This window comes from Tenrec ecaudatus, chromosome 2 (assembly GCF_050624435.1).
Source record: "Tenrec ecaudatus isolate mTenEca1 chromosome 2, mTenEca1.hap1, whole genome shotgun sequence".
Lineage (NCBI taxonomy): Eukaryota > Metazoa > Chordata > Mammalia > Afrosoricida > Tenrecidae > Tenrec > Tenrec ecaudatus.
The window spans coordinates 286013941-286086029 of NC_134531.1; positions in this window are offsets into that span (position 1 = coordinate 286013941).

The window sequence follows — 72089 nt, forward strand, 5'->3', positions numbered from 1 at the left end:
CACAACTGTCTCACAGGGGTGAGTTGCACTGAGCCATTCGTACTGCTTTATATTTTAATTAAATGTTTATTTCTTATGTTGTACATCTATCTATCTGTATATATGCATATATATATTAGCATTCTGTTTTTGTTTCTCTAGAGAACCCTGTCTAACACAGCTACCATACGTATCCCTAGATTTTGTCTTACCCCTACCATACTACCTGGTCCTCGTCCCAGGAATGTTTGTATACAGTAACTTTTTCCCTATGCCCCTTTTGAATTTTTTTTAAGCTTACCTCAGTGGACTCGTGTTGTACTTGTCCTTTTGTGCTTGGCTTACTTTGCTTAGCAGGATTTCCTCCAGTTCTTCCCATGCAGCAATGTGCTTCATACGTTCATCACTGCTTTTTAGCGATGTGTAGTACTCCATTCTATATATGTACCACAGTTTTTTAATCCACTCATCAATTTGGGTTGTTTCCAACTCCTTGCAATTGTGAACTGTGTCATGATGAACACTGGATCACAGATGTCTGGCCGTGGTTTGTTTCTTGCCTCTTCTGGGTATATGCCCACTGGGGGAATTGCTGGGTCATATGGTAACTCAATTTCCATCTATTTTAGATATCGCCAGATCGATTTCCATAGTGGCCGTACATACCTACAGGTTCACCAGCAGTGGATGGGAGTTGCTGTCTCCCCACAGTCCCTCCAACACTTCTTGCTTTCTGATTTTCTAATTAGGCTATCTTTGAGGGTGTTAGGTGGTATCTCATTGTTTTAATTTGCATTTCTCTAATGGCTAAAGATCAGGAACATTTTCTCATATGTTCATTGATCATTGTATTTCTGCTCCTGTGAAACTTCTGTTCAGGTCCTTTGCCCACCTCCTCAGTGGGTAATTAGGATTTTTCTTTTTGGAAGTTAGCAGAGTATTGTAGATTTTAGTAATAAGGCCTTTGTCTGATGTGTCATTGCTAAAGATATTTTCCCAGTCTGTCGCATCCCTTTTTACTCTCTTGGTGAATTCTTTCGATGTACGCAGGTGTCTTATCTTCAGTATATCCATTTGTCAATTTGTGCCTCCGCTGTGTTTGTGTCCTTCCTTATTTCTGATAGCCTATGCCAAATTTCTCAAGTTGGTCCCTGTGCCAAAGTTCTCAAGTTGGTCCCAATTCCCTCATTGATGGCCCTAATAGTTTGGGGTTTAATGTCAAGGTCTGTGATCCACCTTGAGTTTATTCTTGTGCATGGATTGATATAGGGTTTTGCTTCATTTTTTCTTCAGATAGATATCCATTTTTTTCCAGCACTACTTGAAGAGGGCATCTGCTTCCCATTGGATATTTTGGGGGTGCTTATCAAAGATCAGTTGTCTGTATGCTGATGATTTTATGTCTGGGTTTTCAGTTCTTTTCCATTGGTCTGACTATCTGTCATTATACCAATAACATGTGGTTTTGACAACTGTGGCTGTATAGTATGTGCTAAAGTCAGGTAAAGCAAGCCCTCCAACTGTGTCCTTCTTCTTGAGTTCTCTCCAAATCTGGGCTTCTTCCCTCTCCATATGAAGTTGGTAATCAGTTTTTCCATTTCTTTGAAGAAAGATGAGGACAATTTTATCAGATTGCATTAAACTTATATAGTGCCTTGGGCAGAAATGACATCTTTACTCTATTGAGTCTTCCAATCCACCAGCATGGGATATTCTTTCATTTGTTGAGGTCACTCTTGGTTTCTTGTAATAGTGTTCTGTAGTTTTCCCCATATAGATCTTTTGTTCTTTTAGTCAGGTGTATCCCTAGATACTTCAACTTGTGCTTGGCTATTGTGAAGGGCACCAGCTTTTTGATCTCCTCTTCTGTGGTCTCATCCAATATGTATAGTAGTCTGATGGACTTCTGTTTGTTCATCTTGCATCCTGCCACTCTGCCAAACTCCTCTGTTGCTTCCAGTACTGCCCTTGTGGAGCTTTTGGGATTTTCCACATATAAAATCATATCATCTGCAAATAATGATAGTTTCACCTCTTCCTTCCCCAGACGAATACCTTTGATGTCTTTTCTTTGCCTTTACTGTTAGCTAAAACCTCCTGTACAATGTTAAATAAGAGGGAGGGACAAGGGCAATCCTTGTCTAGTCCCCTTTTTCAGTGAGATTGTAGAACAATGTGTTCTTGCATTTAGGGAGTACTTTAGTAGAGGCCCAATGTCCATTTGCTACCTTAATACTAAATCTATAAATATATGCATATAGATCTATTTCCCCATCCTCATATATAAATATATTTACATATGTACATGCCTGTATTTAGACCTTTATAAGTGCACTTTGCCTCCTACTTCTTTCCTCTATTTCCTTTTACTTTCCTCTTGTCCCACAATCATTCTCAGCCTTCATTTGGGTTTCAGTAATTCCTCTCTGCTATATTGTCCTTGATCAAGCCCTACCAGGCCTCCTACACCCTCCTCACCTTTGATTTTGGATCACTTCTTGTTCCCTTGTCCCAGGGGCTGTTAACACCCACTTCCTTTCCCCCATACCCCCTGTGCCATGTCCCCCTGGAACTGTCTGTCCTGTTGTTTTCTTCTCCAGCTTGTTTACCCTGTCTGTGTTATCTAGATAGACCTGCAGAGATAATAATATGTAGATTTTATGAGACCAGAAAGCCTAGTCTTTTTGTTATGGAGGATCTGGAGAGTTCAAACTAGTGGTTAGCAGCCCAACATGTATTCCATTATGCCACCATTAACCTAGGTAAGTAAATTAGAAAGTGAAAAATATTTCAGGACATTTTATGAAGAACTTGGAATGCTGGAGATGTCTGGATGGATTGCGAAGGAGTAGGTATGAGATATGAAGACCACTTTAGGCATGTACTTCTAAGGTACAGTGAGTAGCTAATGAAAGTCTAGTATAGTGATGGGGTTGATAACAATATGTGTTGAAGAGAAACAGCCTGGTGGAGTGACAGTTATTCGGTCTTTGCAAGTATAAATAATTACTTTGAGAAAACAGTGGTGTGTTTGGAGGAAAATTTTAAAGAAGGAAAACGGAGAGAACTACTTTGTAAATACTAATGTATCTCTAGGACATTAAGGGCGAGACACAGAGATACTGACTGCCATCAAATCATTTGTACTCATAGCAACACTGGTAGTACAGAGTAGAATTATTTTGGGGGGTTCCTGAGATCAGAAATCTTTTTAGGGACAGGATTATCATTTGCCCACAGAACAACTAGTGGCTTTAAACTCCAACTTTGCAGTTTTCAGTCCAACACTTAATACACTGAGCCATCAGGGATTATTCAGGGGGAAATGGTAGGTGAAAATTTAGGATTGGACCTAAGAGAGAATTGGTTAGAAAGACAACATTACAGAGATGTGGTTGGAGGTGGGTGGTCAGCCCCCCACCGCTAATCATGGGTTCAATAAGCACAATTGTACAGTTGAGATATATAAATATTATATTAAAGTCATCAATAGCATGAGAGATAGAAGAGACAGTCAAATAATCGAGTCAGACACATTTCATGGTAGCATTGCTCACTTCAGTCCCACTTGGTGGTCCACGTGGAGTGAGCAAGGGAGAAGGGAAGGAGGACAAGGTGAAAGGGAACAGAGGAGGAAAGGGAGCTGAGGAGAGGTCAAGGGAGGAGCAGAGAGAGAGAGAGAGAGAGAGAGAGAGAGAGCTCTATTGCTAACCCAGGCCTATATACCTTTGGAGGCTTGCAAGTCATATGTCACAGGAAGGGGTTGCACTATAGGTTATACAGTAACGGAAGGGGGTGGTCTAGGGGGGATACATACAATAGGAAGAGGAGGGATTGGGGGTATGCATGTGACAAGATAGGCGGATCCTAGATTCAGGATGGCAGCTTAACTTTGGATGTCACAGAGCTGGTTTGATCTGTTCTCTGGATCTCCATAAGGGCCATTATCAGTAGGGTGTGAACCCCACCTACAGGAACCAAGCTAATGGTTGCAAGCCTTAGCCCATTGTCCCCAGCAGCTTGGAGCAGGCCCTACTGTAATATATAATATATATATTAAATCAACAGAAAAAAGAAGCAGAGAATGATTGAAATAAGGAGCAGTTAGGCATGAGTACAGCTTACCTTTGGAAGTCAGTGAAGGTGGGTTTCAAGAAAATTAAAAGGGCAGTCAGTCCACAGTATCAGATGTGACCTTGATATTAAACATAACTAGAACTGAGATAAGATTTTAGTATTTATGGCAGAGCTAGTGGAGAGTGGGGAGACATGAGCATGTGTGTAGGCAAAGGAAACAGAGCTAGAGAGTATATGTGGAACATGAAAGGAGAGTAAGAATTCTTAATGCATCTCCAAGGAATGAACTAACATTTGCTCAGTGTCTGCTTGGTCCTAACACTATGCAAAGCACATTTGTATTGTATTATTTAATTTTTACACCAACCCTCTGAGAAAGGTACCATGAAAGATGGAAGAAAAAAAAGGTGGGGTGTGTGATTTTCTGATACCTACTTGCAAAGGAGTTTCCAAGAAAGAGTCGTTGAGAAGAGCAACATTTCCTCAGAAAAGAGAACAAAGGACGGGGGTACAGTGAATTGAATGACATAATAATGCCCTTCTCGCTATAGACCTACATTTTTACCGTGTTATAAATCCTAGTTTGTATAAGTGTGGTTGTGGTATTTTCTCATGTATTTTGAGTCCTAGGCTGCATGTCTGTGGTTGTGATCCCACTTTGGAGACAGTTGTGTATTATTTTAATGGGTCAAGATTAGGGTGAGGTGTATCTTGAGTCACTGCCCTACTAGAGTGTCACCACTCTTATTTGCCTTGAGGGTGTGGTTTGCATGCACTATTTATGAGTACTCTGGCAATGTTCTATTCCTTGCTCTGGATCCTGTTTCTCTCTCACTCTTCTCTGATCACTGGGTCTTGGACCTTGACCCAACAGCCTATGGTCTGACCTATTGATTTTAGTTTGCCAGCTCCTGTAAACACATGAATGAGGATAATCCTCCACACTGACACCTGGTCCAAGGATAAGGAACTTGTCGATCTCCATATTGCATCAGCCATATTCTGGGTGGCTTGTGAGTCCTATGAGGTGTCTCAGTGGATTTTGGAGTCCTGAGATGGGAGGGAGTGTGCTGGCTAAAAGAGGAGTAGTTGACATTAGAAAGGAAGGTGTGGAGAGCGATCCAGAAAAGTTGGACATTCAGGAAAGCTTTAACCTCTGTCTCATAGGAATTAGCCTGATGTTGATATATATAAAATTATTCATGCAGGGGACAGTAAAATACATGTAAAATGACTTCATTTATAAAGAATATCTGATTGGAAAAAGACAAGAAAAAATCATTAGATTTGGAAAGTGCAGGAGGCAAAGGGTTCTGTAATGATAACATTTGCATAATTGAAACAATGCACCATGCATCATATGCTAGAAAGAGAGGCTTACAGGAAAGAGAAGATGTTGAGGGTCTGGGGGTCATAAGGTCAAAGAAAAAAATCATGGAATGAAATTGAAAGAAATGGAGGACAGTAAATTTTATCAGAGTAAAAAATTTGAAGGCCAAGACCCGGAGTATGTGGCCATTTTGAGTGAGGAAACAAAGACAATAAAGAAATATAAAGCCAGGGTACTTATTATTGCATTGAAGCTATGTGGGTACCCACGCCTTAGAGAAGAGTACATCACAGGAAATATACAAACAAAATACTAGTAATAAGTCAATAAATAATCATTGTGATACAAGCGTTGGTTTTGGAGTTAGAGGAGTGTGGTAGATATGAGGAGTTTTCTGGTACAAGGAAATCAGCAGAGGGCATAATTAAATGAAAAAAGAAAAACCCTTCATGAGGACGTTACCATGTGAGCATACTGAAAGCATATTTTAGTGATTTCAAAGCCGCACATGCCACAAGTGAAGGTGATTGTGATGGAGAGTGTTTTGTGAGGAGGGGTTAGTTAAAAACGTTATGTTTCAAACTGAAAAAGAAATCCTTGCCATCAAGGGGATTCCCCTCATAGCGATCGTATACAGGATTTCTGAGACTATAAAGAGGGAGAAGGGAGAAGGGAAGGGGAGGGATGGGAAGGGGATATCACTAACAGCAAGATCCAGGAGTAGAGTACATCCTCTGGATCCCAAATCCCTGTACAGTGAACCTTCTGGATTCCGAAGGAAGCTGTGACATCAGAGAAGCAGTACCAGAACCAGGGGCCACAGCACAAACTTGACAGCCAACAGCACAAGAACAAGAAAGTGCTTCTACGCAGGTGACTGGCTTATGGATGGGGTCCCTCAGAGCTGGGTTTATTGAACCAGGGAAGTAGCTCTGAGTGCCTTCTGGTTGTGGGTGCCTCTAGGCACTTAATTCATAGAGTTGCGTTCACTAATTCGCGGAGCTCATCCTGAATGCCTTTGAGTTGCAGATTCACAGCAGAGGGATGTGTCTTTGGGGTTTGTTAGCCACTCTGAAAGAATTTTGTAACATGTCTTGATGAACAGCTACATCTTGGGCATTTCTCATGTGTATGGAAACCTGTTAATTTCCTCAATAAGTCCTTTCAACATGAATGTTGTCTCTGACTTCTGTGTAGCCTTGGCAATGAATACATGAACCTTAATGAACACACAGATGATGTTGTTTGAGAGACTACAGCACTGTAGATGACTCTATGACCAGTTCTGTTGGGGAGGAGGGGTACGATAAAAGGCATTGCAGGGTACGGAAACTGGGTTACCAAACTCTGTGTTCTTTCATAAGGTGACACAAGCCGATCCATGATTGAAAAGAAATTTCAAAATGCTTAATTACTTTTTAAGTAGCCCTGGTAGAACTTTTGGGTAAGTGTTGGACTGCTAACCTTAAGGTCCATAGTTCAAACCCCCAAGCTGTTCTAAGCATGAAAGATGATGCTTGCTCCTGGCAGAGGAAACCCTATATAGGAAAACTATGAGTTGGAATTGTTTTTTTTAATTCATTTTTCAATGATGTATCTATATATAATCCTATTTTTATACAGGTTTTACCATACAAATAATATACATCATAGCACAAGTATATCATTTTAAATAGATGGATATTCCATTTGGGGGCTCATAGCGGCCCAAATGACCATTAAAATGACTACTCATTTCTAAAGTGGAGAATAAGAAACTTGAACTACATCTTAAAATATAATTAAGAATGGACCTTCCAGGAAGAAGTGAGACCAACCATTGTGGAATGAATCCATGAAATACTGTCGCATGGGTCCATGAAAAAAATATAAGGATATTCTAGGAAGTATGAAGATACCACATTAGTAACAATCAAGGCTATGGGAAAAGGAAGATTACCAATAAAGGAATGAACCAAGGAATGATGTGTCCAGATTTTCATTTATTTGGGTTATTCACATCAGTGTAAGTAATTCAAAGGGTACAATCTGAGGTTGAAACACCCGTTAAAAAATCCTATAGTAATTTAAAGAAGACGTGATTAGATTTGTTTAGAAAGCTTGGAGAAAAAGAAGATAGAAATTGGGCATAGGTAAAGCCATCAAATCTTAGTGTTCACTAGACATCGATGGTAGATCACTTAGGATAAGGTTCAACTGTGAGAACAGAGACATGAAAAGTAATTATAGCAGAGGACAGTCACTTCTCTCACACATAATAGAGGTCAGTTTAGAACTGGATCCACTATCAACGGAGACCCAGCATCTATTCGTCTCGTCCATCACCCTAGTGTGCCCTTTATTGCTTGTGTTCAAAGATGATTACTGGAGTCGAAATAATCACCTATTGTACCAGAAGAAATGACATTTATAGTTTGAGTTCACTTTCTTGCTTTTTTTTTTTTACGTTTTATTAGGGGCTCACACAACTCTTATCACAATCCATACATATACATACACCAGTCGTATAAAGCACATCTGTACATTCTTTGCCCTCATCATTTTCAAAGCATTTGCTCTCCGCTTAAGCCCTTTGCATCAGGTCCTCTTTTTTTTTTTCTGCGTTCACTTTCTACAGAGAATATTTTCTGGAAGACTTCTATCTTCATTTCAAAGACCAGCACTTACACATTCCTGAAGACTCAAATAAGAAATGCTGGGATATAAAGTCTTATTTCAAGTGATAATGTACCAGAATAAATAGGTCAGGCCTTTTATTAAAGAACAGGATTGTCGAATTTGAATAGCAATCTGCAGTTTTGGTTAGGAAGTGAAAAATTGTAAAAGTCTTTCCAAGTTCCTCGTTCAGGTGCCCGGGTAGGCAGTAGTCATATCCACTAAATCAGAACCTTTAAAATCAGAGGAAACAATAATGAACTTAACTTTGACTATATTGAGTTTTTTGCCTGCAAAACATACAGGAAGAAATGTCCTACACGCGATTAAACTTAGGAGCATGGCTTGGAATTAGAGTTAGATGTCCTTGACATATGAGCTATGAGCATTAAGAGTGCATAGCATGAGAACTTTAAACCAAAGGTGGATCCTTGAGTGGCGGGGCTGGGTGGAAAGGGGTTACCAACTATTGAAGAGCTCCGAAAAGGAAGAACTCATGAAGGAGGCAGAGAACACCAGCCAAAGGGTTCAGGAGTATTCTGTTCTGTAACACAAAAAGGGGGGATGCGCATCTCTGTGAAATGCAACAGAGAAATACAGAACAGAGAGAGAAGCAAAAAAAGGTCACAAAGTCATCAGTAACAGTAATGAGAGAAGTTACAGTGGAGTTGAAAGAGTGGAGAATAAATGAGGAACAAATATGATCTCAGGAAGGACAATCATGACTGTGGACAAATGCTTCTCAAACTTTGGAAGATCATGCTAATAAGCTCGGAATCTGATTAATAATGCAGATTAGGGGGAGTTGCTCAGGATTCTTCACATGTTACAAGGTCTTGCATGATTCCCTTTGCTGACTACAGCCCATACCCTGAGCAGCACGATTTGTACATCAGTGCATCTCAAACATTAATGTACACTGGAATATCCTAGAGGACTAGTTAGGACAATTCTGGACCCCATCTGATTCAGTAAGGCTGGATAGGCACTCTCAAGTAAGCTTTGGACTGCTAACCACAAGGTCAGCAGTTCAAATCCACCAGCAGCTCCTACGGAGACAGATGACGCTATCTTCTTTCATAAAAATGTATAGCACCCAAAATCCTGCGTAGGGTTGTTAAAAGTCGGAACATTACTAACAACAAAGGGGGCTTTGAGGGTTTACCAGAGTAGAGTAGGGCCTGGGGATGTGCATCTTTTAAGTTTCCAGATAATGCTGTTCCTCCGGCTACTGCTAACATATACATGAAAAGTCACTACTAGGGATAGTCATTTTGATGATGGGTCAGAGACTAGACCAAAGCTAGGGAGGCAGGATATCAAAAGAGGGGCGGTTTTTTTATTTGATAGCGTGCATTTATTATATGAGGTTACTTCAGCGGAGTTATGGGAAAATTCCATTATCTTTTCACTTCATTTTTCCAGCAATGGTTTGAAGTCTCCTTATAGCATTAGTAATAGCTCCGGTATTGCAATTATACTCTCACTGGGTAAAACACAAATGTATGGACTGTTCTAAGAGTTGTAAGAGACCCCAATAAAATGACCTTTTAATAATAATTTTTTAAAACCCATGTCGAATACAGACTGCTCAGGTCTATATTCTCAAATTTTCTCCCTCCACTTTTTCTCTGCATTGCCTATATTGCAGACATTCTGCAATTCATATTCAGCCAGCCATCTGTACCTAGTTTCACAGTCTGTCCATAAAATCAATATGTAATCCAAATAAATTAAAATACCCTGCTATCTCTAGCGGGAATAGTTTCCTCATCTTCAAAGGATGTTGCTTCCTCTTCAGCTGGAAAAATCAACTTACTCCATGAAACGGCTCCTTTGTTTTTGTATGCCCAACTTATTGAGGTACCTACTGATACCAGACCAGGCATTGAGTCCGGTTATCTCTTCACGTATTTTCCACTTCTCCAGCTGTAAGTTGACTCTCTCAATAAAGAATCCTCAAGCTGAGACAAATGATGAGCAAAATGGTAACTGCCCACCATCAATGTAACCTCTGAAAATGGGGCAATTTAGCCAGAGGGGAGGATTCCGGTGATTGTTTGCATTAAGGCTGCAAGAAAGTCTACAGATCCCAGGACATGCTGATGAAACTGGCAGTAGTTTCAAATTGAGTATCATTCCTATTATGGTTTCTTTTTTCTCTTAATATTAGGAAACAGATGGGAATGTTTGGGGGAAATGCCAGCGGTTTCCAGAATGTTCCTTCGATGCAAGATGGCAAGACTGCAGCCCACATACTTTGGACAAGTTTTCAGGAGAGACCAGTTCCTGGAAAGAGACATCATCCTTAGAAAAGTGGAAAATTAGGGGGGGGGAGGGGAAGGATGTGGACGGACACAGTGGATACAACAATATACTCCAATATAACCATGTGAGCATGGTGCAGGACCACAGAGGATGTAGTTCTGTTTACATAGGGTGAGGGTGGATCGGAACTGACTCAATGGCACCTAGCAACAAGGGCAACAAAAGTTAGCCTTAAACAAAATGTTATTGGTAGTGTAGTGGGTCACGTGCTGCGCTGTTGGCAGCTTGAAACCACCAGCCACTCCTCTGGCTTGATATGAGGCTTTCACTCCCAGGGGCAATTTTACCTTGTCCTATGGAATCACCTTGATGACAATGAGTTTGTATTGGGTTGATCGTGGAGGGGTAGGAATGAGCTGGCCACGCCAGCAAAGTCAGAAACAAATGTAAACATGATAAGCTCCAGCCCAAAGAACAGTGATATCAAAAGTAACAGAGATAGGGCATTCCTGATGTTCCCTAACTCCCTTCCATGCTAAGTGAGAGGCTGAGTAGGGATGTCAAAGATACCTGAGACAGTTGCAGCTTCTTCTAGAGTTTTCTCACCTTTATTGAGCAGAGCAGTGTGCTCTGAAGTGCTCCCCAAATAGAAAAGACAGCCTACTGTCTTAAATCTTGACTATGGTCCACTTCTTTAGCTAGGGCCCCTCAAGCTATTGTTTTTGTCTCCAAAGAAAAGTTACTTTAGGACACACAGTGGAAAAGAAAACTATTGTTAAAATAGATCGAAAAGCTAGGAATGGTGTTATCATTGAGAGCATGCCCACATTTACAAGGTGTTTGCTAACCAAAGTCCGTCTTGACAGGCCTCCCAGCTTATTCTCTGATCAGTGAGATGCCCTGTGTCTTTGTGTAAAGGTCATGGAATCCTGCAAAAATAGCTGCAACCCATCCCAAAGTGGGATTAGCCAGAGTGATTCCACCTACTGACTCCAACGCATGGCGTGGAATGAGAATCTCAGATTAGTACTCACCATCGTCATCTCAGCCACTAGGAAATTTAGACACCTCTGTAACCTCTCTCTCGAGAAACAGCCTATCAATATAATTTTCTCTAAGCCCCTGGGAAGACAAAATCAATGGTGATAAAGTGTTCAAAAATCCCTGATGGGGGTGTTCCCTTTCAGCCAGGAGAGTTCTGAAGATATTTACAAAGACCAAAATCCATTCAATAACACAGTGTCTCTTAATTTTGTAGAGAACATATCCAAGGTCAATGCAGGGAGAGAATGGAGGTGGAGAAAAGGAAAGGGGGGGGGGGAAGCTAATTTATTAAATTACCTGATTAATGAAAAAAACCATGTGAACCACAGCTGATTTCCAGGCATGTGGGTCAAACGGTGAGCATGGCTAGATAAGCCAACGTGAAGCATGGTGTCGATGGGAGGAGTTGGGGAGCAGCGGCATGTTTCCCTGTGCTTAAATAGAAGCAGCTAACTAGTCCACGCAGGAACCCCAGAGAAAGAAAAACTGCAAATAACTCATCCCCTGGCTGCCAACAAACCACTTATTTTAGAAAGAATGGGTAGGAACAGTCAGCCTGGCCGGTCCAGGAGAACTCGGAGGTCGGCCTTGCACACACCAGGCTCTCATTAGCGTGTCTCCTCGTTTCTCAGCCACGTAGCAGCTGCAGACAGACAATAGCGGGGAAACTGTCACTGAAGGGGATGCGCACACTGGGAAAGGCTGTTAATTAAGAAAAGATGGAGGGGGTGTTTGCTTTAGTAACTGGGCAGAAGAAATGGTTTTATAATATGGAATTTCAACAGAGGACTCGAGGAAAAGAAATCATAGTAAAATATACTATCGTTCTGTTCAGAAAGTGGGATATCACACCCACCTGTTCCCACACATACTTATCAAGCACGGTCTGGGTACCGGGCATCCTGGTGGCGCTCTTGGGCAAGCAGTAGACTGCTAACAGCCAGGCGGGCAGCTCAGAGGCACCAGCTGCTCCTCGGCTCCCATAGGGATTCCCAGCCTGGGAACCCCCTACTTAAGTTCACTGTGAGTTGGAATGGACTTGCTGGCAGCAGTTTGGACTAGGTGCAGTGCCCCATGTTATGTTCTAAGTGGGGAATTAAAAATGTACTGAGGCCATTTTCATCCTTTAAACGGAGCCCCCTAGTAGTGCAAATGGGTTAAGTTCCTTGGCTGCTGATGGAGAGGTTAGGTTTGAGTTCACTGGAAGATGTCTCGGGAGAAAGGCCCAATGATACTCTTCTGAAAAATCAGCCATTGAAAATCCTCTGTGTCATGGTTCTACTCTGACATGCATTAGATAGTCATGCATTGCAATCAACTCCATGGCAACCGAGTTTGTTTATTTCTTCTGAAAATGATTGTGCTTTTCTCTAGCGGAGAAAATCCAGATGATAGATAGATGATAGATAGATAGATAGATAGATAGATAGATAGATAGATAGATAGATAGATAGATAGATAGATAGATACTTATTTAAAGAAATGGCTCACACAATTGTGGGCACTGACAACTCACAAATCTGTGTGTCAGGAGACAGGCTGGAGGCCTCTGCTGGGATATGCCCAAAGAATCAGAGGTTAGATGTTATGAAGACTGCTGTGTCATAGAGAGAGAGAGAGAGAGAGAGAGAGAGAGAGAGAGAGAGAGAGAGACTTTTCTATGCAAACTCATGAGGTGCAGCCACTTTGGAAATGGAATAATACCAGCGCTTCAGAACTGGTGCCTTAGAGGGCACATCCCAAGGCGAATTTAACACAATGGGAATTTTGTATTTGAAAGGAGAGCCTGCTCGATTGTCAATGTTCACTTTCAGTTTTCCTTTCCCTAAGACGTATCAGTTATGAATAGCGGACCTTCGTATATCGACAGCCCACTCCCCTGACCATGCTGTCATTCACCCAAAGGAGAGTCAAAGCCCCTGACTGCAGAAGGTGAAGGAAACAGCGGGGAAGTTAGGTATTGCAAGCCTGAGCATCGTCGCACAGGGCAATCCAATGGAAATAGAGCCAATGAACGTGCAGAAGAAGCAACGAGGTCTCCTGGGTGCAATGTACTGGGGGGAGGAGGGGGATTTGAAAAAATAAGGAGAGTCATTACAGAATTAAAAATCCAAGTGTGTTTGCTGTGAAATGAAAGAGAAAGAAACCCTTTTTATGGATTGATAATTATAAGCTTTTGAGGTAGCAATAGAATTACCCCTTTATGGGAATTTATGACATTTGAATAAGTTCATAAATTTGCTGAAGAGCAACTAAAAACCAGTACGATCAATAGCTTCCTTAAAGGATAGAGTAGAATTATTCCATATGATTTCCAACGCTGTAAACATTGATGGGAGCAGAGAGCCCCACCTTTCTCCTTTCCAGCAGCTTCTGGGTTCGAATCACCAACCTCTTGATTTGAGCCCACTAGGGCTCCTCTGAATAACACCGATCGCCCACACCTCCCCGCCACCCCCAAATCCAAACTCATTGCCATTGAATAGATTACAAATCATAGTGGCCTATGGGACATGCATAGTGGCCTATGCTTCTGGGGGTTTCTGAGACTAACTCTTTAAGGGAATAGAAAACCTCATCCTTCTTCCGAGGGGCATCTGGTGGTTTTGAACTGGTGACCTTGCAGTTATCAGCCCAATACATAACACTCTGCCAGTTAGTACAACCACTACTCCACTAATTAACACAGAACCAGAAAATTACAAAGCCTGCATTAAAGTGTATCAGCCAGCATGCTCACCATTATGCTATATGGACTCTCACTAGATGGAGTCTCCAATGGGATTATGGCAGCAGTAGGTTGCTGAGGTCTCCATCCTATGCCTGTTTCTTAGTATAGATTTTAGATGGAACCATGTGAGTCCACAGCATTGAGTCTCTGTGCCAAGGTGCTTCAGGCAGAGATCACCATAGAATCCAAGTGAAGGGCATGTTCAGCCAATAGCAGACACTGTTGTGCACCCTCATTTTCTCCCCATCCCAGTCTATCATGTCCCTTCCACAGGGAGTGTCACCAAAGAGCTTTTCTTCTTCTGGGTGGTCAAGAATGACTGGAGAAAAATAAAGTTCAGTTATCAAAGATAAAGGCCTGGTGTGCAGAGAACCAGACAGACATTTGAAAACAACGTTCCTCCTTCAGAGCTGTCTCGACACGGCCAGCCAGCATCTAGCTGCGTCTTTGGTCTCTGCAGGAAAGAGATCAGCGTGCAAGCCCTCCATTCAAGTAAATGGACATCCAAGAAGCAGAGGAGTAAGAAGTACAACATTCACTTGGGGCACAGGGACCAGTGACTAACTTCAACCAGCTACAAAAACCAAATCTGGGGACTGATTAAAAGCACACTGAAATATCCCTTCATTTTTCCTATTTCTTCTATCTGGCTCTGAAATGGGTCTGATTAATGAGTGGATATGTACATAAAGGTGTTTACTATTTGAAAGGAGAAACTCTTGAAAAGGAGGCTTAGGTTATCATTCTATTGTTTCCTTTAATCTCTCGGTTGAGTTTGCCTTCTAATGCACCAAGGAAGGGTATTCAAGCAGGGGCCAGAGAAGGAGGGCGCCAAGGGAGTGGAGATGTGTTTAATGCAGACGGCATTAATAAATCACTGATAGTTAAGATATAGATCGGATGATGGGCGGCAGATGGGAAGGAGGTACCTCAAATTGCTTTTCTCATATAGATTATTGGATTAACAAGAAAGCAGCAGGCAAGTGGCAAACTGGTGTAACAAATTGCTATCATAAAATTAAAAAAAAAAAAGAAAGAATGTCTCCCAGGATGCTAAAAAGGTTCTGCAGACCAGGCCATTAGCCCTCTGGGGAGGTGCTTGAAGCTGGAAGATTCCTCTGAGATAGTAATGCAGAGACCCCTCTTCCTCCTACTCTACCTCCCCTAGCATTTGCACATGAACTCTTTCTGGTAAAGAGTGGGAGGAGTGGCAAAGGCTGGTTGTTGAAATGAATGAGTTCATGAGCATGATGTTTTAGCTAGCTGAAGCCCAGTTCAGTGAGCAAAAACTGGAGGTGCCTATCATGTTATTCTGATGAGAAATACTAAGGGAAGTTACCTCTCTCCTCGACTTCCCACATGCTAGATTTTTATTTTTGGAAAGTTTCAAGACGTACAGAAGCGTTTCAGGAGTGGTAAACTAAATACCACTGCCTCATTGCCATCAAATCAATTCATCTCATGGTGACCTTACAAGGCAACAGCACTGCTGTGAGGGCTGCTCCCCAGGCCTTTCTGGGCTGTACTGTTTTACAGAAACACATTTCCAGGGATTTTCTTCGTAGGGTCGCTGAGAAGGTTCCAACTAGCAACCTTGGAGTTATTAGTAAGGTACAAACCAAAGCCTTTGTAGCATCCTGGGACCTACAACGATTTACCTAGAGTCTGGGGTTACCAATATTGTATCCTATCTGCTTTTTCTTTGTTTGCTCTCTCTCATTTTGGTGAGCTCCTAAATCATTGATAACAAAATGCTTTCCTTAAATCCTTTGCTTTTTATTTGCTGAGAAGAAAGTCATTCTCCTGAAAATCCACTATTCAATGATCACATTTACAAATATTTAGTCTTGATGTTCATATTATCGAAAGTGTCCCAATATATTTGTACCATATTTTTATTTATTTAATCCAGGATCCAAATAATGCATTTTGTTTAGTTATCATGTCTTTTTTGTCACCTTTATCTAAAACAGTGGTTCTCAACCTTTCTAATGCCGCGACCCATTAATACAGTTCATCATGTTGTGGTGATCCCCAACCATAAAATTATTTTCATTGATACTTCATAACTGTAATTTTGCTATTGTTATGAATTGGGCGATCCCCAAAGGGATCGTGACCCACAGGTTAAGAACTGCTGGTCTAGACCCATGCCTGAAATTTTTTTTTAAGTTTTAAGATATTGACATTTTCTTAGTGTTGAGACTGGTTCATTGGACACTTTTTCTATTTGATTTTTTCTACTTGCCTCTTGGTGATTAGATGAAAGATATGTTTTTGCAGATATTGTCTCTTTGAAGGAATCCTGTTTGTGCTGTCTGGTGAGCATTAGATTCTTAATGGAAAGGTTGATAATTCAAACCCAAAGCTGTTCTATGGGACGAGGAAGAGGCTATATGCTCCCATAAAGATATACAGCTTGGAAACCCTCTAGAGTGTCGGTCTGAGTGAAAAATATCAAAAAGAACCAGTTAACACTCAATCATTTCAAGAGATAATATGTGATCAAGACATAATGGTACTGAAATAAGAAATCCAAACTGCACTGAAGGCATTAGTCAAAAACAAGGCTCCAGGAATTGATAGAATTTTGATGAAAATGTTCCAACATACTGACGAAGCACTGGAAGCATTCACTTGTCTGTGTCAGCGATTCTCAACCTGTGGGTCACAAGCCCCCTTGGGAGGTCAAATAACCCTTTCACAGGAGTCACCTAAGACCATCGGAAAACATATTTCCTGGAAAACATAGGAACCCAGACACCACTCCTCTGTGGTCTCCAGGAGGGTCCACCCATAGGCAGATCGCCCATATACGAGTACACAGAGTGAAGACTGTTACCCATACTTCAAAATAAATTTTCATTTATTTGTCATTAGAAATAAATATTTCACAATATATAACTACATATTGTTATTGTGATTAATCACTATGCTTTAATTATGGTCAACTTGTAACAATGAAAATACATCCTGAGGTCAGATATTTACATTATGATTCATAACAGTAGCAAAATGACAATTATGAAGTAGCAATGAAAATAATTTTATGGTTGGGGATCACCACAACATGAGATATTAAAAGGTCATGGCATTAGGAAGGTTGAGAATCACTGGTCTATGCCAAGAAAATTGGAAGACAGCTACCTGACCAACTGACCAGAAGAAATTGATATTTGTACCCATTACAGAGAAGGTCCCCCACAGAACGTGGAAATTATCAAACAATATTGATAGCACATACAAGTAAAATTCTGCTGAAGAACTTTCAACAACAGTTGCAGCAGTGCATTGACAGAGAGCTCCCCAAAATGCAGGCCAGATTCAGAAGAAGAGCATTCATGGAATGTTGATGACATCAGATAGATCTTGGCTAAAAGCAAGGGAGATCAGGACATTGTCTCAATGATTATGCAAAGAATTCAACTCTGTGGATTAAAACAAACTGTGGATGCCTTGAGAAGAATGAGAATTTCAGAACACTTTATTGTGCTCATACCGAACCTACGCATGGGTCAAGAGGCAGTTGTGCAAACAGAACAAGGGAATATTGCATAGTTTAAAATCAAGAAAGGTGTGCATCAGGGTTGCATTCTTATTCACTCTGGATGCTGAGAAAATAATCTGAGAAGCTGGAGTATGTGAAGCAGAACTCAGCATCGGGAATGGGAAAAGGCTTGTTAACCACCTGTGAAATGCAGATGGCACAGTCTTGCCTGCTGAAAATGAGAAGAGCTTGAAGCCCTTCCTGATGGAAATCAAGGAGTGCAGCCTTCCGTGTGAATTGTAACGTAAAACCTTTGACAAGATGGATTGACACAGTGGCTCCAAGAGGAGGCTCACACATAACCGTAATGAGGATGACAGAGGACTGGATGGTGGTTTATGACGTTGTAATGGGAACCCACTCAGTGGCATCTAACAACATGAGTCAAAAATCCACTTGAAGGTAATGGTTTTGGTAGAGGGGTTCTGAGACTATAGTTCTTATGGGAAGGACCCCTGTGGATTCTCTGCTTACCACAAAGTCCGTGGTTCTCCCCATCAGTGGTTCTCTTGAGGAAGATGAGATTGTCTGGTCCCATGAAGATTTATACCCTTGGAAACTCTATATAGGATCACCATGAGTCAGAATCTACTCTCTAGCTATGAGAATTGTGTTCTTCCTAGCATGTCATTCAAGAGGCATAAGTTATCAGTTTATCAGATTTGGTGATGGTTGGACAGGACAGAAAATGGTACTGTGAGATTTCTCCACTGAAAATAGTTTTGACACTGTATGATTACAAAGATAGATATTTTGCAAAATAATTTTAGAATGCTTCCATGACTTTTGCTTGGCTAGATTATGACACTGTTGATATTTAGCCTTATAGAATAGTTTCATATTCTTTATAGTTTTAATAGTTGCTATTTTCCTGCATTCTCAATTTTTTTCCATCTCCCCTCATCATTTATAGTATGACTTTGGAATCATCAATTTTTTAAAAAGTAAATCTATTATAATACATTTCTATAATTATTCATCTTGAATTTCAAATTGTTCCAAATCGAATCAGTGGAAAGGTCTTCTTCATGTTGCTCTGTTTTCTAACATTGTTTTTACCAGTTTTTGAGCACTTAATGACTTTTTAATCCACTCAAGGGTGTACTCTTGCATTGTATTTCACCATGCAATATTTAGAATCAGTTTCCTAAGGAGTTATGCTTCACTGGAATGGAGAGTGGTAATCAGAAAACAAAATCAAGATGATATGTAAATTCATCGCTACTGAGGCTGTAATTGCCTCTAAGCTTTCAGTATTCCCAACAATTAAATATATTTTTTATAAAGTTATGATATCATATGAATAGCTCCAATTCTAAGCCACTGCCACAAAGTCCTTTCTCTCCTTCCTGCTTTCTGTCTTTGTTTCCTCAACTTTTCATGTGAGAAGCTCATTCCCCAGAGGGGGACATTTGTTCCTTTGCTCAACCCTACAATCCACACGAAGCAATTTAAAACTATTTCACAGCCAACAGACTTTTCTTTTGTCCTTTGAAAATATCCTACTATGTATCTGGTGCATTCATTTTTTTTAAATATTGAATTCACTAACATGTACGAAAGCTTAATTTCTGAAGCAGTTTGTGGAAGGCACGGGACCTTTCTGTTGTATCGGGTCGGAACCAACTGCAAAGAGCACAACACCAACATGGTCTCGAATGGGAGCCTAAGTTCACTCTTTGTGTTGGCGTATGTTCCGAATCCATTTGGGTTCTCTCCGACCATTAAGCAGTAATGTGGCCATTTTGCCTTCAGGAAGGATGGATTTTTTTGGGGGGGGGGAGTTGATGGAGTCTTGGAGGGTAATGGGGAGTAATGACTACAGGAGGTGTAATGTTGTAGAATTGATTGTGGCGATGTATATAGAACTCTTTTTAAATGCGACTGAACCATTGAGTTGTATGATATGAGGATTATATATATCCATAAAACTAATGTAGACCGAGAAAAGAAAGAAAGTAAACAGATGACAACTGTTAGCTAAACCCACGGAAGGGCAGTTTGGCCCTCGGTCTGGCAGGAGAAATGAGGCACGTGCCTAGGTGTGTCCTTACCGATTACCTAAAATAACTGAATGTTAGTCTAGTTTGGGTTAAAAATTGAGGTCTGGATAACTACGACTGCATGGTCATGAATAATACTCTGATCACCATATAGCTGGGGATTGAAGCCACAGAACCAATCTTGTAAGTTGTTTTAACCAGATTGTATGTGTAACCCAATTAAGTTTCTTTCCCTGCTTCTAATGCCCCGTCTATGACACTGATGAATCAACCTTCCACCAATCATGCTTGTGTGATAATCTCATTTGTTTTCCATCACCTATAATAAGTCCTCGTTGCATAGTAATTATGCATTGGGCTGCAATCCAAAAGGTCAGCAGTTCAAAATCACCAGCCACTCCACAGGAGGAAGCCTCGGCTTTCTACTCCTATAAAGAGTTGCAATCTCAGAAACTCATAAGGGCAGTTCTACCCAGTCCTAAAGGGTTGCTATACGTCAGCCACGGCAGGGAGTTTGGTTTTTTGGTTTATAATTAGCTTTATGTCCATGAATCAGCAGATTCCATTTTGGCCTCTGTACTGGGTGTATGTGGATGTTTTCTTTCATTCCATGCTGATTCTTTTTGTTCATCTTCCTCCTGTTCAAGGATTAATAAAAAGGTCTCTATAGAATATGTTTGAGTTTGGGGTCTTTTGTCCACATTTATTGTCTCTTGTCAATAACTGTTTTCACTTCCTGTTTTGCTCTCTTGTGTTCCTGTTTTTAGATTATGTGTATTTGTGCATATTCTTTTATGCTCCACATTCTCATAAAAATGGTAGCACAATATTTGTACCTTGTTTTTTTCACTCAATATGATATTTTTGAAAATAGAACCTGCTTTATAAATCCTCTGGCTCCGTTCTACACAACTCCTCAGGGAATAAAATAAAAGCTATAGGAAAAAATGAGTTGTTCGGTTTTTTTAGGTGTCATTGAGTCATCTCCAACCCAAAGCGACCTTATGCACAACAGAGCGAAACACTACATGGTCCTCTGCCATCTTAGCAGTTAATTTTTTCTATGTCTGAGTCCATTGAGGCAACCACTGGTCAATTTGAGACTCTTTCTCATTTGGGCTCTCCTTACACTTTACCAAACATGATTTCCTTCTCTAGTGCCTCGCCTCTCCTGACAATATGTCCAAAGTATGTAAGGTCAAATCTTGACATCCTACTCTGTAAAGGCCACTGTGGTCTTAGTTCTTCCAACACAGATCAGTTTGTCCTTGTAGCAGTCCATTGTACTTTCAATATTCATCTCCAGCACCACAATTCAAATGCATCAATTCTTCTACAGTCTTCCTGATTCAACATCCAACTTTCACATGCATATGAGGCCATGGAGAATATCATGGCTTGGGTTAGAAGCACTTTAGTCCTTAAAGTAACATCCTTGCTCTTTAATAATCTAAGGAGATCTTTTGCAGCAGATTTGCCTAATGCAATATGTCCTTTGGTCTCTTGACTGCTGTTGTTTCCATGAGCATTGGTTTGGATCCAAGCAAGACAAAATCCTTGACAACTTCAACCCTTTCTCCATTTATTATGTTACCTATTGTTCCAGTTGTGAGGAATTTGGTCTTCTTTAAATAGAGTTGTAATCCAGACTGAAGGCTACAACCCTTGATCTTCATCAGTAAGTGTTTCAATTCCTCCTCACTTCAAACAAGCAAGATTGTGTCATCGCATATCGCAGGTTGTTGACAAGCCTTCCTCCAACCCTGATGCCACCTTCTCCTTCATGTGTGCCAACTTCTCTGAGGATTTGCTCAGGATATAGACTGAACAATATGGTGAGAAGATACAGCCTTGATGCACACCTTTCCTGATTTTAAACCAACGGCATGCCCTTTTTATGTTGGCACAACTGCCTCTTGTTTAATGTATAAGTTACCCCTGAGCACAATGACATATTCTAGAATTCCCATTCTTCTCAAGGTCATCTACAGTTTATTCTGATCCACACAGTTAAATGTCTTTGCATAGCCAATCAAACACAAGTAAACATCTTTCTGGAAAGATGGAAAAATGAGTGGTTCCTACAAAAAAAAAAGAAAAAGATAATATGAAAGCAAGGTAGGGTGTGTTATTTTGTCATTGGCATGAAGATTTATGTGCCAGTATTTCACTGAAAAGATTTCTATTTGAAATTGCAATTGAAATGACCTTCTGAATTCAAACCAGAAAAGGATGTTTATTCAAATTCTATATTTTGAGGTTCCATCCCAAGTTTATAAAATCAAACTCTATAGGGTAGAGCTTAGGAATCTACATTTTTAAAATCATGAAAGGTTTCATGGATTTCAGAGGAACTTGTTATGAATGAATGATTGGAAAAACCACAAAGGTGCTTTTCTATCATGGCCAAGTCTTTTAATCTACGCATCTGAGACAGCTTTCCTCTGAAGGCATAGATTTTAATGAGAAGGGAGTATCTTTTTATTCCATTTTAGAAATAGTTTTATTGGCATATACTTCAAACAGCATGCCATTTAATCAGCCAGTCATATAAAGAGAGTTGTGCAGACATCACCACAATTTCAGAACATTTTCTTCTTATGCTCACTGTTGTGAGTGCGCATTTCCCTCAATCATCCCCTGCTGTGTCCCTAAGCAATTATCCATCCAGCAACTGCTGTTACAGACCTACCTGTCCTGGATTTCACCTACAGAGAGTCTTACAAAGCTCAAACAGGATGCAAGCAAACAAGCAAAACAACAATGACTAAACACAACATAGAAAAACTTCAATCAAATAGAAGCAGAAAATATTCGATGCGGACACAACTTTAAAATGGGTCAAAAGGGAGAACAAAGGGTAAGGCATTACAGTTTAACCAAACTACATCTGCATTAATTGACTTTTTAAAGTTCTCTGATAGCCAGGCTATTCCGATCTCTGGACTCTGGTCAGAGGAGATGCCATCTTAATCCATCTGCAAACATTTTTTTTTAATGTATGTACCTTGTTTTTTAAAAGTTGTTTGTTTCTGAAACGGTTTTATTGGGACATAATCCACATATACATTTAAATAGTTCAGTCATGTCAAGAAGAGTTGTACAATCATCACCACAATGGATTTATCTATGTACATTTTTATAAAAAGGTAAACCTTGAAAATTGATACTAGATAGAATTCTTATGGAAAAATTAAGTATGCAAAAATAATTACAAACATTTTGGGATGAAAAGCTGTGGTGTGAAACTGACCTCAGGGCTATGGAGTCAGTTCTGACTCATAGCAACCCTACAGGACTGAGTCCAACTGCCTCTGGGTTTTCCAACATTGTAAATCTTTACGGGAGCAGAAAGCCTCATCTGTGTCCCAAGGGATGGTTTGTGGGTTTGAATTGCTGATCTTGTGGTTAGCAGACTATGCTATTAGGGCCCCAAAACTAGCCTGCCAGATAGTGAAGTACACATCATGATAAACAAAGAAAACATTGGCATTGTCAAGGATTTACTTTTATTTAGATCCATAGTCAATGCCCTTGGGGGCAGTGGTCAGGAAACCAAGTTGATGAATCTCCCTGGACAAGTCTGTGGTAAAAGTCCCCTTTAAAGTGTTAAAAAAGAAAGCATGTCACTTTGAGGAGTAAGGTGTGTCTGACCCAAGCCACGGTATTTTCATTTTTGGTTTTAATTGTTTTATTACGGGCTCATACAACTCTCATCACAATCCATACACTCATCGACTGTGCAAAGCACATCTGTACATTCATTGCCCTCATCATTCTCAAAACATTTGCTCTCCACTTAAGCCCCTGGCATCAGTCCCTAATTTCTCCCCTCCCTCTCCACTTCCCCCTACCTCATGAACCCCCGACAATTTATAAATCATTATTTTGTCATAGCTTGCCCTGTCCGAAATCTCCCTTCATCCACTTTTCTGCTGTCTGTCCCCCAGGGTGGAGGTCACATGTAGATCCCTGTATTTGGGTCCCCCTTTCCAACCCACCCTCCCTCCACATTCCAAGTATCGCCACTCACACAACTGGTCCTGAAGGGATCATCCATCCTGGATTCACTGTGTTTCTGGTTCCCACCTGTACCAGTGTCCATCCTCTGGTCTAGCCAGACCTGCAAGGTAGAATTGGGGGCAGGGTGGGGGGTGGGGAGGAAGCCTTTAGTAACTAGAGAAAAGTTTTATTCTTCATCGTTGCTACACCACACCCTGTCTGACTTGTCTCCTCCCCGAGATCTCTCTGCAAGGGGATCTCCAGTGGCCAACAAATGGGTTTTAGGTCTCCACTCCGCACTCCACCCCTCATTCACTATGGTAAGAGTTTTTGTTCTGATGATGCCTGATAACTGATCCCTTCGACATCTCATGATCGCACAGGCTGGCGTGTTTCTTACATGTGGGCTTTGTTGTTTCTGAGCTAGATGGCCGCTTGTTTACCTTCAAGCCTTTAAGACCCCAGATGCTATATCTTTTGATAGCTGGTCACCATCAGCTTTCTTCACCACATTTGCTTACGCACTTGCCTTGTCCCCAGTGGCTGTGTTGGGAAGGTGAGCATCATAGAATGCCAATTTAATAGAAGAAAGTATTCTTGCACTGAAGGAGTACTTGAGTGTAGGCCCAATGTCCTTCTGCTACCTTAATACTAAACCTATAAATGTATGCACAAAAATCTATTTCCCCATCCTCATATATAAATACATTTGCATATATACATGTCATTATCTAGACCTCTATAAATGCCCTTTGCCTCCCAGCTCTTTCCTCTATTTCCCTTGACTTTCCTCCTCTCCCACTATCATGCTTAGTCCCCACCACGGTTTCAGCAATTCCTCTTGGTTACATTACCCTTGATCATGCCCAACCAGGCCTCCCACCCCCTCCGCACCACCAATTTGGATCACTTGTTGTTCCCTTGTCCCTGGGTTTGTTAACACCACTTCCTTTCCCCCTACTTTCCCCTCTCCTATGTCCCCCTGGAACTGTCGGTCTGTTGTTTTCTCTTCTAGATTGTTCATCCAGCCTATCTTATTTAGACAGACCTGCGGAGATAATAGCATGCACCAAAACAAGACAGAGCAAAACCAAGCAACAAAAGAAAAAAACAACAAACTATTGACAACAAAACACAACAAGGAAGAGAAGCTTATAGTTAGCTCAAGGATGCTTTGTTGGCTTCAGGAGTGTTTTGTAGTCCAGTCTGTGGGGCACCACACCCTGGCCCCAAAATCCACCTTCAGCATTACCTGGGGACCTTGCCGCTCCATTCCCTTGCTGTTCTGTTGCATCCCCTTAGTGTTTTGGCTTGGTGTGGCGGGATCAGATCGGGTGCAATTCCCACACTGTGTCTTTGGTGTTGTCCTCTGTCGAGCTATGGGTCACTGAGGGGCGTCTTGTCTCATAGTGGGCTGGCCATGTGGTCCTCTCTGTGGACTGGCTGCTCTAATTGGGGTCATCCTCCTCAAGGCCTGGTGGGCCAGGATGTGCTCCACTCTCTCCTCCTCCCTCTTGATCAGCATCCGTGTGATCCAATCAGATATGGAGAAGGGAGTAACTTTAGAGTAAGATTTCTTTTGGCTTATTACAGCCACACTGTACCTTCCATTCCACTCTAAAACCCAAGATAGAATTCCTCAAGGGACATTTGCTCTCTGAATGAGGAATCTTCAGATTTCATTTCACACTACATTTCAGCTAAAAGAAACTCATATTCTCCCAAGGAAAACTAGGTGGTTGGTAACTTTAAGGATCACAAAATTAATAGCATTCCTACTGCTTCTTCCATCTTTCCCAACTCATACCAAAAAAATCAAAATCCATTGCCTTTGAGTGAATTATATTACTCATAACAACCCTGTAGAGCAGAGGACTGCCCTTTAAAGTTTCCAAGGTTATACATCTTGATAGAAGCTGACTCTCATATCTTTCTCTGGTACAGTGACTGTTGCATCAGAACCCTCAACCTTTTGGTTGGTAGCCAAGCACTTAATCATTACATCACCAGGTTTAAACCATTTCATACTCTCCCAAAATACTGTATTTTGAGTATGCCCAAGGAAACAATTTCAACTACCATTAACTTTTCTAAAAAGTGCTACATGTTCTTATGAGGCACATAGGGGAAATAAATCATTTATATCATTGTGCAGCGGAGTTGCAGAGAAAGGCTGGGGATAAGAGGACAGCTAACTAAAGCAACATCCTAGGCCCTGAGAAAGCCCTTGGCAATGCTGTTAAAGATGTGACTAGCCTACTCCCTTTTAACACCATTGTCTATCCTGTGCCTTAGAACCCTGGTGGCACAATAGGTAAAGCAATTGGCTGAACAGCACAGGTCAGCAGTTTTAACACATCAGTTGATCTGCAGAATAAAGAGGTGGTAGTCTGCTCCAATAGAGATGCACAACCTTAGAAATCCTGTGAGGCAATTCTACTCTGTCCTACGGGGCTGCAATGAGTCAAAATCAACTTGACCAGCAATGGGTTTAGCTTAGGTCAAGGAATGCCAAGATACTACGAATATCAGCTCTTTCTATGATCACAACTCCACAAAGCACGGGCGATTACTACTCCTCTCTTATGGATGAGTCAATGGCAATTTAAAGATGGCATCACTTACCCAGTCAACATAGCCAAGGAAAGGTCCAATCTATGTGGGTCTAAGAAGAATCTAAATTTCTTAACAAAGGACCGTCAGAAAAATAATTCTTTAGAGTTCTAACTTAGGTGCTCTATGTCTCAGATTGGAGACTGCCTGTCTAAAATTCTCCAGTTAATATCTGACAGGATCTGTCCAATTTGGGAGTTTCTCAAATTCCCAAGAGCCTGGGATTTAGGAAAGTTGACTGCGATCTTAGGCAAGTTACTTTACTTACCCAGGTGTCCATGTCCTCCTCCTGCACAAGCAAGAGAAATGAATAGACATTAAACACACACATATACAACATCACCATGAATCAAAATCAACTCAATGGCAACTAATAATGACAACACCAACAGATGCGGGTATTTCTGAGTTCACCTTCATTTCAGATAGCCTGTAGTCCAAAGGTTTGATCTACATGTTTTATGCTGAGGTATTCATATTTTTTCTCTTTATTACTTTAATGGTTTCATTTTTATTGTTTTAATATTTTGATGTGCTCTTCTTTATTCCCAGAGGCATTTGAGTTTTTAAAAAGTCAGATAGTCACCCAAAGAAATTAGTTTCTAATAGTGGAAATTTCCATGCAGAAACTTCAATGAATATTGAGAAGCTGCCCTATCTTGATTACATCTTGTCTACGGAAGATTATGTTCGGGGAATGCTCTCTGAAGCAAAGCTTGATAGAATGGGAACCAGGACCAGCTCTCTGAATCAGGGTTGGCAGAAATGAGGACCCACAAGCCAGCTGGCATTCATGGCAGGGGTCCCTCCCAAACATAGCGATCCAGGGGAACCATGGAAACCATATGTTTGAGAAACCCTGGCAGAGGGGGAAAGTAACAGAACCCTCTCTGTAGGGGCAGATACCAAGAGCTTTGGTGGGATGATAGCTTCTAGGACCCTTTATGTGCTTTGTAGGGAAGCAAATAAACCTCTGGCCCCACCCCCACGCATACACATATACATACACATATACATGCATACACATACACATACATACACACACATACACATATACATACACCAGCAGCAAGGCAACAATTGCTATTTCCATTCTTAATCCCACCTGATCTGATCTAGACATCCTTCAGCTAGTGGTGGCCTGACTGAAAATTACCTGTATATTTGTTCCACTTGATTATAAGCTTCATGAGGACGGGACTGGCGTTATTTATTAAATTGCACAGTGCACAGTTTGGTTCACAGAGCAAGTACAACTTGCATCTAGTATTAAAGGGCGAGTCGACAATGAAGGTATTTTAGGCTAAGTTCTCTAGAGTAGCAAACCCAGTGGCACTCATATTTATAAGAAAGAAATTTATTTCAAGAGAATGACTTGCAGAGTCACAAAGCCAGTCAGCTTGGGATTTTATACACACCTCCCTGCACTTCCTACTAGCTGGTCCCTTCAAACATTGTCATCAGCTGTAATCCCTGGGGCTAAGTCACAACCATAGGCTCAGGTTCTGGGAAACTTTAAACTTCAGAACAGCCAGGACTTCATTTTCTCTCTCCTCTCTCACTGCTGTGGACCCGAGCAGCAGATGCCAATTGAACATATCTAAACTCAATCCATCTCTCCATTCTGCATCTCCCTCACTTCCAATCAGCAAAGGAACCCACGTGGTTTCCTGAGAAAGTATATCAGACGACTAGCTGACTCCATTTAACTTTCAGCTCTATTCTGTGCCCTCGGTTTATGCTCCTGGGCACAGATTTTTCCAACCTTGGTGCATCCAAAGTGAAAATCAAAAAGCCAGAGTCACTTTTTGGCCCCTGCAGTCTTTTCTTCCAAAGGACATCTTCTATTCTCTCAGTAGTTTGGGGTGGATCTGTCTGTCTTCAAATGCAAATATCCTGACACACAAAACTTTGACTGGGGTTCACCTTTTCCAAACTCTTTTACTTTGCATTGGTTTTAAACAAAAGATTATTCCGGGGCAATCTCTAACTCTTTTAGCAAAATTCAATCAATTTTATACTGAATGTCATCTTACCTATTCTCTGTAATCATAATTTCCAATAGTCATTTTAGTCACATATTTATGCCTATTTACGGTACCGAGCAGGCAAACCAAAATACATCGTCTATTCAGCTGAGCACATCATCCTGTCTAAAGCACTCAATTCAGTTTTCTGCACGCCAGACCATTTCAGTCATATGCATAGGATCTCTGGCAGTATGGAGCCAGCAGGCCTTAGTCACAACATCAGCCATTTTGTTTAAACAAACTGGCTTTTGCCCTCTGCCACTCCAGAGGTGTCTTTTCTTCCCTCAGCTGCAGTTTAACTCATCCAATAATCAAAATGTTCTCCTTCCATGCCCCATTCACCTTTCTTTCATAAAGCCTCATGCTTCCAAGAGTCTGGGGGCAGTGCAATGGATTCCACTCCAGATGCCAACTGAGTAAATGGTGTGGAGACCAGAAAATCCAACTGTATAGCAACCCAAGACAGATTTCCATAAGGTAGAGGTCACCCTCCATTCTTATACTTGTCCTCCATAGACCCTCATTTCTGGTACCAAATGCACTAGCCTGGGTTGTCTGAAGAATAAAACCAGTGATACCTATATAGGTATAAGAACTAAATTTATATCCAAAAAGCAGCTTATATAGCACAGAGTGGGAAAGCCAAGTTAGGCTCAAGTACAAGGGTCAGATGCTAAGCTATAGACCCTTTCCAAGCCATGCAGCTGTCAGAGATAACCAGGAAGCAGGAAGATGAACCAGGAATTGGGAATATCAAAGGTTTATGGAGGCAGAGTTGGGTGAATCTATGGTTGGCAGGCAACATGGTAGGAAAAAGGAGAAGGGCAGGATTTCTCCATAGCGTCTATTTATATAAATGAATGCAACCACAAACCCAGCAACACATGATCAGGCTGTGACCCAAGTAAGGTGTTCCATTTCACCAAAATTTTCCTAAAACTGCTTGCTACATTATATTAGGTCACATTATGAAAGAGATCTGACTGATAAACGACTGAGGTTCCTGGCCATGCCAAATTGACACAAAGCCTAACGATCACAGAAGTTTCTAATTGGAGGAACTTAATAGGCATTACAGATAAAATGGGTCAACAAGTAATTCTGGTTCTGTTGAACATTGCTGGCAATTCATTTCATCATTTAATATTTACTAAGCTCTTAATACGTAGTAGAAACTGGAAATACAGCAATAAACAAGACAGATATTAAGTCCTTTCTTCTTGGAGTTGATTGTATGTTACCACTTGTTACTTATTGCCTGGGAATCCATTCTAACTCACAGTGAGCCTAGGATTTTCCAAGACTGTAACTCTTTTGCAGAGTAGAAAGCCTCATATTTCTCCTGAGAAATGGCTGGTGGTTTGGAACTGCTGGCCTTGTGGTTAGCAGCCCACCAGCTAACCACTATGCCCCCAGGGCTCCTGGTTGTATGCTAGGGAGGCAGAAAATGAACATTTAAACAAATGAGAATTTCAGCTTGTTATAATTGTCATGAATAAAACAGCAAATGAATTTTATTGCAGGGAGCCATACCTTATACAAAGAAATCAAGAAAGAACTGAGTTGGTGAAGCGCTAAGAAAGTCTCTGTTTATTGGACATCAATTAACTGGGAAGGTTTAAGAATAGCAAATGATTCCTAAGTTGATAAACAACTTTTGACAGTAGGTATAATTATGAAAACAACATATACACATGCTAAGCCATTTTAGTAATACAGTTCTTGTTAACTACCCTCAAATTAGTGTTAGACTCCTGATGACCCATGCTTTGTGGTATATGCCTGTTGATATCCATTGGGTTTTCATTGACTGACTGAAAAGAACAGTGTTCGTTCTTTCTTCATAGTCCATTGGAGTCTAGAAGCACCACTTAAACCTATACACCATCAAAGCAATATGTATGCCTGACTGATAAAGAAGTGGTAATTATGCTTGAGGTTCACTGGCTAGGACCCAAATCCTAGACTCCTGCATGAAAAATAAGAATTATTCTACTAAATCATGACTCAGCTTTGAGTCGTGATTTAGTAGAATATAGCCCATTACACAGTCACTCACTTAATTCTAACTCACAGTGATCCTATAGGACAGAGTAAAACTGCTCCTTACATTTATCAAACTATAAATCTCTAAGTTACAACAATATAAAAAATTTCCCCAAGCCCTACTATCCAAATAAATATTATTAACCATTTTTGTGTGTATTTCCATTTTACAAATATAAAAGACTTTTTATTGTAAATGAAATCATATCAGCTAACTTTTTAAAACACCCAGATGCTTCTCGAGAAAGAATCTCCACCTAAGGCACAGTAGTAGTCTCTTCTCATTTGAACAAATAAGAGGGAGAGAGAAAAAAAAAATCAAAGACTCAAGGAAGCAATAAGGCCACAGGTCTACAAGAACCACCACCTCCCTCCACTAGCCTGAGACCAGAGGAACCAATGGCTACTGCTATTACTGACGCTGACCAGGAAAACAACAGAAGGTCCTGATTCGAGTGGAGGGGTAGGGATGAGGGCAGGATGTAGAATAAAATGCAAATGAAAAGATCACATTTACTGACCTGATAGACACCAGAGGGAACTTCAAGACAGCACTTCTAAGACATGCTTCTAACTTGGAACCGAACCACTCTCATAGATTACTGGACAGCCACATAATAGAGGCCCTAAGGTACCCAACAACACCTGTGAGCAACGTGATTCCCAGAACAAGGCCAACAGAGCAGCATCTGTCTAGAAGCAAAGATAAGAAGGTAGAAAGGGTAGGAAGCGAACTAATGGAAACAGGATCCAGAGGTGGACATGGCAAGACTGTGTGGATTGTGGTCAGGATCGCAGAATACCTTGTGCATGAATGATCAAGTAGGGAAAAACAACTTTAAGTAAAAGTTCACCTAAAACACAACAAAATATTCAAAAGACAAAAAAAAACCCTCACATAGCCCTTTGGAGAGGCCTATGAAACATACTAAATGGAGAAAAGATAATCTGCTTAATTCATGATAGATACTGAAAAAAATTGAATATACATTTACAGAAAACAAAACAGCCCCCATACCTCATACTGTATACAAAAATAAACTAAGGAGGAATCAAAGACTAAAATGTAAAAACTAAACCAGCGAAGACTATCAATGAAAAAATAAGGCAAGACTTAGAGACTGGAATACATACCTGAAAACACACAAAGATAAGAAGACAAAGTAAATGACACTTAGGCAAATCAAAATATTTCACCATAAGAGTAAAACGAGAGGGACTTCCGGGAAAATGGCGACTGAGTAACACACACCAGAGGGACTCCGCAGAAATCATCCCAGGAGAGTTACTAAGAGAGAAATTCAACAGTGCTGGATTGCAGGAGCAGCATCATAAAGATAATTAGGCACAGATCCACAAGGTTCTGAGGGGCTGGGGACTTTTGGTTTACCACAGTGGAGGTCAGCAAGAGCTTTACCTTAGCCCTGCCCCCCCCCCCTCTCCACTGTCTCTGCTGAAACCGGGACCATTTGGAGCTGCTGTTGGGGCTTTATCTCAGAAGTCACAGCATGCTGCTGCCATGGGACAGAGATTAAACTCTTAGAGCCCCAGGGGCAGGGATGGGGCTCATCTATATTGTTACTTTTGTTTGCCTCTCTTCTCTCAATTCCCCCCCCCCCCCCCCCCCCCCCCGTCTCAACTGGCTGTTTGTTTTTGTTTTTTCTTTTTACCTCTTTCTCTCCTCCTGGTTCTCTCACACATCACTGCTGACCTCCAGACCACTCCCCTTAGCCTAGGGAATTTATGCCTGCCCCTCACCCAGTTAGGTGAGCTCCACCCTGTGCAGCTAGCCCCAGGCTAGGGAAAGCCTGCCTGACCTTCACCTGGGAACTCCGCCCAACTTCTTACCAGGGAATTCCTGCCTGTGCAGCTGGGGGAGCTCCTATTTTTCCTCTGTTGTCCCATGTGACTAAGGGAACTTTTTCCCACCTACCTTAGTGCCTCAAACGGCCTAAGGCAGCTTGGCCAACACTCACCAATGTTCCATGCTGCTATAGGAACCTCTGCCCAACCTCTGCAGTGATCTACCTGGCCAAGGCAATTTTGCCCATCATTCGCAGGGTTCTACACCAAAGCAGGCAACCCACCAGCCTTGTTTGGGCACTCCCCTAAGAGGGAAGCCACAGGAGGATAAAGTGGTAGGCTAATTCCATAGTGAAATTAGCTGTAGACAGTTTGAAGAAGCATTCCTACAAGTCTCCCAGAGAGAGCCAGTGCTCTTCAACTCCCTGAAAAATGGCATCTGGCCCCTCTAAAACAATGCAATGCACACAGCCATCAGCCCCAACAACCTCAATGAAATAAACAGGGGGAAAAAAGGCAATGTCAGAAGATGTTCTGAACATAACAATATGCATAGAAGAAGCAGACATTTAACTGCCACAGAATATCATACAGAATATCTAACCACTGTGCATAAGGCTGGAAATCGACAAAAAGAAGATGAAAAAACAAAAGCAAACAATTGGAGGATGAAGAACTCTGTATTGCAAAAGGAGTACGTACTGGCATGGATCAGAGATGAAATTAGGAAATTTCTAGAAACCAAATTGAATGAGAATATGACATACCAAAACTTATGGGACACAGCAAAGGCAGTTATCAGAGGAAGTTCCATAGCAATACATACACACCTGAAAAAGGAAGAGAGACTCATGATTGATATCTTGGCACAAAATTTACAACAACTAGAGCAGAGTCAGCAGGATAATCCCACTCATAGCAAAAGAAAGAAATAATAAAATTCAAGGCTGAGATTCAGGAGAGGGAAAAAGGTGGTACCCTTCACAATAGCCAAGCACAAATTGAAATATATAGGGATATACCTGACTACCATGAGGGAGAGGTCAAAAAACATCTACTCTCCATCTTATGATTTCTTTCTCCAGGACCCCACTCCCAAGGTACAATAATGTGTTAGCGTGGGTACTTTAGAGAAGCAAATCCACAGAAATTCATGTATGAGAGTTTTATATAAAGATTACGTGCACATCAAGAAAACATCCCAACCCAGTTCTGCCCAAGCCCACAAGTCCAACATTAACCCATATGTCCAACACCAATCCACAAAGTCCTCCTTTAACTCACAAAACACACGCAATGATGCCAACTATAGGAGGAAAGTCGATTCAGTGAATGTGTAAGCATCTCAGAGCTGGCAGGGTCTCCACACGACTGCTCCATCACCCAGTGCTGCATTGGGGTAGGTCCATGCAGCTTCTCCTCAGGGATGGCTTTCAGGAAGTCAGCCTTGCAAGCAAAAGCAGGGAACTGCCAAGGCAGCTGCTCCCTGGCAAGACCATCACAAAGCAAGAGACCTGAGAACGAGAAAGGGGAAGCTCACCGAGCCATTTATCCCTCCACCTTTCAATCAATCCCACATGTGTTTTTTGGCCAGGTTGGCATAATAAACTACATCACACACCAATTCCTGTTTAAGACACTTGAGAAGATAGGAATGGATGGAAAATTCCTCAAGACAATACAAGTTATATATGAAAAACCAACAGCCAACATGGTAGTCAATGGAAAAAAGACTAACACAATCCCACTGAAAAAGGGGACCAGACAAGGATACTCCTTGTCCCCATTCTTATTTACTATCATGCTGGAGGTTTTTGCTAACAGCATAAGGCAAAGAAAAGACATCAAAGGTATTTTTCTTTATTTGCAAATGATATGATTTTATATATGGAAAATCCCAAAAGCTGCACAAGGAGAGTAGTGGAAGCAACAGAGGAGCTTGGCAGAGTAGCAGGATACAAGGTCAACAAACAGAAGTCCATCAGACTGCTATACACATAGGATAAGACCACAGAAGAGGAAATAAAAAAGGTGGTACCCTTCACAATAGTCAAACACAAATTGAAATATCTAGGGATATACTTGACTAAAAGAACAAAAGATCTATACGGGATAAACTACAGCACACTATTACGAGAACCCAAGAGCGACCTCAACAAATGGAAGCATATCCTATGCTCGTGGACAGGAAGACTCAATAGACTAAAGATGTCAGTTCTCTAGGCTACTATATAAGTTTAATGCAAACCCGACACAATTACCTTCATCTTTCTTCAAAGAAATGGAAAAACTGATTACCAACTTCATACGGAGAGAGAAGCCCAGAATTAGGAGAGAGCTCCTCAAGAAGAAGGACACAGTGGGAAGACTTGCTTTACCTGACTTTAGCACATACTATACAGCCACAGTTGTCAAAACCGCATGGTATTGATAAAATGACAGATACTCAGACCAATGGAAAAGAACTGAAAACCCAGACATAAAATCATCAGCATACAGACAACTGATCTTTGATAAGGGCCCTAAAAGTATCCAATGGAAAACAGGTTCCCTCTTTAACAAGTGGTGCTGGAAAAAATGGTTATCTACCTGCAGGAAAATAAAGCAAGACCCTTATCTCACTCCATGCACAAGGATAAACTCAAGGTGGATTACAGACCTTGAAGTTAAACCCCAAACTATTAGGGCCATCAATAAGGGAATTGGGACCAACTTGAGAACTTTGGCGCAGGGAATACACAGGCTATCAGAAATAGGGAAGGACACAAACACAGAGGAGGCACAAGTTGACAAACGGGATATACTGAAGATAAAACACTTGTGTACATCTAAAGAATTCACCAAGAGAGTAATAAGAGAGTCCACAGACTGGGAAAACATCTTTAGCAATGACACATCAGACAAAGGCCTGATTACTAAAATCTACAATACTCTGCTAGCTTCCCAAAAGAAAAAAAAAAACCTAATTGTCCACTGAGGAGGTAGGCAAAGGACCTGAACAGAAGTTTCACAGGGGTAGAAATATAAATGGCCAATAAACATGTCAGAAAATGCTCCCTATCTTTAGCCATAAAAGAAATGCAAATTAAAACAACAATGAGGTACCACCTAAGCCCCTCAAAGATAGCCCAATTCAAAAAATCAGAAATCAACAAATGTTGGAGGGGCTGTGGGGAGACAGGAACTCTCATCCACTGCTGGTGAACCTGTAAATATGTACAGCCTCTATGGAAATCGATCTGGCAATATCTAAAACAAATGGATATTGAGCTACCATATGACCCAGCAATCCCCCTACTGGACATATACCCAGAGGCAAGAAACAAACCAAGGCCAGACATTTGTGCTCCAGTGTTCATTGTGGCACAGTTCACAATTGCAAGGAGTTGGAAACAACCCAAATATCCATCAACTGATGAATGGATTAAAAAACTGGTACTACATACAATGGAGTACTACACATCGCTAAAAAGCAGTGATGAATGTATAAATCACATCGCCGCATAGGAAGAACTGGAGGAAATCATGCTAAGTGAAGTAAGCCAAGCACAAAAGGACAAGTACAACATGAGTCCGCTGAGGTAAGCTTAAAAAAAATTTAAAAAACGTCACAGGGAAAAAGCTACTGTATACAAACATTCCTCAGGCGAGTACCAGGTAATATCACAGGGGTCAGACTAACTCCAGGGATACATATGGTAGCCAAATAAAATGGAGTGGGGGAAAGGAAAATAAAATAAAAAAGAAATGAGTAGTGGGGCACAGGGCACTAACCCACCTGAGGGGAGGGTATTGTTTATATCTCCACAGGGTAAACGGGACCAGACTTCAACCTAGTGCTCCAAGATGTGAATGCAACATGCCAGCATGAATCAGGGAACCAATGGAGAGGTCTGAGGGGTCGGCCCCAATCCCAACTACATGGACACCTGCCCCTCCCCCAAGAAGCTTTTATTTCAGAGGACAGCACTGAATCTTCAGCTCCAGGAGAGGGAAATGTCTGATCAGAGCACACTGGAGCAAATGAAGGAGGAGGAAGAGAGAGTGGAGCACATCCTGGCCCACCAAGTCTTGAAGATGATACCCCCGCTCAGAGCAGCCAGTCCACAGAGAACACCACATGGTCAGCCCCACTATGAGACATGACATCCCTCACTGACCCATAGCCTTACAGGGGACAACACTGTGGGAATTCCTCCAGATCGGATCCCACCACACCGAGGCAAAACACTAAGGGCAAGGAACAGAACAGCAAGGGAACAGAGCAACGAAGTCCCCAGGGAATACCAAAAATAGACTTTGGGGCCAGGGATTGGCGCCCCAACAGACACAACTGGAAAACACTCTTAAAGGCCAACAAACAATCCTTGAAATAACTACATGTTTTTTCTTTCTTCTTGTATTTTGGTGGTTTTTTTTCCTCAATCATTGGCTTGTTGTTTGTTTTATTTTGTTGCTTGGGTTTGCTCTGTCTTGTTTTTGTGGATGTTATTATCTCCACAGATCTGTCTAAATAAAATAGGCTGGATGAACAATCTGGAGGAGAAAACAACGAGACCAACATTTCTGGGGGGACATGGGAGAGGGAGTGTGGGGGAAAGATAGTGGTGTTAACAAATCCAGGGACAAGGGAACAACAGGCAATTCACATTGGTGATGAGGAGGGTGTTGCTTGATCAAGGGTATTGTAACCGAGAGGAATTACTGAGACCCAAATGAAGGCTGAACATAATAGTGGGACAAGAGGAAAGTAAAAGGAAATAGAGGAAAGAGCTAGGAGGAAAAGGGAATTTACAGAGGTCTAAATAAAGGCATGTACATATGTAAATATATTTCTATAAGAGGATGTGGAAATATATCTATGTGCATATATTTATAAGTTTAGTATTAAGGTAGCAGATGGACAGTGGGCCTCCACTGAAGTACTCCATCAATGCTAGAATACTTTTTTCTATTAAACTGGCATTCTATGATGCTCACCGTCCCGACACAATCGCTAAAGACAAAGGGGTTACATACGCAAATGTGGTGAAGAAAGCTGATGGTGCCCGGGTATCAAAAGACATAGCATCTGGGGTCTTAAAGGCTTGAAGGTAAACAAGCGGCCATCTAGCTCAGTAGCAACAAAACCCACATGGAAGAAGCACACCAGCCTGTGTGATCATGAGGTGCCGAAGGGATCAGTTATCAGGCATCAAAGAACAAAAAGTCATATAATTTTCAATAATGGGGGAAATGTGGAGTGGAGACCCAAAGCACATCTGTAGAAAACTGGACATCCCCTTATGCAAGGGTCACAAGGAGGAGATGAGCCAGTCAGGGTGCAGTGTAGCAACGATGAAACATACAACTATCCTCTAGTTCTAAATGCTTCTTCTCCCCCACCCCCACCCCAACTATCATGATCCCAATTCTACCTTACACATCTGGCTAGACCAGAGGATGTACACTGGTATAGATAGGAACTGGAAACACAGTGAATCCAGGGCAGATATCCCTTGAGGACCAGTGGTGAGTGTGGCGATACCAGGAGTGTGAAGGGAGGGTGAGGTAGAAAGGGGGAACCGATTACAAAGATCTACATATAACGTCCTCCCTGGGAGAGTGACAACAGAAAAGTGGGTGAAGGGAGACGTCGGACAGTGTAAGATATGACAAAATAATAATTTATAAATTATCAAGGGTTCGTGAGGGAGTGGGAAGCAGGGAGGGAGGGGAAAAATGAGGAGCCGATGCCAGGAGTTAAGTGGAGGGCAAATGCTTTGAGAATGATAAGGACAATGAATGTACAAATGTACTTTACAGAATTGATGTATGTATAGATTGTGATAAGAGTTGTAAGAGCCCCTAATAAAATGATTTTCTTTAAAAAAGAAACAAAACAAACCGAGGGAAGTGCTGTCAGCCATCCAAACAGATGAGTTTGAAAAATGTTTCCAAGAACGGAATCACAGATTTGACAAATGTATTAATGGAGAGTACTTTGAAAGTGATAATGTTGTTTTGTAAAAAAATTTAAATACATAGCTTCGGAAAAGAGTAGAAAGAGAGTGTGCAAACGGGTAGGTGGGGGCAGTGGGATTTGGCCAGGGCATGAACAGCCATTTCATCATGGAGGATATTTAAGTAGCCAACACACACGAAGAAATTCTCATGATCAGTAGCCATTGTGATTGTTCCTAGATGCCATCTACATAGTTTTGACTCATGATAAACCCATCTACAGCATAACCAAACACCGCCTAGTCTGGTACCATCCTTACACCTGTTAGATTTGATTTCACAGTCCCGTCCGCTGTGCCCTCCTTCTCATGGTGGGTCTTCCACCTTTCCACTGACCCTTCACTTTACCGAGCATGCTGTTCTTTCTAAGGAACATTCTGGCTGTAGTTCTTCCAAGATAGTTGTTTGTTCATAAGACCATAAGTCAGATATATCTATTTTAATGCAATCTTCATTATGCATGTTGAAAAGCACTGTGTCTTGGATCCAGGCCTCTTTGTACTCAAGTGGACATCTGCATTCTTTAACACTTTAAAAAGGGCTTTTGCAACCGTATTTTTCCCAATCCACTAAGTCATTTGATTTCTTCAAGACTGCTTCCATAGCATTCCTTGTGGATCCAAGCAAAATAAATTTTAGACGTTAAACTGTACTTCATTTACTATGATGTCATCCAGTGATCCAGTCCATCAAAAAATTGTTTTCTAAAATTCTAGTTTAAAATGTCTCATCCAAGATCTAAAGAACCCTTGGGCTGAACAAGAGTGGATGGAAACTAGTTGCTGGTAGCAACAATCTGGTAGGTCAATAGCCTTTCTATTCTTATATGTGAATCAATTTATGCATATCCTAGCTAAAAAAGAAGAAAGTTGTTCTACTAATCTAAAGGCTTATAAATATAAATTCAGCAGAAGTGCCCCTTGGGTAACCCCGCTAGAGCTAGCCAAATTGTGGATTTAGCTTCCTCCTTCGAAAATCAGTAGTTATATCTGCTTGATCTTATGAATTGAATTTGCCTTTAGCCTGGTGGAGAAATAAGTTTTAAAAAATAAGGAACTAGATCAGTGATTGAACAATAAGGCCAATGACTGACAGAGGCAAATCTCTAGCCCTGACATAGAATTCATCAAGACATGCCTATCTTAAAGGAAGTACCTAACTACTGGTACCTGATAGAAAAAGGTCCAAGTTTCTTTGACACCATGCCAATCAAAGCTAATTTTTGATCAAATTTCAACAATGCAACAGATCCAGATTTAGAGGAATGGCATGAGCCAAGTCTATGGACTAGATCAGGAACAGATTAATCTATGAATAACAATAGTTAAGGGAGTGGGAGAAAAGTACCTTCTTATTCTATTGGCATAGTTCTACATTAAAAGGAAGAAGCATTTGAGTTGTTTTAAAACGTATCTCTACTGTCAGACAACAAGAAATTCAGATACTTATTAGAGCACATTGTACTTAATATGAGAATCTGCAATACAAGCCTATCTGTTTCTGTAGTGCTGGCAATTACTTAACACCATTTTCTAGCTATTGTCTACCACTTGGGTGAGATACTGTAACTCCTAGTCTCTGTGTCTATGGTAATAGTCCTGTTTTGGAGGGAGTCCTCTGTTATGTTAATGAGGCAGGATTGGGGTCATATTCTGAATCATTCATCTACTAGAATGTGTGACTCAAGTCCCCACTCAGTTTCATTTAGGTGGTGGTCCGCAGCCAATATATAGAAATTCTCTAGCAACGTTTTCACTGCTGCTCTGGATCTTGCCTCTGGTTCATCTCCATCTCAACTGAGATACTTGGAATTTGAACCAGTGGCCTTTCTTGGACCTGATTTTGCCAGCTTCTTCTGTAGTCTTGTGAGACAGCAGCTGGGTGTCTGACCCGCTAATTAGGTTCTTCACCGCTAACAGCTACATGAGTAGGGAGAGGCCTCCAGAATGATGTCTGACTCACTGATTGGGACTGGCCAGCTTCCGTAACCACATGAGCCATGTCCCTAATGATTCTCGAGTTCTGTGAGTTGTTGCAATCAATTGCAGGACCCAAAGACAAAAGGAAAATTATTTATTCAAAATGATGGCACAGCAGTTTGGAAAAGTTAGATACTTTGAACATACTTAACATCCACTTCAAAGGAACCAATTTTGTGCTGGTCCTTCTAGAACAAAGTACTCATGGAGTCCCTCAGTTAATAAGACCATATTTGGGGACTTGGGGAGACATGGTGAAAGAATGTGCCCTTGGAGTGAAAACCCAAGATTAAATCACAACTTGGATGCCTACTAGCTATGTAATTCTGGACAATTTACTTAGACTGTAGCAGTCTGTTTATTAGTTTTAAAAATTAGTAACATATTATTAATCGATAAGAGTGTTGATCATTCTGGTACGAGGCATCTAAGACCCAGAACAAAATCACGCCCAAGGTGAATGGGAGGCGGGCATGAAGTGGATGCCCAGTGCCCATCTGTAGATAATTGGACATCCCCCTACAGAGGGGTCACAGGGAAGAGATGAAACAGTCAGGGTGCAGTATAGCACCGATGAAACACACAACTTTCTTCTAGCTCTTTGGTGCTTCCTTCACCCTACTATCATGACCTCAATTCTACCTGACAAGTCGGATTAGACCAGAACGTGCACACTGCTACAGACAAGAGCCCCCAACACAGGGAATCTAAGATAGATACATCCGTCAGGGCCAACAATGAGAGTAGAGATACCAGAAGGACTAGAGGAGGGTTGGGGGAGAAAGGAGGAATCGATCACAAGGATCAACCTATAACCCCCTCCCAGGGGGATGAACAATGGAAAAGTGGGTGAGGGGCGATGAAGGATGATGTAAGATATGAAACTAATAATCTATAACTTATCAAGGATTTGTGAGGGTGGGCGGGCGGAGGAGGAGGGGGAAGAAATGGGGAGTTGACATCAGGGGCTCAAGTGGGAAGAGAATGCTTTGAAAATGATGATGGCAGCATAGGTGCTAATCTGCTTGACACACTGGATGAATGTATGGATTGTGATAAGAGATGTAAGAGTCCCCAATAAAAGTATTTAATAATAATAGTAAAAGATTGTTGATCATTATGCAAATGGATTAGCGCCAACCTAGATACATGCTAGATACGCAATGTATAGTCATTACTTTTTAGATCTTGACACATACCAGTCCCTATGACCAGAAATGTGTTCCCTAGTTCAACATTTTTAAGTCAAAAACCAAATTTAAATGACAGTGCCACTGTTCCTTTCCCTTAGAGATGATCACTGCTTTGTAGCAGCCAAGACTGACTTCCTGCTTTTGTTGTCCTGGGTCCATGTATGCATCATCCTTTGTATGGACATTGCACTCAGAGATTCTCTTTCACTCACTCACTCACTTAATAGTCCACTATGAATCAGGTACTGCACTGTCCCCAGCGATACGCAAATTAACAATAGCATTATTGTTTCCAAGGAGCTCATGGGAAATCACAACGATTTAAGCAGGAAAAAAACCCATAATCTTTTGTATAGATGTTGTAAGACATTTTCTTTCTATTAATGTATAGAATTAAAATTTAAAAGATATACATATACGTAGTTTATGATACATTTAATACATATAAGAAATACACCTAAAGATTGTTAACCCATGATTCTACTTTTAAAACCAATTGTTGTCCAGTTGATTCAGATGCAGCAACACACAGTAGAGCTATTGCATAGGATTTTGCAGACTGTAAATCTTATCAGAAGCAGACCCCTCGTCTTTCTCCCTTGGAGTGGCTGTAGGATTGGGACCCTTGGTCTTGTGGTTAGCAGTGCAATGCTTACCCCACTGCATCACAAGGTTCCTTATCATTCTAGTTAGAGAACTAAAAATGTCTTTCTTTTCAAAGAAATCATGTAATTTAGAAATTTGGTAAGATGGGATGTAGAAGGTGGAAAAGGGACCAGGGGAAACTGAAATACCAGGTGCAGGAATCATGGTTACTCGCCTGGGGGTAGAGGAATAAACGGAATGACTGGGGGTGTCAGAGCGAAGAAGCTTCGGGGATATTCCCAGAAGGCGCGGATCCAGAATTCTGAGGGAGCTGCTGCAAGATGAGGATAAGAGAAACTCAGAAACTCAGGCAAGTCGAGTGGGGCAGGGCCACAGCTGGTGCGGGCATCTGTGAACAAGAGGACTGAGGCTGGAGGTAGAAAGAGAATACAGAGAAGGCAACCAATTGGTACTGTTGCTGGCACAAAGAACCACTGGTGCTGGTGCGATCCGTCCTGCGCTGCCGTAGTTAGCAACAGCAGTAGCTGATGTCTGTTTTCCATTTCTTTTGTGCCACCACCTATGGAAGAGTTGACGGATCTGGACAGGAGCCCCGGAGGCCCCAAAACGATCTTTTCGGTTGTGAACTAAAAGCCGACCAAGAAGATCCTTGTAAGGTGCATTAGATTGAACATGAGCACCGGTTATCTTTGAGAACGATCCGTATAGGTGCTGTTGCAAAGGATGGATTGCACATCGCAGTGAAGCGGGGCCAGTGAATCATGAAGGCAGCCCAATTAAAGTAACAGTGCCAACTTTGGAAATGTCGGTGCCACCAACGGTCTCCCTTGGGGGATTTGAAATAGCACCACCAGTGGTCTTACGGTTGAAGAATGGCTCAGGGTCCGTGCATAGTAGCGGACGGCATTCCGTAGCTGTGGAAGAAGATGCAGACTCGGATGATAAAGAAGAGGAGGATGTGAAACTTTTAGATATATTAAGAAATCGGTCTACCTCCTACAAGTGGTAACAAGAAAAAAGTAAAACGTGATGCTGATGAAGATGATGATGATATTGACTATGATGAAACCGAAGGAAACGCTCCAGTGAAGAAATCTATAGGGGAGACTCCAGCCCCAAATGCACAACAATCAACCAGATGGGGAAAGGCTTAAAATGATCGACACCAAAATTCAAAGTGAAGAATCCTTCAAAACAACAACAACAACAAAAACCTCCATAAATACCAAAAGGATCTAGTTCTATGGAAGACATTAAAGCAGAAATGTAAGCAAGTATAGAAAAGGGTGGAGTTTTTCCTAAAGTGGAAGCCAAGTTCATGAATTATGTGGAGAATTGCTTCTGAATGGCTGACCAGGAGGCTATCAAGATCTCTGGCAGTAGAGGAAGTCTCTTTAAGATGTTTTTAAAATGGTGATGGCAACATATGCATAAATGTGCTTGACACAATAGATGGATGTACGGATTGTGATAAGAGCTGTAAGAGCCCCCAATAAAATGATTTTTTTTAAAAGAAAATAGTTTAAACAGTTTGTTAAACTTTCTGTCTTGTTTTGTTTCTGCAACAGTGCTATGTGGCTGTCCTGCTTAATAATTCAGAGTGAGGATTTCCCTACTACGTCTGATAAATGTTAGCCAGGTTCCTTCGCCAAGAATGCGTTGTCTAAAATGCCTGATAAGTTTGCAAAGATGCTAGTCCGCCGTTTGCTTGGCTCCAAGTATGCATGGAGTGTTAAGATAGGACATAGTAATAGCAGCGGTCAAATGGAAATGGTGGGGAGACAGAAGTGTGCATGGGAAATAGAACTCGGTATTTTAATAAAGTCAGAAAAGGAAAGAAAGAAAATCACTGCTGAGATGATAAAGGCAAAAGGAGAAAGATCAGAGGGCTCATAGCGCTTTGTCTCCCTGGGCATTCCAGTCTCCCACCACTGTTCTCTGTTAGCAAAACTGCACAGTCCCAACCACCCCATCCATCAGACAGCAGAGCAGAAAACAGTAGATTTGAAAACTGAAATTTATTAGCTTCGCAACTGTCCCACCGCTTTGTTTCCAATAGTCTTTTGTTTGCCAAGCAACGTGCTCATAGTGTCATGTTCTAGGAGAAAAGAAACTTGTCCAATGTCTATAGTAATAGTTGGGAATCTATCCACTGTACAGGGTGACAAGGTAAGTTTTTACAAAGACTAAATGTCAGGAACCACCACTCTGATGGCATAGTGGGTTATGCATTGGGCTGCTAACAGCAAGGTCTGCAGTTCAAATCCACCAGTTCTTCTTCAGGAGAAAGACGAAGCTCTCCAGTCCTGTAACAGTTACAGTCTCAGACACCCACAGGGGAAGTACTACCCTACCTTATAGGTCTCTCTGAGTCAGAATCAACTCAACTCTAAAACTTCCTCTGCCTAGAGTCTTTAAGAAGAAAGGAATGATATTTTGTTGTTGTTTCTGTTGGAATCAGAAATATCATCTAATATTATCTATTTACTTTGCAGAGAATTTTAGGAATTTTTCATAGTAAAAGTCCTTTACTGTCTTTATGAACCTGTTTTGTCTGCTCTAAAATAAATGTTCTGGATCAAAATCACCCCTCTGACAATTCTTCAGCCACCACATCCAATCCCTTAGCCAACAGAAAATGAACTGTTAGACCGTGCATTGAGTCCTGTGTACAGTGTTCCTGTCTTCAGGACTATTAAAATCCATGGAGGAAACACAAAGACAAATAACAGATCATATTATGGTTCTTTAAATTCTCTGATAGATGGATGACTGGGGCATCAGGCAAGTGCAGAAGAGAAGCATTGAAACCTTACAAAATGTGGAATGTTAGTTGAGTCTTCAGTGAAGAAAAAGAATTAGATAAAGAAGAGGAGGGAAATAGGAGGCTACTCCAGGTAGAGGGAACAGTGTGTACCAAAGTTAGGACATGAGATAAAGTTGTTTCCAGTATCTACATAATAGGCCTAGAGCCAAACAGATCACAATGTGTCTATGTATGTCAGCACAGTTTCAACAGCAAGTAGAATTCCTAGAGTCACATTTTAAAACACTCTATGAGATAATCATTTTTTTCTAATTTCCCCATTGTAACTGTTATCTTAATATTAATGAAAATGTCTAAGCCCAGTTTTATTACTAAAATGACATCGTCACCCCCAAACTCTGCAATTATTCTTCTTATTCTTGATGTAGGAAAAAGTGTTATCAAAGAGGTTGGTTTGATTTAGGTGAGAGCTTTGAACAGATTTATTCTAGGATGACCCCCTGCTGAGCATTTGCATTTCCACCTCAGATCTACTGAATCAGGGTCTACATTTTAACAAGATCCCCAGGCGATTCTCGTTTGTGAACTAGTTCAAAGCCCTGGTTCAGAGATCCTGAAAACCAAGGTTTCATTTCTCAAGCCGGAATGAGTAGATCAGAATGGTACCTTCAGCGCAAGTAAATGCAAGTTGGCAATGAAATGTGGTGAGCAAACAGTGCAAGGTTTAGAATATTCAAGCATAGTAACTTTGATCGGTTTGTGATATTCTTTCTTCTTTGAGTACTTGTCAGTCTTGAATGGACATGCTATTCAAACTTTGGTAGCACAAATGAAGTGTACAGTGGGGTTCTTGGAGAAATTCAAGGTGATGTAACCAAAATGATTATAGACTAGTGGAATCAATACCAGTAAAAAGTTCCAAAGGAGCTGCAATTTTACGTGTTAGAGAAGAAAACATGTAGAAAAATTTCATTCGTCTCTGAGATATTAATGAATGATGTAGAACTGAATGTGGTTATTTTCTGGTCCGATTACCAAAAGAACACATGGAAATAATCTTTATTATATAGGTTTGGAAGAATCTCTTCACAATTAGTGAAACACTGAACTCATTACTATAGCAAAACCATCCAGATTATTCTCAAACAAAAGGATACTGGCTGATGTATTCTGCTACAAACATCCAAGGACACTGTCTTACTTTGGGGCCACAATCTACTTTATAGTCCATTGTCTCTGAGGTAGTCATTCATACATGGATTTCTTATTTAGCCATATTCAGTAAAGTGTCTTCATTCCTACAGAGAGAGAAATGCCATATTGGTAAATAGATTACATCAGCCAAATGACTGCATCCAATTTGTTGCTGTTGCTGGTAGGTGCTATCAAGTTGGCTCCAATTTGCAGTAAATCTATGTACAATGGAAGTAAACGCCATTCGGTGCTGTGCCATCTTCACAAACATGACTGTGGTGGAGCCCATTGTTGCAGTCATTGTAACACTCCATCTTGTTGAGCGTCTTCCTCTTGGTCATTGACCCTCCACTTTAGCAAGCACAATGCCCTTCTTTAGGGGCCAGTCCTATCGTGTCCAATTAAACACAACATAATTCAAAACAGTGCATTTTACAAATCGAATTGTTTACATTCTCCTGCTGGTTAACAAATTCATAACTTGGGTTTTCAGGGATACTGCATTTTGTTAAGTTACAATTATAAGTCTAAGCTCCGCTGACAGCTGAACCTTGAGTTCTATGTTCTCCTGATTTCTATACCCCAAAATATCTTAATAAGTCTCATTGGAGTTATTTTTTAAATTTAAACCTGCCACTATGATCAATATTTTCCTACACACATATGCAGATCATGATCATATTCATGCACCCCTTTTCCTTTGTGTTGTTGCAAGCCAGGCTTATTATGAAATTCACATGTAGAAAACCCACATTTCCACCAGTACACTTTGGAACACCTTAGTAGACATGAGAGCAATTCACAACTAATGAGAATTTTGAAAATTCATTGAAATGGGTGCCATTTCTTGCCTGACTCTATCTCAGGTGTCTAGTTGTCCTATTTAGGTAGGCTTCATGACTGAGCTCATCTACCTTAATGGCTTTAATTATTACTTACTGATGATCCTCCAATGTATGTCTTCAACTGATCTCTACTTGGATGTCTTAACCTAAAAAACCCCATCAAAAACCAGAAAAATCTGTTGCAGGCAGCCATATCTGTATCCTGTAAAGCAACTGGTATGTTCAAACCAACAGACATTCTGTTACTGTTTAGCCCCTTTCCCATAAGGGTTCCTTTGTGTGTCTTACTACATCTCAAACCCAATTTGTATGCATTTGAGTGATTCATCTCTGCTTTTGCCACCATTATTTTATTTCACTTTCTGTGTTTTCTAAGTGAAGGTCATAGTCATCTATCTATTCAATTGTTCAATTCAGAAAACTTGCATTTTTTATATATCTTTTTTTTCCCACCTCTGACCTCAGAGGTGCTGTTGGGTAAGCATTGGACTACTAGGCACAAGGTCAGTTCAAACCCAACAGCTGCTTCCCAGGAGAAGGTTGAGGCTGTGTGCTCTTGTAAAAGATTGGCAGCCTGAGCACTCCTATATGGGGTCGCAAGGACTCTGAATCAACTCAATGGCAATGGGTTTGGTGTTTTCTGTTTTGTCTCTTCCCACTTACTTATAAAAAAAATCTTTAAGACCTATTTTAGTAATTTAGTTACTTTCTTAGTAACTTGCAAACACATCCTCTTGGGACCATTTTCAACATTATTATTTTAAAACATTATTGCAACAATCTCCCACCAGGCTCTCCTGCCTTCAACCTTGTGTTCCCACTAGTCATTCATTCATTCAACAAATACTCCTGAAAGGCCTGCTGTCTGGCGACCTCTGCTCTTGGTTCTGCATTTTCCCCTCTACTCAGAGTAGTCCTCCAAAAATAGAAACAAGATTTTCTTGTTTAAAATGTATTATGCATGGAGAGAGGGCAGGCCACACCTAGGGAGGTACATGAGAGCCCAACATAAAGAAGGGGAAGGGGGCCAGGTAGAGGGAGAAGTAGGGTGGGGAGAAACTGAGTAGATGGCACGGGTTGAACAGGGCACTAACCCACCCTTGGGGAGAGTATTGGTTGTGTCCCCACAGAACTGGAACATGCATATGGACCCAACCATGACACGCCAAACCAGGAGGGCAACATAATACGTGAAGGAATCCACAAAGAGACTGGACCATACGCCGTCCCCAATCAGAAGTAGCGAGACCCCCACCTTTCTGCTTCATCTTTCTGCTTTGTCTTCCTGGTTCCTGGTTTGTCAGCTCTGGCAGCTATATGAGTCAGGCAAAAACCCAGCTTAACATTTGACCCACAGACTTGAACCAGGCTGGACTTTACCTGTGTTGTCTTAATTCGTATCCTCTATTTTATCTCTCTAGGTTCTAATATTCATTGCATTGTCTATATAGAACTAACAGACAAAATTCGTGATTCAATGATTTATTAAGGAAGTTAACAAGTTGTAATGCCAGTTAGGAATACTCAGAATAGTTGTTTATCAGGGCATGTTTCCAAGTTCTTTCAGGTCTTCTAATAAATACCCAAAAGGAGTGGTTCTCACCTGTGGGTCACAACCCTTTGGGGGGGGGGGGTGTCAAACGATCCTTTCACAGGGATTACATGATTCATCACAGTAGCAAAATTACAGTTATAAAGTCACAACGCAAATAATTTTGGGGGGGTCACCACAACACGAAGAGCTGTGTTAAAGGGTTGTTGCATTAGGAAAGTTGAGAACCACTGCCCGAAGGGGGTCATCACTCTGCTGGAAGCTTCAGTGTGAAGGCATCAGCTCAAGTTCCATGGGTCAGCAAACCCAGATCCCTGAATTGTGTCCACAGTCATTCTGCTCCAGTAAATCTCAGTCTGAAGACAGTCAGCTCCACTTCCATGGATGAGCAAGCCTGCTTCCCCAATTAAGTGCCCAGAAGCACCTCACTCCACCAGCCAACTACCTCCACAAAAGCACTCATTTTTACTTGCTCCAAGGGTTGGAAAGACCACCACTCTGTTTGGTGCTCACTCAGGCTCTGCACCTGGTTCTGTTGCTCCTCTGATGCCATATCTGTTTTCTGGATCCAGGTGGCTCACTGTGCAGGGATCCACTGGCTCTTGCTGGTAGTGAGATCCTTCTTCCTGCTTCTAGAGGGCTCATCAATACACAGCAGGATGACATTCCAGAGAATCCTAGTCACAATTACTCACAGGTTAATTGTATCAGTATCTCCCTCTACTTCTTCTCAGACCCAAACAGAAAAAAAAGTCATTTGGTGGGAGTTAGAGAATCTAGCTAGAAGAATCACTGGCCCTGCACCACTCACTTCGACGACTCTGCGAGCCATTTTCTTTATATGAATGTATATCCACCCCTCTAACACACACACACTGGTTTTGCTCTTTAGAGAACCCAGCCTAGCATACAAGGCCACTGTCTACTTTGTCATTTAATGCCATTCCTCTTATCCCCACCTTGACTCTATTGTCCAGCTCTTTAGACATTTACACTCCCTTCACTGCTCCATGTTCCTGATGATTCACATTGGTTCTATTCTCTTTACATAGAACACTTAGCTTCCACATCAATGACTAACTCACACTTGTCTTTCCAGAGCCACTACTGGTGGATTCTCCTCTTTGGTCTGTTATATCTAACATAGACACTTGTCCTATTGGTTCCCATAATGTCGTGTGCTCGTCTCTGACATAACCCTTTCCATTTGTAGTTGCCAGTGGACTTGCTCACCACGCCCCCTCTACAGTGGTTCTTTGTAGGACTCTATCTTATTTGTTTTCGCAACCATGGTGCTCGGCACATTACAGGTGTTTTAGAAATATGTGTTGATTCAGTTGTTGTATCATTAGAACGACCTGCTTTAAAGGATACTTTTAATCTGTCTTCACTGTTTAAAAAGAAAAAGAGAACATCCAATTGTCAAGGGCACCTTGAGATCAGGACGGTGGGGCAGGGGGTGTGGGGTGAGCAAAACCAGATGAAAGAAAAAAAGCTATTTAAGATTGCTTATCTTTTTAAATTAAAAATAAAGTCACATTGTTGAGGAGTCCATATAGCAAAGAAATGTTTGGAAACTGATTTTGATAGCAAATGTATAATTCTGCTGGATGTGATTGAACTATGGAATGACATATGTATTCATCCCAATTAATAATAATAATAATAAAGTAAAGTCACATCATCGTGTGAGAGAAGAAGAAGGAATGCTTGCTATAGAAAGTTATTTGTGATCTATTTTCACCAAAGTCTCAAGCAATCAGAAAATGCAAGTTATGGGTGTTTTAATAGCCTAAGGGGGAGATGGTATTGATGTTGTTATTGCTTCATATATATTGAGAATGAAGGCAAGTTGTCAAGTTATGAGAGAGTAGCAATAACTTTACCTAGGTTATGATAGGTACAGCTAGGTGCCCCCACCCCACCCCCAAACCAGATTATACTCTCCTGCTATATTAAGTTGGCAGTGTTGAGTAGAGCTGCACCTGTTTTCCACTTCCTATCCTAACTAGAAAAAAAATATTTTACATGTCAGAGAATGTCATGCCATCGAAACACCTGAGTAAATGAGTAATGAATGCAATTAGATAATGATACTGTGTCTAAATGAGTCAGTAAGATTTCAACAAACCACAGTCGACACAAATTGCACCCGATCAGATCCAACCACACCGAGGCAAAACATTAAGGGGGTGAAACAGAACAGCAAGGGAATGGAGCAGCAAGGTCCCCAGGGAATGCTGAATGTGGACTTTGGGACCAGAGCATGGTGCCCCGACAGACTGGACTGAAAAACACTCCTAAAGGCCAACAAACAATCCTTGAACTAACTGCAAGCTTTTCTTTCTTGTGTTGTGTTTTGTTGTATATTGTTGTTTGGTTTTGCTCTATTTTGTTTTGTGCATGTTATTATCTCTGCAGGTCTGTCTAAATAAAATAGACTGGATGACCAATTGGAGGAGAAAACAATGGGACCGACAGTTCCATGGGGAGATGGGGGTAGGGGGGTAGGGAAGGTAGTGGTGTTAATAAACCAAGGGACAAGGAAACAACAAGTGATCCAAATCGGTGGTGAGGAGGGTGTGGGAGACCTGGTTGGGCATGATCAAGGATAATGTAACCAAGAAGAATTTCCGAAACCCTGGTGGGGACTGAGCATGATAGTGGGACAGGAGGGAAGTCAAAGGAAAGAGAAGAAAAAGCTGGGAGGCAAAGGGCATTTATAGAGGTCTAGATAAAGACAAGTGCATATGTAAATATATTTATATATGAAGATGGGGGAATGGATCTATGTGCATATATTTATAGGTTTAGTATTAAGGTAGCAGAAGGACATTGGGCTTCCACTCAAGTACTCCCTCAATGCAAGAATACTTTCTTCTATTAAATTGGCATTCTATGATGCTCACCTTCCGGACACAACCACTGAAGACAAAGAGGGTGAACAACCAAATGTGGAGAAGAAAGCTGATGGTGCCCGGATATCAAAAGATATAGCATCTGGGGTCTTAAAGGCTTGAAGGTAAACAAGCAGCCATCTGGCTCAGAAGCAACAAAGCCCACATGGAAGAGGCACATCAGCCTGTGCAATCACAAGGTGTCGAAGGAATCAGGTATCAGGAGTCATCAGAATAAAAGAGTGAATGAGGGGTGGAGTGTGGAGTGGAGACCCAAAGTCCATTTGTAGGTCACTGGACATCCCGTTACAGAAAGGTCTTGGGGAGGAGACGAGCCAGTCAGGGTGCGATGTAGCAATGATGAAAAATACAACTTTCCTCTAGTTTCTAAATGCTTCCTTCTCTCCCCCCACCCCGCCCCCACTGTTATGATTCAAATCCTACCTTGAAAGTCTGGCTAGACCAGAGGATGTACACTGATAAAGAAGGGAACTGGAAACACAGGGAATCCAGGGAGGATGATCCCCTCAGGACCAGTAATGTGAGTGGCGATACTGGGAGGGCATAGGGAGGGTGGGTTGGAAAGGGGGGACCGATTTCAAGGATCTACAGGTGACCTCCTCCCTGGGGGACGGACAACAGAAAAGTGGAGGAAGGGAGACATGGGACAGAGAAAGATATGACAAAACAATAGTTTATAAATTATCCAGGGTTCATGGGGGGGGGGAGGGAGGGGAAAAATAAAGACATGATGCCAGGAGCTTAAGTGGAGAGCAAATGTTTTGAGAATGATGAGGGTAATGAATGTACAAATGTGCTTTACACAATTGCTATATGTATGGATTGTGATAATAGTTGTATGAGCCCCTAATAAAATGATTTTAAAAATTGCTTGTTCATATTTGTTGGAAAATGGAAAGAAGAAACAAGCACAATGCAATCGATATGCCACGTAACTGTGTTAGTGCAGAGAGGCAAACCTTACTGCGAGTGTCAGATATGTCATCGCACTAGGCAGGAAGCCAGTTCACCATGTTTACTTCAATCAGTTGACTTGGTAGCCCTATACACTAATGGAGCTGAAATGAGCCCCAGATCTCCTTGTTTAACTCTCTCATTCTAAAGATGAGGAAATGAAAAAACCAAAGATACTAAGAAAATGTTTACTGGAATATTACATTGCATGATCCTCTTCTACATTTCAGATTAGCCTAAATCATCTCCTTCTACTTCAAACACTCTAATGATACAATCAGAGAAGAATTAGATGACTAATCAAACACACCAATTGTGGGAGAAAGACGAGGCCATCTTGCTCCCATAGAGATTTACGGCCTCGTTAATGCTACTATGTTCACTGTAAGTCAGAACAGACTCAAGAGCAGTGGGTATTCCTAGTGTGTAGTTGATATAAAGCATGAAAAGTTAAATGCTCAAAAACTAATAAAAAAAAAACATCGTTGGTCAAATTCAGCCAAAAGCATGTCATAATAAAAGCCTGACAATCTGCTTCCAAAAATCATAGCCATTAGAGAGCCTAATGGAGAGCATTTGACTGACTCACATGGGGTCATCATGAGCAGAATCGACTTGTTGGTAAACTGATTTTGTTTGGGTTTATAAAATTCAGTTTACAAACCTCTGAGTGCTGGAGCAACTGACTTCTGTGAACACACTATAATGACTACATATGCAGAACTACTATTTTTTCACAATTATCATCACAGGAGGGTGTACCACCACCACCACCACCCCCAAATTTTTTTAAAAAGAAAAACATTCTGTCCAGCAGAGCTTTCATAGTATGTATTCTTGCCCACTAGGCAAGTATCAAGCAAATTGCTCTGAGTTAGCGCACCCAGTGGTGTCTTCTGGGAAGGTTCTCTCTCTGGTCACACTGAATTTTTTCATAAAAGCAGTTTTGCTTGAACTTCATTTTTTGTGATAGCTGATTAAAGAGACCAGTGTGCAGCTGTGAAATTTTGTTTCCTGCTTGGGGAAAATGCCAGAGAAACTGTTGTAATGTGGAAAACAGCTTGCTATGGGAAAAACTCAAGTGTATGAGTGGTTTTCTCATTTCAAAAAAGGTGAAATGTTCATTGATGACAAACGTCGTTCTGGATGTCCATCAACTTCTTGAATAGACAAAATGTTGACTCGTAATGCATTTGGAGTTATTTCCCCCAGGCCAGACTGTTAATTAAGGTTTCTGTTTAGATGTTCTGAAATGATTGCATAACAGTGTGTGACCAAAAAAGGGCCTGATTTGTGGCAGACAGGGGACTGTTTTTGCCACCATGACAATGCACCTGCTCGTGCAGCCATCTCAGAGCATCAGTTTGGGGCAAAAAAACCCCAGCATGCCCACACACCTTACTTACTCCACCTGACTCTGTGTGACTTCCTTTTCTTTCTGCGAATGCAGAGGGACATGAAAGGACAGTGATTGGATGATGTAGTCAAGGTGAATTTAAAAAATTAAAAGAGGAAGGTTCTGTCAGCCATCCAAACAGATGAGTTTGAAAACTGGTTCCAAGAATGGAATCCTGATTTGACAACTGTATTAAGCATAATGGAGAGTACTTTGAAGGTGATAAGGTTGTCCTTGTAAGACAATTGGAATACATACCTATGGAAAAAATTCAGTGTTTTGTGTTTCTTGGTGGGGTACCCCCTCATACCTTTATTTACTCTATAGCTTAATGTGTGGCTAGATGGTGAGTTTATGCATTTGTGTGCAACAGTTACTTGTAATTCTTCTTGTCTGTGAGAAAGTCTTTTTTTTTTAATGTCCTAACACAATCAACCTTTGTTATCCACAAGAACGAGCTGGGAAGAAGAGGAGAAGCTGACCACCTAAATAAAAAGATCTGTTAAGGTCCTTTGTAGGAACAGGTCAATGTGTATAACTATTAAATGATCTCAGTCATGTCCTTTATTTTCTTCATTTTTTTCACAAGTAATTGAGAAACAATTTCTCTTTCCAATTCTCTTCATTTCTTTTAAAATATAATCCTGGGAGAAGGGCCCAGGTTAATTCTACCTAGACTGGAGAGCTGAGTGCATCAACTATCCCAAGTTGGTGGCTCAAATAGAGCTCATTCTGACCAGCCAATAAGCTTTGGTGAATTGCTCAAGTTAGAAAGGACAATTTGGACTTCAAATTTGACTATCTGTCTAGGCCATGTCCTTTCTGCTGAATCCAGAGACTTCTTGCCAATTTGGACAGTCAGTTTGCAGTATGGATTTCTGCCCAGGGAAACTGGATGCCTACCAATTCCTGCTTCACAGAAAACCATCTACAGTCCTGAGAAGCTCTCTCTTGGTCATGAACAACACAAAATGAAGTTCAAAGGAAGTCTCATGGGAGGAACAGTAGCCCTGGCATAAGTTACAAATGGCATAACTAGAAAAGATGGGCTACTGGATGATTTTTGAGAAGTAAGTCAACCCCGGGAAAATATGAGGAGAGGGCAGATAGGAAAGGAGTAGTGATGTACCTGGCCAAACGCTCACCTTTTTCATTACAATTCTTTACTCATTCATAATACTTGTGTTAGTCCAGGCAGACTAGAGAAACAAATACATAGGCACTCATACATGTATGAGAAAGAGCCTTAAATAAAGAGTAATTGTATGTTGAGAAAACATCCCAGCCCAGTACAGATCAAGTCCATACGTCTGATATTAGCCCATATTTCTGATTCCAGTCTATAATCCCTTCTTCAGACTCATGGAATACATGCAATGATGTCAAATGCAGGAAGATCATAGGCCAGTGGGTGTAAAGTCTTGTGGATTCAGTGGTGGTGGAAGTATCTCAGCACTGACATGGGTCTTCCTATGGCTCCTCCAGCTGAAGGACTCTGGTATGTGGCTTGTCCACAGGAATGCCTCACAGGGAGCCAAGTAGAGAGTGAATGTGGGTCTGGCCTCCAGTGAGCTATTTATCTCCTTCATGGCTCCCAAATGAGGTCATCAAGCTGCGACCTGAATGACAGGATAGACTATCATGTCTTTGAAAGTTGACAGGAGATTATGCAACTGCCACAATACTCAAATGAAATAATTGACAATATCTCGAGCATCAACAATATCTCAGGTAGTGTATTAGATAAGTTATTATATTAGAAACTGTGTTTATCTAAGAGGTTTACATGTAGTCTCCACACTCAAAGTGCTCATTATATTGCTTTATAGAAAACATAAGAAGGCAGGCAAAAAGCAGAATGTGATAAATCCTAAATGAATACTACATAATAATGGTACTTTTAGTAGAGTCTCAGTGAGAAAGAATTTGCAAGAGAATAAAGGTACAGTAAAAGTACAATGGAACTTGAGCTAGAATTGATAAATGGGGTGGTTGGGACTGTCAGCTGCCATTCAGTATCTATTCTCTCTCACTCTTTTTCTCTTAATAATAGAAAACTGATTCTATATTTATGGCAACCATGTGGAAATATCACATTTCCTAGGCTGCCATGCACCTAGTTGTGGTCATGTGATTGGTTCTGGCCAATGAAATAGAAGCAAAATTTGAACTAGAAAGGGCCTTAAAGGGAACTGGATTGGCAGGCAGGCTCACTTGTTTTATACTTTCACTTTCTTCTTTTGCTGGCCTGGGGCTTCTAGCACAATTGCTGAGCTGTAACCCTCATTTTGAATCAGAATATTCAGATAACCTTGAAAATAGATATCACAGTCTAGGATAACAGAACAAAAAGATGGGAGCTTAAGCAAAATTGTCCAAATTAATCATATGGTGGCAATAAAAACTGACAAGCAAAATACTAATTGAGAATAGCTCATTCACAATAAATGTTTATTTATGCAGGTAAAAGCACCAAACTCTGTGCCCTTTGTCCCTGAGCCATTCCCAAATCACCATCACCCAAATCCACAACTGTTTCAGCAAGAGCATTACCCTTGTGAAGGAAGCCAGGAAAACATATCCACTTTTCAGGCAAACGATTAGGCTTCATTTATTCAATGATTCCAAGAAAGCACTACCAATAAGTAGCGAACTTGATAAGTATAATGAAGCGAATTACTTTGGTGAGCTCTTCTAGCTCACCAAACAACCTTTATTTCCCCGATGGATCTACATACGAGGAGAGGGGAAGGATTATGATTCAGCTGTGAGCTACTGTCAATGGGGTTAATTATGAGTGCTATCCGTCTAGGTACAAAATGACTCATCTCAGAAGCAGAAAGTGGGGGATTCACTATCATCAAGAGAGAAGATCCAGAAGGGGTGTGAGTCCTTATGGACCCAAGATCTTTGTACCATGAGTCTCCTAGGTCCAAGAGATGTCTCTGACACCAGAAGAGTGGCAGAGGACTAGAAGCAGCAGAACCAAGAGTCAGAGCATGAAATGTTGTGAGTAGGTGCCATTAAGTCCATTCCAACGCATAGCGACCCTGCGTACAACAGAAGGAAACACTGGCTGACCCAGCACCCCATTCACAATTGTTCTTACATTCAAGTCCATTTTGCAGTCACTGTGTCAATTCATCTTGTTGACGGGCTTCCTCTTTTTTGCTGCCCCTCTATTTTACCAATGGCATTGCATGCATTGTAATACAAGGGCATATCAAGATCTACCTTGAAGTATATTGCTGCCTGTGATCAGATTCTATCTATCCAAATTCAAGGAAATACAATCAATATAATTATGATTCAAATTTGTGCACCAACCACAAAAACTAGGGTTGAAGATTGAGGAATGCCACCATCTTCTGTCTGAAATTGATCAAACATGCAATAAAAATGTAATGATCATTATTGGTGATTGGAATGCAAAAGGTGGGGAAAAAGAAGAAGAAACAGTAAGCATATCCCTGGCACCAAGTCCTCTTCTGAATCCAGCTCGCATTTCTGGCAGCTCCCTGTCAAAGAACTACTCAACTATGGTTGAATGATCTGCAGCAAAACTTTACCTGTCTGTGATATTAATGATATTATTTGATAATTTCCACACTTTCCTGTCCATCATTCTTTGGAGTGGGTAAAGAATAAAATAGGTAAAAAAGAATCATGCGGTAATGTAAATGGGGCAGCTACTTTGAAAAAATCTGGCAATTCCTCAAATGGTTCAATATAGAGTTAAATATATGACCCAGAAAGTTCACTTGTAAGAATTCTGCTGAAGATAATTAGAGACACATCCACGTGAATGTTGTACCTAAATGATTATGAAATTATTCAAAATAGTAAAAAAGAAGAAACAATTCAAAGGTCCATCAACTGATGAAGATATAAAATGTGGTATATTTATATCATATTATTTTAAATGTTTTAAAGGAATACAGTTGCTACTGGGTTCCATCCAGTTGATATTAACTCACTGATGCATATGTATTACAGAACAAAATATTTCCTGATCATCCTCACAAAATTTTGCTCTATTTCAGCCCATTATTGCAGCCACTCACTCCATCGCATAGAGCATCTCCCTCTCTATTGACATTCCACTTTATCAAAGATGATGTTTCTCAGCAATTTGTCCTTCCTGATGACTTGTCCAAAGTAACTAAAATAGAATCTTGCCATTCTCACTTCTAAGAAACATTCTAGGTATATTTCCTTCATGATCGATTTGTTCACTTTTCCAGTCTATGGCATATTAAACATTTTTTACAAACATTTTAAGTCAAAGGGTCAGTTATTCTGTGGTCTTCCTTTTTCCTTGTCCAGCTTTCATATGTATGAGTAGATGAAGTGACCAAAAAAACTAGAGTTTGAATCAGGTGCACCTTACATGCCAAAATGATAGCTTCACTTTCTAAAACTTTAAATAGATCATTCAGTAGATTTGTTCAATGCAATATGTTGTTTGATTTCTTGATGACTACTTCCATTTGCATTCATTGTTGCTACTATATGAATGAAATTTGTGACAATTTTAATGTCCTCACTATTTATCATGAGCAAAATAGCTACAACTCGGATGAATCTTGAAAACATTAGGCTAAATAAAAGAAGTGAATCACAAAAGACCACTTGGATGATTCTATTTCCATGAAATGTCCCCAGTAGACATGCCAAGAGAGAGAAGAGTAATGACTGTCTATGCTTGGGAAGGAGGATTGTGGGGATTTGGGGAATTGTCTAGTAATGATTACAGAGTATAGAATTTCCCTTTGAGATGATAAATATGCCATAAAATTGATTGTGATGGTGGTTGTATTGCTTTGTGGGAGAGGAGATACAATGATCAAAATCAAGAATGAAAGAAAGACGAACACTAGAGAATCTACAGCAATTAAAAGGATAAGAATAGGTGGAGATATAGAGGTGAGAGTTCAGGACCAGGGGCAGGAGTGACTGGGAAAGGGGAGGGAATCATTCCTTAGATGCTACATAGTTTTCATTTATGGGGATGAAAAATTTGGCCATGGATATTGGGGATAGATGATTACACAATATAAATGAAATAATCGGTTTTATTGGATTATACACATGCAAAATGTTGAATTGGCAAGGAACTCATTTTGCTTGCGTCCACAAGCAATGCTCATGGAGGAGGCAGTCAAGAAGTCAAATGATGCATTGCATTGAGCAGATCTTCTACACAAGACTTATTTAAAATATAAAAGAAGGATCATCACACTTGAGGACCCAAGCATACCTGATCCAAGCAAAGGAATATTTGATCATCTCATATGCAGTTGTAAAACTATTAAGGAAGCCCTCAGAAGAATGATTGCATTTGAGTTATGGTGTTGGTGAAAAATATTGAAAGCACCATGGAATTCCAGAACAAACAAATCTGTCTTGGAAGAAGTAAAGATGGAATACTCCTTAGATGGGAAGATGCTAAAACTTTATCTTTCATACCTTAATCATATTATCAAGAGGGGTCTGGGAAAGGGCATCATGCTTGGTGGAGTAAAGGATTAGTGAGAAAGAGGAAAATCCTCGAGGAGATGGATTGACACGGTGGGTGCAACAAGGAGCTCAAACACCACCTCAGTCTTGAGGGTTTTATAGGACTGGATAGTATAATAACCTCTTATACACAGTGTTACTATGATTCAGAGCCAGGTTCAAGGCACCTAACAACAGCATGTATAAAGTTATGTTGATCTAGCACTGTGGATATTCTCTGACTGCATCTCTTTTTGTTCTAATTTTCCTTTATAAATAAATAAGCATGATCACTTTAGTCATTGAGTGTATTGGGTTAGGTTGTCTAGAGAAGGTAACCACTGATACTTGTATGCTTTTGTATATAGAAAGAGAGTTAAAATGAGAAATGGCTTACACAGTTGAAGAAGTAGGTAAGTCCATTCAGTTGAACTCAGGCTTCTCCTGACTCATATAGCTGCGGAAGCTGACAAACTAGAAGCAAGATGATAAAGCGGGTAGTGGACAACACAGGCTGGTGGATGCAGAAGCAAATGAATCCAAGGTTGGCCAAATGAATCCACCATCAGTAATCTGCTGACTCTTGGAATCAACTGGTGATACAACAGGAGATGGACCAGATGCAGGATTCAGCTTCAGCAAGGGGTCTATGAGAACTTGGCTCTGCTAGGATCTCTCTTATCCAAAAGGCCACACCACCAAAGATGTATCAGCAGGCTGTGACCTGACTGATAAGCTGGGCTCCAGCTCTGCCTTCACCCAGGAGTGTCTAGTTGACAGAGACTCTAACCATCACATCCAGTAAAAATAATTTGAGGGTTTGAAAGATTGTTTTGTCATGGTTCCAGCTACCAATTTTTCTGATTCTCATATTTAAAGTGATGGAATCCCTAAAGATTAGGGGAACACTGTCACTCAAAGGGCCTTCATGAACCCCTTCAAATCCATACAAAAAGATACAGCTCTCCCCTTGAGACCTAGATATCTCAGGCTCTAAGAAAATAATGAAGCTATTTGATTCACAATAAATTACAATCTCATAACTATCATAAATTTACTGAATTAACCTTAAGCAAGTTTCATCCACAGAATGTCCTTATTTTTCATTTTAATATAGACCAGTGGCAATGTCTTCATATTCAGAAAATATCTACAAAGTATTCATAACTCATTACCTGAGACTTTACTAATTTTATTCTAGACATATGCCCAGTCAACACAAAAAATAGCAAGGGATCACTTGTATTGACAAAGTGTACCACATCTTTTATAATTTCCCCTAAACTCTTCTGAATAGAGAGAGATTCAGGTTGACACTAATAATTGCTATAGATCTAACATTAAAACTGACTCCTATTTAACAAAAGGAAATGAATATTAATACTAAAATTAGATAAAGATGCAGACAAGAATGCTTAGCCAGAACTTAAAGACATTTCTTTTTTTTTTAATTCAATTCTATGCATGGTGAAAGGTTTTGCATTTGAAATGGCTTCCTTCTAAAGTTTTCTTGTAAAGCTCAAGAAAGTATTAGACACATTGAAAAAAATTGAACCTTTACTTTAATATGAGTGCGCAAAAAGATTTACCTGGTATATTCTTCCGTCTTGGAAACCTTGATAACCAGTCAAAATTAAAAGCTAAGACCTTGCTACATTTTTGAGTTTCCTTGGTGTTATCTGGCTTTTTTTCCCTGATATTCCTTGCTCTGATCTGACTAAACTTACCCTATAATTTGGGGGAAGTGCTAACCCATATTGCTGTGAAATCATTGCCTGTTCTAAGACTCCTTTGTTCAACTCTGAATCCTTCCAAATCCCAGGCTATTAAAGTGAGTCCTCACCTAAACTATCCCACTTAGTGGACAAGATTGTTGCCCCATTCTGAGTTTTTAGTGCTGCCCCTATGAATATGCTAATTAGTTATAATTAAGTCCAACTGTATGCCAAGATTATCTGTCTATCTAAGACATATCAAATATTATATTACTTTCAGTGAAAACTCAAAAGGACAGGCTGTAATAATGGACTTGTTCGAAGAACTCAGAAAGCAAAGATTGCTCCACAATTTACATTTTGCCTGAAATAATCCACTTCAGCTCAGCTTAGGCAATGAAATGCATTTTTCCACAAATTATATATTTATCACTAAAAGTAATACCAGTCTTTAAAAAGAAAATATGATTTTAGAAAGTTAATATCATCATAACTCCAAAATGAAAATCTTTTATTAGGGCAGTGGTTCTCAACCTGTTGGCCACGACCCCTTTGGGGATCGAACGACCCTTTCATGGGGTCACCCAATTCATAACAGTAGCAAAATTACAGTTATAAACTAGTAACAAAAATAATGTTATGGGTGGGGTCACCACAACATGAGAAACTATATGAAAGGGTCACGGCATTAGAAAGGTTAAGAACCGCTGTAATAGCGTCTACTTTTCTTCTGCCCTCTCAAGTTCATGAAAACTCCAAGTTTTCAAATAGATTTATTTTAACAGATAATTCTTTTCTCCCTTACAATTATAATTACTTGGATCTCAAATCTCACACACATTTTTCTAGCTTTTAAGTCAGTTTTATGAAAGTGTTCAGGTCAAAAACATTCTTTAGAGCATATTTCATACTGAGCTTATGCTTGGAAATCTGCACAGATGAGGCCTCTTTCAGGCTATCTCAAAGATGCATGGCCAGGATGGGTGAGCGGTATTATCTGTGGTAATGTCACATTTTTCTTTTCGTAGAACCAACGGACTCATCTAGAGATCAACTGATGACTTGGCCCCTTTATTGCCCTGAACTAGAAAAGTCATTGGGATCAAATACTAACAAATAAGAGTGCAAATTACTTATTTTGGGGGAAGATACATATCCTGATTTAAAACACACATGCAGACAAACATTAAACAGGAATCATTTGCTATTGCAAAACAGTAAAGTTTCATTAATAAAAGCAAGAAGTGTCTCTACATGTCTGGATTTTCCTCCTGGTTTCCATTCAAAAGAGAGTGGTAGGGATATTAATATGCATTAATTATTATGTGAGGCATTTCCTTTATATTACATTATTTAGCCATAATAATTTACTGATGTTAAGTTGAAATATTTTGTCCTGGGTGAGCTTTACGCTGACTATTTAGAATTATAAACACTTCCCCCACGCCGCCCAGCATTCCCATCTTCCTTGTCTAGCTTTAATTTTCTTCATAGCACATTATAACCTTTACTGTTATTCTGTAATTTGTTTGCTTATTAGATATATAATCCATTTAATAATGTAGAGGCTCCTTGAGGGCAGATATTTTTGTCTGTATATTTACTGCCGTATATTCATCCAACACTTAGAAAAATGCCTTACATATAGTTGGGATCCAAAAGTCATTTTTAAGTAAATGAATTAATGACTATATTGATTACAAAGGCCATGCTTGTCCCAGGATGTTGGGCTGCCTTTTTCAAAAATTAAAGACATCTTAACAAAAGAATATGATTCAAATAGTAGTCTTACACAATCTACACTTAAATATAAAAATGAATTTAATTTTGATTCAAAGAGACAAATGCAAGTAATGTTTATTAAATATATATAACTAATGTCCCAATATAATACAGTGCAATCCAATATAAACCACATGGCCTTGCTTTTATTAAAATACATACTGCACAGAAAAAAGAAATCAGGAAATATGCAAACATTTTACCTGCAACAAATAATATTCCTTCAATATTTTCTATTTTTAATAAAATGTAAATAAATTAGTGACTAATGTTCTAATTTAGCTATTTTGAGGAGTAAGGTATACCTAATATGCATGTGAAAATTGGACATTGAATAAGGGAGATCAAAGAAGAATTGATGAATTTGAACTATGGTGTAAGGTGGAGAACACTGAAAGTACCATGGACTGCCAAAAGAGCAGAGAAGTATCTGTCTTGGAAGAAGTCCAACCAGAATGTTCTTTTGAGGCAAGGATGTCAAGACTCTGTCCCATGTACTTTGGACATGTCAGGAGAGACCAGTGCCTAGAGAAGGCCATCCTGCTCGGGAAAGCGGAAGGTCAGCGAAGAAGACGAAGACTCTCAATGAGATGGATGGACACGGTGGCTACCACTGTAGGTCACTGTAGGTTCGCAGGTGAGATCCATTGTTGTAGGAGGTATCAACTGATCAAGGTGTTTACTGAGGGGTGACCAATTAATCCCCTGTGCCTCTGTGTCTTTGCAGACAAAAGCATTGCAAAATGACTGTTATTTGTGACCTTGGTGCTAAAAGTATTGAGAGATAACTCTGTTATTTATTATCTCTTTTAAGATTCTTTTGAATCCTGCATATCCATATGATTGTCTTAGAACTTAGTGCCTTTATTATTCTAAGGTTAAGAAAGTGTGACTAGTTAAGTAACCTTTGCATAGATAAGAGTTTAGGAATGTTTTCTAAGTTCTTTGATGTTTGTTTTGTAACCAATCCCATGTAAGAAGAGTATAAAAACCAAGCTTTGAATATACTCAGGACTTCAGTCCATCAGACTGTCATCCTCCCGATCCCATACTTTGTACATGTCTCTTTCTTTTCCTTTCATCCGCACGCTTCATTTTGAACCCAGCGTGATGCGGGATAGCTGGTCTAATCCCCCGCACATTGTGAGGCTAGTGGAAGGCAGGCTGCTGCTTCAGTCTGTTGTACAGTGGTTTGCTATGAGTGGGTACCTGCATGATGACACCTAACAACACATCTTGAAGTGCAATATTGCTCCGTGGGAGAAAAATGAGGCTGCCCGCTCCTGCAGACAATTACCGTCTCAGAACACCTATACAGGGTCACGAAAGTTGGACATGACTTGATGGCAGTGAGTTTGAATTTTGTTTCCAATCAAAAGGAGCTTTTATTTCAAACAACATGTGGCCCAGGAATGGAGCTCTGGTGGTGTAGTAGGTTAAACTTTGAACAGCTAAATGCAAGGTCACTGGTTCAAACCCATTAGTTGCTCTTTGGGGAAAGACCATATCGTGTGTCCCCATAAGGGTTTATTTTGGGGGGTATGGTGCGGCAGACTGGTTAAGCTCTTGATTGCTAACCCGAAGGTCAAGGACTTGAATTTATTAGCCATATCACAGGGACTGACGTGGCAGCTGGCTCCCATAAGGATTACAGCCTCACAGATCTCACGGGGCAGCTCTACGCATGGGCTCACTGTGAGGCAGAATGAACTTGAGAGCAGTGAGCAGTAACGTAATTGGAAATTACGTTTTGAGAACTTAGCACCTTCTTAAAAATGTAATATATTTAATTGAGAAATTATATTATTTGATTTTTAATAATGGCTATTTAACAAGTGACTCACAGAATTTCTGAAAAAGGAGTATAATAATTGGCTCTTTTGAGCCTGAACACCTAACTCCAGGGCACTACTAACTCAAGGCACATAATATTGCCTTTATTGTTTCCTTACTTGATATATTTACAGTCTTGAACACCCAAATTTGCCTAGTGTGTTAGATAGTATTCTCTAGAGAAACAAAATCACAATGCTAATAATTGTATACATATATATTTATACAGATAGATCGATGTATAGCATAAGAAACAAACAGTTAATTAAACTATAAAACAGTACAAATGACTCAGTGCAACTCACTCCTGTGAGACAGTTGTGAGACACTGTCAGTCCTTCAAGCCTTGAGGGCCACCGGGTAGTCCTCTGTAGAGCAATTCAGGTTATCCGGGCACAGGCAGCAAACAGCAAGGCAGGTCACCAACAGTCAGCCAGATGACAGGGTCTGACAGTCCTCAGCTCAAGAGATGTATGTTCCAATGGTGTGACGAAGGAGCTCTTGAAGGAACCTCAAATTACAGTGACACAGTCCATGGGTTAGGTGTCCCACAGGTAGTGTAGCCTGCAAATTGAGGCAAAGAAATAGCAAGGCAGCCACACACTGGTCTGATGATCAAAGAGCAAGAGACAAGAGAGGCGAAGCTTAGTGAGCCATTATCTCTCTGCCCTTCAATTAATCCCTCATGTGTTTATCGGCCAGGTTGGCACAATAAACTACCTCACCAAGGTTTGCTTTTTCTAACTAAATTAGACAATCTTTTCAAAGAAACATAATTATTCCTAAAGTATTCTTTAGGAAGGACAAAAAGGATTTCTGATGACCTCTGAGTTCATTTCCTGAGTTCGCATCCTAGGGCAGAGTCCTTGGGTGGTGCAAAAGGTTAAGGGCTAAGGAGCTAACCCAAAGGTTGGTCATTCAAGTTCACCTAGAGTTACCCCAGAAGAAGGAGGCCTGGCAATCTTACTTTCAGGAAAGCAGCCACTGTAAACTCTATGAAGCACAGGCTCACTTTGACACATCTGTGGTCTCGGTGTGTTGGAATTAATCTAGTGCCATCTTCTTAATCTAAAGCCTAGCTTTAAATGTTTACATTTCAGAAATTGTCATGCTATCACAGTTGTGATGGCCCTTCTCTCCATGTTGGTTGAAGCCTCTATGGTCTGAGGTACACATGTTTGGCTTAAAAATATATTACGTTTATTCTTTTACTTAGTAGTCACTATACCCAATTTCTTAAAAAGATGCAATTCCCAAACAAGCCATCTGTTGCTTAATTGGGCAGCTTCTCCTCCTCCTCCTCCTCCTCCTCCTCTTTCTTCTTCTTCTTCTTCTTCTTCTTCTTCTTCTTCTTCTTCTTCTTCTTCTTCTTCTTCTTCTTCTTCTTCTTCTTCATATCTAGTTAACTTCTACCCATTTTCCAGGTCCAAACTTTGACTTTACTCATTCAAGGAAGACTTCCCTGGGTCCCCTATGTTCCAATGCAGGCAAGACTAGTGTGCCCTCCAAATAAATCTACAGTTACCTCTACTATGCGCTTAGCACACTGACAATAATTTTCAGCAAGTATTATTTTACTTGCCTGTCATTGAAAGCACTTTGAGGGCAGAAAACCTGCCTTATTGTCTTTAGACCCCTAGCAGCTCCTTAGCCATGTGCCAGGAACTCAGTTGACATTCAAGTCACGCAACATAGTTGCTCATCTACTACGCGCTAGACGCTGTTTTAGATTTTAGAGCTAGAAAAACAAAACCTCCAATTGTAGAAACAACATTATCAAAGGGGTAAAGATAATATACATTTTAAATGTTGATAGCGCTATGGAGGAAAAATAAAATAAAATCATGAATGGTTTAGAGAAGGCATGGATAGATTGGGAAGTGGTGGTAGGGGATTTTAAGTGTTGTCAGAGAAGTTTCTTACTTAATATGGACATTCTAGTTATAGTCTTTGTGACTCCCACAAAGATAGTGTGAGAATAAGGGTAAATGTTCTAGACTAAATTGTGTCTTCAAAAAATATGAACTCAATGCCCATCTGTAGACAGCTGGACATCCCTTGCAGAGGGGTAGTGGGGAGGAGATGAGTCACTCAGGGTTCAGTGTAGCAACAATAAAACTCAAAACCTTCCTCCAGTTCTTAAACGCTTCCTCCCCTCCCAATTATCATGACCCCAATTCTACCTTGCAGACCTGGTTATACCAGAGGATGTACAGTGGTGCAGTAGGGATCTGGAAAGACAGGGAATCTAGGACGGATGAACCCCTCAACACCAGCGGTGGGCCGGGAGGGAAGGGGGTGTAGAAAGGGAGAACCGATCTTGGAGATCTATGTGTAACCTCCTCTCTGGGAGATGGGCAATGGGGAGGTGGGTGAGGGGAGACGCTGGGCAGTGTAAGATAAGATAAAATAATAATTTATAAACTATTAAGGCAGCAGGGGGAAGTGGGGAGCGGGGAGGGAGGGGAAGGGGGGGGGGGAAAGGAAACCAAGCTGATTCCAGGAACCCAGGTGGGAGGCGAATTTTGAGAATGACAAGTGCAACAAATGTATAGGGGTGCTTTGCTCAATTGATCTATGTATGGATTGTGATGGGAGTTGTATGAGCCCCAATAAAAAGATTTATTAAATAAAAAAAAATTTTAATGTGAACTGATAAAGTCAAAGAGCTGAAGAGAACATTTCAAAAGGAATATTGATCAAATGAAGTAAAGCATTATAATAAAATGTGCAATGATCTTGAATTAGAAAGCCAGATGGGAAAACCTACTCAGCATATTTCAAACAGAAAAACTGAAGACACTATTAAGGCCTTGAGTTTCAATATTGAAGTATCTGATGGACAACATATTGAATGAAACCGAAAGTATCAAAGAAGGTGGAAGGAATCACAGTCACTGTATCAAAAGAAATTGATTACAATTTAAGCATCTTATGGGTAGTATATGATCAAGAGCTAAGGATATTGAAAGACACGGAAGCTGCATTGGATTAATGGAAAAAATACAAAACCCCAAGGTTCCAGGAATTAGTCTCCCACTAATAGAAATATTGCAACAAACTGATACAGTGCTGGAGTACTCGCTAATTTATACCAAGAAATTTGGAAGACAGCTACATGACTAAATGATTGCAAGAGACCCATGCTTAAGTCCATTTCAAAGAAAGGTGGGCCCACAAAATGGAGAAATTATTGAATTAATATCACCTGCCGTGTTAGGCCAGGTTGTCTGCAGAAATAAATCCAGTGACACACATATATGAGCTTTATATCAAGAAACATTTGTATAGCAATAATGTATCCCATCCCAGTCCACCTGCTGTGCATAAATCTAGTGCTAGTTCAGAAGTTCCTCTTGAAACTCAAGTAGCTTCAAGCTGGTGATGAAGAAAAGTGAAGCAGGAGGCTCGGAAGGCACTGGTTGGTGAGGGCACAGTTGGTGGTTCAGTATTGGTAGAAACATGGCACAGCGCTGGCAGCTCTCAGGGTAGGAAGGCAGGCAGAGTTCTGGTAGACAGAAAGACAGAGGGGCAGAGAGAGAGGGGGCAGTTCCAGGTTTTTCATTTTAAGAAGTCCACACCCTCAATGGGGCTTCATCAGGCTGTGGCTTGATTGACAGGCTGGACTCCACCGCAACACTTTCATAACAATTCAAGTTGACATAAAATCTTCTTACTTCCACATCTGCAAATAAAATTTATCAGAAGGTAGTTCACAAACCACTGCGACAGAGCTGCCAGAAATTCAAGTTGGGTTCAGAAGATGCTCTACGAGGGATCTCATTGCTGCCATCAGATGGATCTAGGTTGAGAGCAGAGACTATCAGAAAGATGTTAATTTGTATTTTATGAGGGGGTACTAAAAATTAAAATGGAAACATTTTTCCAAGCCATGCATTTAATTTCTTTTACAAAACAATTTTATCAATTCAAAGTACTCTCCTTTATACCTAATACATGTGTCAAATCCGCGTTTCCATTCTTGGGATCATTTTTCAAACTCATCTGTTTGGATGGATGACACAGCACTTGCCTCGTTTTTTTTCTTCACCTCTTTAGTCGCTGTCCTTTCATGTCCCTCTTCATTCACACAAACAAAAAGAAGTCACACGGAGCAAGGTCAGCTGAGTCGGGTGAGTGGGGCAAGAGAGGCATGCTGTTTTTTGCTCAAACTGGCTAACAGAGATGGTTGCATACACAGGTGCATTGTCATGGTGGCAAAACCAGTCCCCCATCTGCCACAAATCAGTCCTTCCTTTTTTGTCACACAATCTTTTCAGAACCTCTAAATAGTAAGCTTGATTAACAGTCTTACCTAGTGGAATGAACTCTGATTGCACTATGAGTTGACATTTTCATTCATTCTGGAAATTGATGGATGTCCAGAATGAGATTTGTCATCAAGCAACATTTCACCTTTTTTGAAATGAGAAAACCACTCATACACTTGAGTTTTTCCCATAGAGCTGTCCTTGTAAGCTGTGTTCAACATCGCAACAGTTTCTGCAGCATATTTCCTAAACAGGAAACAATAATTCAAAGCCACATGCTCTTCTTTTAAATCTGCAATCATAGGAAATGGGGTTTAAGCAAAACTGCTTTTATAAAAAATTCACTATAACTAGAGTGAACCTTCCCAGGTGATGCTACTGGGTGTACTAACTCAGAACAAGTTTCTCAAGGCTTACCTAGCAGGAAAAATATGTACTAGAAAGCTCCACCTAACAAAGTTTTGTGTTGTTGTTGTTTTGTTTTTGTTTTTTGTACACCCCTTCATATTGACTGGGCAAAGACCTTCAACAGGATCGATCATAATAAACTACGGCTATTCCTGAGAAGAACAGAAAGTCCAGCACACATTTTTGTATTCATGCAGAAGCTGTACATGGGCCAGGATGCAGTCATGTGAACAGCATAAGGGGATACTCAAAATCAAACCAAACTCACTGCCATTGAGTCAATGCTAACTCAGCCATTCTATAGGACAGGGTGGATCTGCCTCTGCAAGTTTCTGAGACTGTAACTCTTTAAGGAAGTAGAAAGCCCTGCCTTTCTCCTAAGGAGTACCTGGTGGTTTCGAACTACTGATCCTGTGGTTAGCAGCCCAACACAAAGCTATTACACTACTACAGTTCCCAAGGAAGAAGTGGTGGGGAGAAGTGCATGTTGAGCAAATAATCCGAGAAGCTGGATTATATGAATAAAAACAGCATCAGGATTGGAGAAATGCTCATTACCAGCCTGTTCCATACAGGTGGTAGAACTTTATCCAAGAGTCCTCCACTTCCTGATCAAGATGAAAGATGATAGCCTTATGTATTATAACTCAATATAAAGAAGACAAAATCCCTCATAACCGGACCAGTAAACATCATGATAAATGGAAAAAAGATTGAAGTGGTCAGGGATTTCATTGTAGTTGGAGCCACCATCAGTCGTCGGGGGGAAAGTCAGGTAAAGGGGTCAGGTCTGCTGTAGTAAAACAACCAAGTGTTCAAGAATAAAGAAGAACACCATGATGACTCAGGTGTGCCTGTCCCAAGCCAAGGTACTTTCAGTCATTTCATAGGCATGTGGAAACTGGACAATGAGTAAGGAATCCTCGGGAGCATGGATGCAATTGAATGATGGTGTTGGTGATGAAGGTTCACAGCACAGGGGCTGCGAGACCCAGCCAAGCTGTCAGGAAGAAAGGACAACCAGCACACTCCTTCTAAAGAGGATGAGAGACTCCCTCTCTCTTTCTTGGGGTGTGTTATCACTGGAGAAGGACATGGTGCTTGCAGAAGCAAAGTTCCAGGCAAAAGAAACCCTAGACAAGATGGATCGATGCAAAGGCGACAATGGTGCACTCAAACATAGTCATTGTGAGGATAACCCAGGACCGGGCAGGGCTTTGATCTTGTACACAGGGCTGCTACGGGTCAGACCTCACTCAATAGCACCTTAAAATATCAACTTGCACGCAATCTCATCAATTAATTAATTTAACAATTAGGCTCTTTGGGGAAGGAGATCACCAGGCTTTTCTTTTGAGGTTACAGTTGTCAGACTTGCATCATTAACTTTCTGTTAATAGCCAAGCACTTAATGAACTGTGTTGCTTACAAATACCAAAAATAAATAAAATTTCTCTGGATGCCCGCTATTATGTCAAGTTTTGAGGTTATGATAAATAACACAGGTGTCAACGTGGGTAGGGCATAATTCTCAGTGTTGTGTGCTTTTCCTTCATTTGTAAGCTGATACAATTAGCCTCTATTTTGGTATGTGTTGTAAATCTTACCCTCTCCATCCATGGTTATGGTCCCTGTGGTAGTTATTTAATCATTTGTCAATTTGAGAGGATTAAAAGGGAAGGGGTAGGGTCTAGCCTGCCAATCAGGTTTTAGCCAATGAGGTCTTTGTGTGGGCATGGCCTTCTCCTGAGGATTCTGGGCACTCCTGTATTCCTCCTTGGAATACACTCCTGAATTCCTCCTTGGAATACACTCTTGTATTCCTCCTTGGAATATACTCCTTGGAAGACACACTCTCTCTCTGCTGACTCACTGGGAGACATTGCAGCTGACAAACACATGGAACTACCTAGTGTCCTGAGCTGGAGCAGGCATGTGGAGAACCCTGCTAGCGCTGAGATGCTTACAATGCCATGGGATCCACAAGACTTCCCACCCACTGGTCTGTGATTGTCCCGCATTCAGCGTCATTGCATGTGTTTTGTGAGTCTGAAGAGGACTTTATAGATTGATGTCGGACATCTGGGCTAATATCAGACTTATGGACTTGATCTGGACTGGGCTGGGATGTTTTTTCAATATTCAATTGCTCTTATATATAAAGCTCTTTCTTATACACATATGGATCTCTATGGATTTGTTTCTCTAGTCTACCCAGATGAACACAGTCCTCCTGCAGAACATGATGTCCATCATGTTAATGAGGCAAGATTGGGGTGGGATATATTTGAATGACAACTTTATTAGAGGGACATGACTCAAGTTACCACCCTTACCTCAGTCAACACCTTTACCACCAGTATTTAAGTCGTGAACCTTCTCCAAGTCACTGACTGATAGTGTACCTTTGCTTGAGCCACACCTGTTAACACAAGAAACACAAGGGATGGAGAAGTAAATAGAGGAGGGAGGATATCACGGCCTCTAAAGAAGAAGAGCTAGGAGTGGAACATGTCCTTTGGACCCAGGATCCCTGTGCTGAGAACTATCTTGATACAGAAGGCCGAGAGAGAGTTGCAACACCAGAAGTGGTGAGAAGCAGAGGCAGAGAACCAGTCACACCTGAACTAGGAGAATGGCAGAAGAGCAGAGACTTCCTGGCTTACAGAATGAGAAAATGAAACAATTCTTGAACAAGGCTTACCGGCAGAGAGAGGTGACGAAGCACTTATAGCAGAACTGAAAGGATTTTTTTGTTTGTTTTAAGTAACAGTTGCTGAAGCTGGGTAGAGGCTTTACCAAGGACCCCAAGGCCAGAGAGCTGTCTTCCTGGAGGCATGACTAAGCAGCAGGTGACCTAATTGAAGAAATATGCACCAAGTTGTACTTTATTCTGAATTATAACTTCCCTAATAAACTCTGTAACGGTGAGTATTGTCTGTAAATTCTGTGCGCCCTTTGCAATGAATTCTTGAATTGACTAGAGATGTACAAAGTACTGTGGGAGGGGTAGCTGGTGCCAGAATTGGTTGAAGAAAAAAAAGAA